General features: G+C 48.1%; 12 protein-coding genes across 12 annotated transcripts; 6 read left to right on the top strand and 6 right to left on the bottom strand.

The window, feature by feature from the left end:
- Positions 1-1,204: 1,204 nt before the first annotated feature.
- LOC147413539 (feather keratin 3-like) lies at positions 1,205-1,570 on the bottom strand. Its single transcript, XM_086478415.1, has one exon. The coding sequence runs from the start codon at positions 1,568-1,570 to the stop codon at positions 1,205-1,207; it is 366 nt and encodes a 121-aa protein (XP_086334541.1).
- Positions 1,571-3,419: 1,849 nt separating this feature from the next.
- Positions 3,420-3,785, top strand: LOC147413538 (feather keratin 3-like). Its single transcript, XM_086478474.1, has one exon. The coding sequence runs from the start codon at positions 3,420-3,422 to the stop codon at positions 3,783-3,785; it is 366 nt and encodes a 121-aa protein (XP_086334600.1).
- A 2,373-nt stretch (positions 3,786-6,158) lies between these two features.
- Positions 6,159-6,524, bottom strand: LOC147413537 (feather keratin 3-like). The gene has a single exon (XM_086478476.1). The coding sequence runs from the start codon at positions 6,522-6,524 to the stop codon at positions 6,159-6,161; it is 366 nt and encodes a 121-aa protein (XP_086334602.1).
- A 1,849-nt stretch (positions 6,525-8,373) lies between these two features.
- On the top strand, positions 8,374-8,739 carry LOC147413536 (feather keratin 3-like). Its single transcript, XM_086478475.1, has one exon. The coding sequence runs from the start codon at positions 8,374-8,376 to the stop codon at positions 8,737-8,739; it is 366 nt and encodes a 121-aa protein (XP_086334601.1).
- A 2,373-nt stretch (positions 8,740-11,112) lies between these two features.
- Positions 11,113-11,478, bottom strand: LOC147413535 (feather keratin 3-like). The gene has a single exon (XM_086478472.1). It carries the CDS (start codon positions 11,476-11,478, stop codon positions 11,113-11,115), a length of 366 nt encoding a protein of 121 aa, XP_086334598.1.
- Positions 11,479-13,327: 1,849 nt separating this feature from the next.
- Positions 13,328-22,906, top strand: LOC104348303 (scale keratin). The gene is made up of 2 exons (XM_086478471.1): positions 13,328-13,607; positions 22,599-22,906. Exons 1-2 carry the CDS (start codon positions 13,328-13,330, stop codon positions 22,904-22,906), a joined length of 588 nt encoding a protein of 195 aa, XP_086334597.1.
- Positions 17,373-17,858, bottom strand: LOC104348304 (scale keratin-like). Its single transcript, XM_009953562.2, has one exon. It carries the CDS (start codon positions 17,856-17,858, stop codon positions 17,373-17,375), a length of 486 nt encoding a protein of 161 aa, XP_009951864.2.
- A 2,089-nt stretch (positions 22,907-24,995) lies between the features above and the next one.
- On the bottom strand, positions 24,996-25,394 carry LOC147413534 (scale keratin-like). Its single transcript, XM_086478222.1, has one exon. It carries the CDS (start codon positions 25,392-25,394, stop codon positions 24,996-24,998), a length of 399 nt encoding a protein of 132 aa, XP_086334348.1.
- A 5,147-nt stretch (positions 25,395-30,541) lies between these two features.
- Positions 30,542-30,964, top strand: LOC147413533 (scale keratin-like). The gene has a single exon (XM_086478221.1). The coding sequence runs from the start codon at positions 30,542-30,544 to the stop codon at positions 30,962-30,964; it is 423 nt and encodes a 140-aa protein (XP_086334347.1).
- A 6,234-nt stretch (positions 30,965-37,198) lies between these two features.
- Positions 37,199-37,594, top strand: LOC104348302 (scale keratin). The gene has a single exon (XM_009953560.1). It carries the CDS (start codon positions 37,199-37,201, stop codon positions 37,592-37,594), a length of 396 nt encoding a protein of 131 aa, XP_009951862.1.
- A 5,053-nt stretch (positions 37,595-42,647) lies between these two features.
- KRTAP13-1 (keratin associated protein 13-1) lies at positions 42,648-42,986 on the bottom strand. The gene has a single exon (XM_009953558.1). It carries the CDS (start codon positions 42,984-42,986, stop codon positions 42,648-42,650), a length of 339 nt encoding a protein of 112 aa, XP_009951860.1.
- Positions 42,987-51,426: 8,440 nt separating this feature from the next.
- Positions 51,427-62,012, top strand: LOC104348306 (feather keratin B-4). The gene is made up of 2 exons (XM_009953564.2): positions 51,427-51,436; positions 61,639-62,012. Exons 1-2 carry the CDS (start codon positions 51,427-51,429, stop codon positions 62,010-62,012), a joined length of 384 nt encoding a protein of 127 aa, XP_009951866.2.
- Positions 62,013-67,850: the final 5,838 nt, after the last annotated feature.

The following is a 67,850-nucleotide window of genomic DNA, read 5'->3' as shown; positions in this document are numbered from 1 at the left end:
TCCCTCCAGGCCTGTGGGCATGTTCAGGAGACTCCCTGAGGCTCCTTGGTGTCAGGAGGAACAGTCGCACCTCTCTCAGCCTCTCCCCAGAGGAGAGACGCTCCCTTGTCTCGCCGTCATCTGCGTGGCCGTTGCTGGGGCCTTTGCTCTCCGGGAGCCCCCCAGCTCTCCTCTGCTGGGGAGCCCAGGAGCAGCACCGCAGGGCTGGCCTCAGCGGTGCTGCGTGGAGGGCAAAGATCCCCTGCCTCCACCTGACGGCCACACTCCTCCGCACGCGGCCCAGGACATTGCTCACCGGCCCTGCCCAAGGCACGTTGCTGCCTCACGCTCCCCTTGGTGCCTCCCAGCATCCTCAGCGCCTTCCCTGACAAGCTGCTCGCCGACAGGCAACGCCATTTCCCAGGCGCAAGCTGTAACGCTGTCTCTCGTCCAGCCTGCGCTCTGCGGATGCCCAGAGATGCTGCCGTGCTTCTGCGGAGCAGCGGGACGTGGTGGAGCTGGAGTTGCTGCCAGGCAAAGGAGCACTGCCAGCACCTGTCCTGCTCTCTGCCTTCTGCCCGTCCCCGGCTCCTGCAAGCCCCACCAAAAGGCTCTGTCTCGCCTGCCTGCCGCCTGCACCCTCCCTCTCCAAACAGCACCCCCCTCACCTCGCCTGGGCCCCTCAGCACCAGCATTTGCCCTCCCACGGCTGCCGGGCGCCCAGCCTGGGGATCTTCCCAACTGGCCAGAAGGAGGGAGGGAGGCACGACTTGCATGCAGGAAAGCTTTATTGTGCCCAGAGGGGCAGGAGAGACTGTCAGCGAGACGGTGGGCAAGAGCCAGAGAGGCCGGTTGCCCCGTGCTGGGGGAGCCAGAGGGATCTTCTCCAGAGCATGGCTTCTTGCTCCGCCTGCCCCCTTGGTGCGTCATTGCAGACGCCGAGGACTGGGCCCATCAGCCCCGCAGGGCCTTTCGGGTCCATCTCCTGCCCCGTGCGACAGCTGGGAAGAGAGAGGAGAGCGGAGGGGAGGGCAGGAGAGGGCAGGAGAAGAGGGCAGGGAAGGGCCAAGGGTGCGCGGCACGGCCAGCTGCCCAGGCGTTGTGTGGGGCTGGGGCTGCTGAGCACTCCTGAGTGCCCCGTGCCCGCCAACTCAGCCCTGCCTGGGCGGTGGTAGCGTTGTCGGGGGCGTCTGGGCTGGGGGCAGCGCGTGGGGCTGGGCTGGGTCTAGCAGGGCCCACAGGTGTCCCACAGCTTCTTGCTGTAGCGGGGCAAGGCGCAAGGGCTGCAGGCGGGAGAAGCGTAGGGTCTGCCAAAGGTGCAGAGGCCCCCCGAGCCCAGCGTGGCCCCGGCGCCGTAGAGGCCCCCCAGCCCCAGGGAGCCCCCAAAGGCGGGGGCTCCGGAGGAGCCCACCACGGCTTGCTGGGGGAAGGAGCTGAGGATGGGTCCGGGGAAGGTGACGACGACGGGGGGCGGCTGGATGAAGGCCGTCGAGTCGGGGCACTGGCGGGCGCACAGCTCGTTGCAGCTCTCCGCGATGGGCTGGGGGACGGCCACGCCGGTTTTGGGTGGGCACAGGTCGTAGCAGGACATCTTGGCGAGGGATCGGACGGTGCTCTGCAGGAGGACAGAGATAGCAAGAGAGCAGCAGAGGGGAGTGCGTGAGGCAGAGGGGCTGGAGCAGGGGGCCAGGAGGAGAAGCGCTCGCGGACTTACCCTGTTCCCCGAGGAGAAGGTGGCCAGCAGAGCTGTGGGGAGAGCCTGGCAGAGGCAGGGCTTTTATAGCGGCCCCGCCATTGCTCAGCACCACCTGGGCCAATCTGCAGAGGCGGCGCTCCCTCCTGCCAGTGACGAGAGGGCTGTCCGGCCCCTGCCCCGCCCTGAGTCAGCAGCCCCTCGCCAGACCAGCACATGCCGCTCGCTCCTGAGCCTTTCCTCCCCTCTCTGCTTCCTGGGCTAAATGACAGCGGGCATCTCCCTGCTGGGGGCTGCGCAGGGCAGGCGAGGGCCGTGCTTCTGCAGCTCCTCGCCGCCTGCCTTCTGCTCGGCCCTCTGAAGACATGCCTGGCCCGTGCTGGCAGCCAGGCTCTGCTGGGAGGAGAGACGGCGCCAAGCACCAGCAGGGCCAGCCCACTGGGGAGCTGGGGGCTGCCGCGGCTCTGCATTCAGACGGGGCTCCCCGCTCCCCAGCACCCCGAGGGGATGCAGCCCCTGCCCAGCACCTTCCCCCAGCCATGGGGCTCGCAGGAAACTTGCGTTGGGCCGGCGGCCCTGGGGCAGTGCCGCGCGGGCCCGGGGGGGTCTGTGCTCCTTGCACCGTGCACCTCAGGGAAGAGCTCGAGGGGCCTTTCTTCCTCCAGGTTTACAGAGGTCGATGGGCAATGGCTGCCTGCCGACGGAGGCCGGCTCCGTTGGGCTGGCGAGTGATGCATCGTGCTGAGCAGGCAGTGCCCGAGAGGAGTGCCTTGGATTGCTCCTGTCGTAACCTCGCGCCTCTGTAGATAATAGCCGCACGGCGTACGTCATGCGGGCGCTGGCGCGCCGGAGCCCTTTGCAAGGCCGCCTTCCTTCCCAGCGATGGGACGCTGGTCTTCCCCGTGACCTTGCAAAAAGGCGCGAGGCTGCCCCGGGAGCAAGCCCTGGGGGAGGAGCTATGGCCCGCAGGGCGCTTGCCGTCAGCCTTTGTCACGCTGCTGCGTGCCCTCTTACACACCGAGATAATGAAAAGACGGCGGGGCTCATTTGGCCCATTAGGTGGCAGCTGGCAAGTGTCCGAGCGGGGTAATTGCAGGGGCTGATAGAGCGGGTTGGGGCTGCTGAGGAAACGGCATCAGCAAAACAGCCCCGTGCCGCGCAGGCAGGAGGCAGGGGCTCGGCCGCCACGAGCCACGTGTCCCCAGCGCGGCCAGCTCCTCCCCGCTCTCGCCGGCCCGGCATAAAAGCGCTGCCCTCGGCGAGAGCTGCCATCCGCCTCTCCTGCCTCGCTCTGCTCAGGAAAAGGGTAGGTGGGTGCCTGCGGGTCTGTGCCTGCTGTGGCAGGGGCCGGCGTGGGGCCTCCCTGGCCAGGAGAGCTCTGAGAGCAGCGGGAGGGCTGGCAGCAGGCTTGGAGGGCCAGGGCGGGCTGAGCCGTGGCGGGAGGAGGAAGGAGCCCGGTGGCCGGCACACGCGAAGCTGGGCCCTTCGCAGGCTCTCCCCGAGGGCTTGCGTGGCCTCAGAGTGCGGAGGGAGGGCAAGGCGAGGGCTGGGGCAGAGCAGGGCACTCAGCGGGGCTGGCTGGGCAAAGGGCAAGCGGCAGGCAGTGCGGGCAAGGCGGTGGCTCTGGCCTCTCCAGCTCCAGGGCTGCCCTGGGAGCAGGGCACTGCTCGGCCGTGGAGTGTCCTCCTCGCTCCTGACGCCTTCTCCTCGGGGCCCTGTGTTTCAGGCTCAGCTCTCTCTCGCCAAGATGTCCTGCTACGACCTGTGCCCACCCAAAACCGGCGTGGCCGTCCCCCAGCCCATCGCGGAGAGCTGCAACGAGCTGTGCGCCCGCCAGTGCCCCGACTCGACGGCCTTCATCCAGCCGCCCCCCGTCGTCGTCACCTTCCCCGGACCCATCCTCAGCTCCTTCCCCCAGCAAGCCGTGGTGGGCTCCTCCGGAGCCCCCGCCTTTGGGGGCTCCCTGGGGCTGGGGGGCCTCTACGGCGCCGGGGCCACGCTGGGCTCGGGGGGCCTCTGCACCTTTGGCAGACCCTACGCTTCTCCCGCCTGCAGCCCTTGCGCCTTGCCCCGCTACAGCAAGAAGCTGTGGGACACCTGTGGGCCCTGCTAGACTCAGCCCCGGGGCCCCCTGAGTCCCTGGGCCACCTCAGCCTCACGCCTCCTCTCCTTCCCTTCTCTCCATGACGCCCCTCCTCCTTGCTCCTGCCCATGCCCGCATGCACGGCTCCCCCATCGTCCCGCCGGGCACTGCTTGGCTCCACAACCGCCACTGCCTGCCAGAAGCCTGAAGGAACACCTCTCTCGAGGCCCGCAGGGACAGCCTGCCTGCCTCGGCCTTCGGGGTCTTTCTCCACTGGCCGCTTCCCTGCCCTTGCAATAAAACAAGCCTGCATCCAACACCTGCCTCTCCGTTTTTCCTTTCAAGGCCCAGCCTGGGCTGCAGGGCTCCCTGGCCCTGCGCGTGGCCCCTGCCAGCCGCACCAGGGCAGGCTCTCAGCCCCAGCAGAGCCAAGCTGAGCTGCCTTTGGGGAGGCCCTACAGCCCTGCCCGCTCTGGCCACACGCACTCCTACAGCTGAGCTCCAAGGGCCCTGCCAGAACGCAGGCTGCTCCCCTGCCTGCAGGACACGCGGCATGGGGGTGTTTGCTGACCTCCAGCCTCCTTGCACGTGAGTCTGGCTGCCCCAGGGCCTTGGAGCCAGCCAGGGCCAAAGGCTGCCACGGCTCCTGGCCCCTTTCTGCCTCCACGGCTCTGCTAAAGGCCCTGGGAGAGAAAGCAAAGCAGAGACATGCCCTTCCTCTTCCCTACACCTTTTCCCTTTCCTCTTCTTCTCCTCCGACCCTCCCTCACCTTCTCCTTTCCTTCCTTCCCCTTCCCCTTCCCCATTTTCTTCCCCTTCCCCATTTTCTTCTCCCCTCCAGCACAGACCAACACACCGGCTGCACCTCGCTTCTCTGACAGAAGCACAAAGTCGCAGGAAGCACAGCCCGGTTCTTTTCGAGGAGCCTTTGCAGGGCATCCTGCCGTGCCGCTGCCTCAGGCAAGGTCACCCAGAGACGCCTGCCCAGCACCACATCCAGACGGCTTTGGCGTGTCTCCAAGGACGGAGACTCCACAACCTCCCGAGGTAACTTGGGCCAGTGCTCGGGCACCCTCACAGTGACAAAAGCATTTGGGGATGTTGAGGTGGAGCCTCTGCTCTTTTGGCTGGTGCCCGTGACCTCTTGTGCTGGCACTGGACACCTCTGACAAGAGCCCGCCTCCATCTTCTGGATGCCTTCCCTCCAGGCCTGTGGGCATGTTCAGGAGACTCCCTGAGGCTCCTTGGTGTCAGGAGGAACAGTCGCACCTCTCTCAGCCTCTCCCCAGAGGAGAGACGCTCCCTTGTCTCGCCGTCATCTGCGTGGCCGTTGCTGGGGCCTTTGCTCTCCGGGAGCCCCCCAGCTCTCCTCTGCTGGGGAGCCCAGGAGCAGCACCGCAGGGCTGGCCTCAGCGGTGCTGCGTGGAGGGCAAAGATCCCCTGCCTCCACCTGACGGCCACACTCCTCCGCACGCGGCCCAGGACATTGCTCACCGGCCCTGCCCAAGGCACGTTGCTGCCTCACGCTCCCCTTGGTGCCTCCCAGCATCCTCAGCGCCTTCCCTGACAAGCTGCTCGCCGACAGGCAACGCCATTTCCCAGGCGCAAGCTGTAACGCTGTCTCTCGTCCAGCCTGCGCTCTGCGGATGCCCAGAGATGCTGCCGTGCTTCTGCGGAGCAGCGGGACGTGGTGGAGCTGGAGTTGCTGCCAGGCAAAGGAGCACTGCCAGCACCTGTCCTGCTCTCTGCCTTCTGCCCGTCCCCGGCTCCTGCAAGCCCCACCAAAAGGCTCTGTCTCGCCTGCCTGCCGCCTGCACCCTCCCTCTCCAAACAGCACCCCCCTCACCTCGCCTGGGCCCCTCAGCACCAGCATTTGCCCTCCCACGGCTGCCGGGCGCCCAGCCTGGGGATCTTCCCAACTGGCCAGAAGGAGGGAGGGAGGCACGACTTGCATGCAGGAAAGCTTTATTGTGCCCAGAGGGGCAGGAGAGACTGTCAGCGAGACGGTGGGCAAGAGCCAGAGAGGCCGGTTGCCCCGTGCTGGGGGAGCCAGAGGGATCTTCTCCAGAGCATGGCTTCTTGCTCCGCCTGCCCCCTTGGTGCGTCATTGCAGACGCCGAGGACTGGGCCCATCAGCCCCGCAGGGCCTTTCGGGTCCATCTCCTGCCCCGTGCGACAGCTGGGAAGAGAGAGGAGAGCGGAGGGGAGGGCAGGAGAGGGCAGGAGAAGAGGGCAGGGAAGGGCCAAGGGTGCGCGGCACGGCCAGCTGCCCAGGCGTTGTGTGGGGCTGGGGCTGCTGAGCACTCCTGAGTGCCCCGTGCCCGCCAACTCAGCCCTGCCTGGGCGGTGGTAGCGTTGTCGGGGGCGTCTGGGCTGGGGGCAGCGCGTGGGGCTGGGCTGGGTCTAGCAGGGCCCACAGGTGTCCCACAGCTTCTTGCTGTAGCGGGGCAAGGCGCAAGGGCTGCAGGCGGGAGAAGCGTAGGGTCTGCCAAAGGTGCAGAGGCCCCCCGAGCCCAGCGTGGCCCCGGCGCCGTAGAGGCCCCCCAGCCCCAGGGAGCCCCCAAAGGCGGGGGCTCCGGAGGAGCCCACCACGGCTTGCTGGGGGAAGGAGCTGAGGATGGGTCCGGGGAAGGTGACGACGACGGGGGGCGGCTGGATGAAGGCCGTCGAGTCGGGGCACTGGCGGGCGCACAGCTCGTTGCAGCTCTCCGCGATGGGCTGGGGGACGGCCACGCCGGTTTTGGGTGGGCACAGGTCGTAGCAGGACATCTTGGCGAGGGATCGGACGGTGCTCTGCAGGAGGACAGAGATAGCAAGAGAGCAGCAGAGGGGAGTGCGTGAGGCAGAGGGGCTGGAGCAGGGGGCCAGGAGGAGAAGCGCTCGCGGACTTACCCTGTTCCCCGAGGAGAAGGTGGCCAGCAGAGCTGTGGGGAGAGCCTGGCAGAGGCAGGGCTTTTATAGCGGCCCCGCCATTGCTCAGCACCACCTGGGCCAATCTGCAGAGGCGGCGCTCCCTCCTGCCAGTGACGAGAGGGCTGTCCGGCCCCTGCCCCGCCCTGAGTCAGCAGCCCCTCGCCAGACCAGCACATGCCGCTCGCTCCTGAGCCTTTCCTCCCCTCTCTGCTTCCTGGGCTAAATGACAGCGGGCATCTCCCTGCTGGGGGCTGCGCAGGGCAGGCGAGGGCCGTGCTTCTGCAGCTCCTCGCCGCCTGCCTTCTGCTCGGCCCTCTGAAGACATGCCTGGCCCGTGCTGGCAGCCAGGCTCTGCTGGGAGGAGAGACGGCGCCAAGCACCAGCAGGGCCAGCCCACTGGGGAGCTGGGGGCTGCCGCGGCTCTGCATTCAGACGGGGCTCCCCGCTCCCCAGCACCCCGAGGGGATGCAGCCCCTGCCCAGCACCTTCCCCCAGCCATGGGGCTCGCAGGAAACTTGCGTTGGGCCGGCGGCCCTGGGGCAGTGCCGCGCGGGCCCGGGGGGGTCTGTGCTCCTTGCACCGTGCACCTCAGGGAAGAGCTCGAGGGGCCTTTCTTCCTCCAGGTTTACAGAGGTCGATGGGCAATGGCTGCCTGCCGACGGAGGCCGGCTCCGTTGGGCTGGCGAGTGATGCATCGTGCTGAGCAGGCAGTGCCCGAGAGGAGTGCCTTGGATTGCTCCTGTCGTAACCTCGCGCCTCTGTAGATAATAGCCGCACGGCGTACGTCATGCGGGCGCTGGCGCGCCGGAGCCCTTTGCAAGGCCGCCTTCCTTCCCAGCGATGGGACGCTGGTCTTCCCCGTGACCTTGCAAAAAGGCGCGAGGCTGCCCCGGGAGCAAGCCCTGGGGGAGGAGCTATGGCCCGCAGGGCGCTTGCCGTCAGCCTTTGTCACGCTGCTGCGTGCCCTCTTACACACCGAGATAATGAAAAGACGGCGGGGCTCATTTGGCCCATTAGGTGGCAGCTGGCAAGTGTCCGAGCGGGGTAATTGCAGGGGCTGATAGAGCGGGTTGGGGCTGCTGAGGAAACGGCATCAGCAAAACAGCCCCGTGCCGCGCAGGCAGGAGGCAGGGGCTCGGCCGCCACGAGCCACGTGTCCCCAGCGCGGCCAGCTCCTCCCCGCTCTCGCCGGCCCGGCATAAAAGCGCTGCCCTCGGCGAGAGCTGCCATCCGCCTCTCCTGCCTCGCTCTGCTCAGGAAAAGGGTAGGTGGGTGCCTGCGGGTCTGTGCCTGCTGTGGCAGGGGCCGGCGTGGGGCCTCCCTGGCCAGGAGAGCTCTGAGAGCAGCGGGAGGGCTGGCAGCAGGCTTGGAGGGCCAGGGCGGGCTGAGCCGTGGCGGGAGGAGGAAGGAGCCCGGTGGCCGGCACACGCGAAGCTGGGCCCTTCGCAGGCTCTCCCCGAGGGCTTGCGTGGCCTCAGAGTGCGGAGGGAGGGCAAGGCGAGGGCTGGGGCAGAGCAGGGCACTCAGCGGGGCTGGCTGGGCAAAGGGCAAGCGGCAGGCAGTGCGGGCAAGGCGGTGGCTCTGGCCTCTCCAGCTCCAGGGCTGCCCTGGGAGCAGGGCACTGCTCGGCCGTGGAGTGTCCTCCTCGCTCCTGACGCCTTCTCCTCGGGGCCCTGTGTTTCAGGCTCAGCTCTCTCTCGCCAAGATGTCCTGCTACGACCTGTGCCCACCCAAAACCGGCGTGGCCGTCCCCCAGCCCATCGCGGAGAGCTGCAACGAGCTGTGCGCCCGCCAGTGCCCCGACTCGACGGCCTTCATCCAGCCGCCCCCCGTCGTCGTCACCTTCCCCGGACCCATCCTCAGCTCCTTCCCCCAGCAAGCCGTGGTGGGCTCCTCCGGAGCCCCCGCCTTTGGGGGCTCCCTGGGGCTGGGGGGCCTCTACGGCGCCGGGGCCACGCTGGGCTCGGGGGGCCTCTGCACCTTTGGCAGACCCTACGCTTCTCCCGCCTGCAGCCCTTGCGCCTTGCCCCGCTACAGCAAGAAGCTGTGGGACACCTGTGGGCCCTGCTAGACTCAGCCCCGGGGCCCCCTGAGTCCCTGGGCCACCTCAGCCTCACGCCTCCTCTCCTTCCCTTCTCTCCATGACGCCCCTCCTCCTTGCTCCTGCCCATGCCCGCATGCACGGCTCCCCCATCGTCCCGCCGGGCACTGCTTGGCTCCACAACCGCCACTGCCTGCCAGAAGCCTGAAGGAACACCTCTCTCGAGGCCCGCAGGGACAGCCTGCCTGCCTCGGCCTTCGGGGTCTTTCTCCACTGGCCGCTTCCCTGCCCTTGCAATAAAACAAGCCTGCATCCAACACCTGCCTCTCCGTTTTTCCTTTCAAGGCCCAGCCTGGGCTGCAGGGCTCCCTGGCCCTGCGCGTGGCCCCTGCCAGCCGCACCAGGGCAGGCTCTCAGCCCCAGCAGAGCCAAGCTGAGCTGCCTTTGGGGAGGCCCTACAGCCCTGCCCGCTCTGGCCACACGCACTCCTACAGCTGAGCTCCAAGGGCCCTGCCAGAACGCAGGCTGCTCCCCTGCCTGCAGGACACGCGGCATGGGGGTGTTTGCTGACCTCCAGCCTCCTTGCACGTGAGTCTGGCTGCCCCAGGGCCTTGGAGCCAGCCAGGGCCAAAGGCTGCCACGGCTCCTGGCCCCTTTCTGCCTCCACGGCTCTGCTAAAGGCCCTGGGAGAGAAAGCAAAGCAGAGACATGCCCTTCCTGTTCCCTACACCTTTTCCCTTTCCTCTTCTTCTCCTCCGACCCTCCCTCACCTTCTCCTTTCCTTCCTTCCCCTTCCCCTTCCCCATTTTCTTCCCCTTCCCCATTTTCTTCTCCCCTCCAGCACAGACCAACACACCGGCTGCACCTCGCTTCTCTGACAGAAGCACAAAGTCGCAGGAAGCACAGCCCGATTCTTTTCGAGGAGCCTTTGCAGGGCATCCTGCCGTGCCGCTGCCTCAGGCAAGGTCACCCAGAGACGCCTGCCCAGCACCACATCCAGACGGCTTTGGCGTGTCTCCAAGGACGGAGACTCCACAACCTCCCGAGGTAACTTGGGCCAGTGCTCGGGCACCCTCACAGTGACAAAAGCATTTGGGGATGTTGAGGTGGAGCCTCTGCTCTTTTGGCTGGTGCCCGTGACCTCTTGTGCTGGCACTGGACACCTCTGACAAGAGCCCGCCTCCATCTTCTGGATGCCTTCCCTCCAGGCCTGTGGGCATGTTCAGGAGACTCCCTGAGGCTCCTTGGTGTCAGGAGGAACAGTCGCACCTCTCTCAGCCTCTCCCCAGAGGAGAGACGCTCCCTTGTCTCGCCGTCATCTGCGTGGCCGTTGCTGGGGCCTTTGCTCTCCGGGAGCCCCCCAGCTCTCCTCTGCTGGGGAGCCCAGGAGCAGCACCGCAGGGCTGGCCTCAGCGGTGCTGCGTGGAGGGCAAAGATCCCCTGCCTCCACCTGACGGCCACACTCCTCCGCACGCGGCCCAGGACATTGCTCACCGGCCCTGCCCAAGGCACGTTGCTGCCTCACGCTCCCCTTGGTGCCTCCCAGCATCCTCAGCGCCTTCCCTGACAAGCTGCTCGCCGACAGGCAACGCCATTTCCCAGGCGCAAGCTGTAACGCTGTCTCTCGTCCAGCCTGCGCTCTGCGGATGCCCAGAGATGCTGCCGTGCTTCTGCGGAGCAGCGGGACGTGGTGGAGCTGGAGTTGCTGCCAGGCAAAGGAGCACTGCCAGCACCTGTCCTGCTCTCTGCCTTCTGCCCGTCCCCGGCTCCTGCAAGCCCCACCAAAAGGCTCTGTCTCGCCTGCCTGCCGCCTGCACCCTCCCTCTCCAAACAGCACCCCCCTCACCTCGCCTGGGCCCCTCAGCACCAGCATTTGCCCTCCCACGGCTGCCGGGCGCCCAGCCTGGGGATCTTCCCAACTGGCCAGAAGGAGGGAGGGAGGCACGACTTGCATGCAGGAAAGCTTTATTGTGCCCAGAGGGGCAGGAGAGACTGTCAGCGAGACGGTGGGCAAGAGCCAGAGAGGCCGGTTGCCCCGTGCTGGGGGAGCCAGAGGGATCTTCTCCAGAGCATGGCTTCTTGCTCCGCCTGCCCCCTTGGTGCGTCATTGCAGACGCCGAGGACTGGGCCCATCAGCCCCGCAGGGCCTTTCGGGTCCATCTCCTGCCCCGTGCGACAGCTGGGAAGAGAGAGGAGAGCGGAGGGGAGGGCAGGAGAGGGCAGGAGAAGAGGGCAGGGAAGGGCCAAGGGTGCGCGGCACGGCCAGCTGCCCAGGCGTTGTGTGGGGCTGGGGCTGCTGAGCACTCCTGAGTGCCCCGTGCCCGCCAACTCAGCCCTGCCTGGGCGGTGGTAGCGTTGTCGGGGGCGTCTGGGCTGGGGGCAGCGCGTGGGGCTGGGCTGGGTCTAGCAGGGCCCACAGGTGTCCCACAGCTTCTTGCTGTAGCGGGGCAAGGCGCAAGGGCTGCAGGCGGGAGAAGCGTAGGGTCTGCCAAAGGTGCAGAGGCCCCCCGAGCCCAGCGTGGCCCCGGCGCCGTAGAGGCCCCCCAGCCCCAGGGAGCCCCCAAAGGCGGGGGCTCCGGAGGAGCCCACCACGGCTTGCTGGGGGAAGGAGCTGAGGATGGGTCCGGGGAAGGTGACGACGACGGGGGGCGGCTGGATGAAGGCCGTCGAGTCGGGGCACTGGCGGGCGCACAGCTCGTTGCAGCTCTCCGCGATGGGCTGGGGGACGGCCACGCCGGTTTTGGGTGGGCACAGGTCGTAGCAGGACATCTTGGCGAGGGATCGGACGGTGCTCTGCAGGAGGACAGAGATAGCAAGAGAGCAGCAGAGGGGAGTGCGTGAGGCAGAGGGGCTGGAGCAGGGGGCCAGGAGGAGAAGCGCTCGCGGACTTACCCTGTTCCCCGAGGAGAAGGTGGCCAGCAGAGCTGTGGGGAGAGCCTGGCAGAGGCAGGGCTTTTATAGCGGCCCCGCCATTGCTCAGCACCACCTGGGCCAATCTGCAGAGGCGGCGCTCCCTCCTGCCAGTGACGAGAGGGCTGTCCGGCCCCTGCCCCGCCCTGAGTCAGCAGCCCCTCGCCAGACCAGCACATGCCGCTCGCTCCTGAGCCTTTCCTCCCCTCTCTGCTTCCTGGGCTAAATGACAGCGGGCATCTCCCTGCTGGGGGCTGCGCAGGGCAGGCGAGGGCCGTGCTTCTGCAGCTCCTCGCCGCCTGCCTTCTGCTCGGCCCTCTGAAGACATGCCTGGCCCGTGCTGGCAGCCAGGCTCTGCTGGGAGGAGAGACGGCGCCAAGCACCAGCAGGGCCAGCCCACTGGGGAGCTGGGGGCTGCCGCGGCTCTGCATTCAGACGGGGCTCCCCGCTCCCCAGCACCCCGAGGGGATGCAGCCCCTGCCCAGCACCTTCCCCCAGCCATGGGGCTCGCAGGAAACTTGCGTTGGGCCGGCGGCCCTGGGGCAGTGCCGCGCGGGCCCGGGGGGGTCTGTGCTCCTTGCACCGTGCACCTCAGGGAAGAGCTCGAGGGGCCTTTCTTCCTCCAGGTTTACAGAGGTCGATGGGCAATGGCTGCCTGCCGACGGAGGCCGGCTCCGTTGGGCTGGCGAGTGATGCATCGTGCTGAGCAGGCAGTGCCCGAGAGGAGTGCCTTGGATTGCTCCTGTCGTAACCTCGCGCCTCTGTAGATAATAGCCGCACGGCGTACGTCATGCGGGCGCTGGCGCGCCGGAGCCCTTTGCAAGGCCGCCTTCCTTCCCAGCGATGGGACGCTGGTCTTCCCCGTGACCTTGCAAAAAGGCGCGAGGCTGCCCCGGGAGCAAGCCCTGGGGGAGGAGCTATGGCCCGCAGGGCGCTTGCCGTCAGCCTTTGTCACGCTGCTGCGTGCCCTCTTACACACCGAGATAATGAAAAGACGGCGGGGCTCATTTGGCCCATTAGGTGGCAGCTGGCAAGTGTCCGAGCGGGGTAATTGCAGGGGCTGATAGAGCGGGTTGGGGCTGCTGAGGAAACGGCATCAGCAAAACAGCCCCGTGCCGCGCAGGCAGGATGCAGGGGCTCGGCCGCCACGAGCCACGTGTCCCCAGCGCGGCCAGCTCCTCCCCGCTCTCGCCGGCCCGGCATAAAAGCGCTGCCCTCGGCGAGAGCTGCCATCCGCCTCTCCTGCCTCGCTCTGCTCAGGAAAAGGGTAGGTGGGTGCCTGCGGGTCTGTGCCTGCTGTGGCAGGGGCCGGCGTGGGGCCTCCCTGGCCAGGAGAGCTCTGAGAGCAGCGGGAGGGCTGGCAGCAGGCTTGGAGGGCCAGGGCGGGCTGAGCCGTGGCGGGAGGAGGAAGGAGCCCGGTGGCCGGCACACGCGAAGCTGGGCCCTTCGCAGGCTCTCCCCGAGGGCTTGCGTGGCCTCAGAGTGCGGAGGGAGGGCAAGGCGAGGGCTGGGGCAGAGCAGGGCACTCAGCGGGGCTGGCTGGGCAAAGGGCAAGCGGCAGGCAGTGCGGGCAAGGCGGTGGCTCTGGCCTCTCCAGCTCCAGGGCTGCCCTGGGAGCAGGGCACTGCTCGGCCGTGGAGTGTCCTCCTCGCTCCTGACGCCTTCTCCTCGGGGCCCTGTGTTTCAGGCTCAGCTCTCTCTCGCCAAGATGTCCTGCTACGACCTGTGCCCACCCAAAACCGGCGTGGCCGTCCCCCAGCCCATCGCGGAGAGCTGCAACGAGCTGTGCGCCCGCCAGTGCCCCGACTCGACGGCCTTCATCCAGCCGCCCCCCGTCGTCGTCACCTTCCCCGGACCCATCCTCAGCTCCTTCCCCCAGCAAGCCGTGGTGGGCTCCTCCGGAGCCCCCGCCTTTGGGGGCTCCCTGGGGCTGGGGGGCCTCTACGGCGCCGGGGCCACGCTGGGCTCGGGGGGCCTCTGCACCTTTGGCAGACCCTACGCTTCTCCCGCCTGCAGCCCTTGCGCCTTGCCCCGCTACAGCAAGAAGCTGTGGGACACCTGTGGGCCCTGCTAGACCCAGCCCAGCCCCACGCGCTGCCCCCAGCCCAGACGCCCCCGACAACGCTACCACCGCCCAGGCAGGGCTGAGTTGGCGGGCACGGGGCACTCAGGAGTGCTCAGCAGCCCCAGCCCCACACAACGCCTGGGCAGCTGGCCGTGCCGCACACCCTTGGCCCTTCCCTGCCCTCTTCTCCTGCCCTCTCCTGCCCTCCCCTCCGCTCTCCTCTCTCTTCCCAGCTGTCGCACGGGGCAGGAGATGGACCCGAAAGGCCCTGCGGGGCTGATGGGCCCAGTCCTCGGCGTCTGCAATGACGCACCAAGGGGGCAGGCGGAGCAAGAAGCCATGCTCTGGAGAAGATCCCTCTGGCTCCCCCAGCACGGGGTAACCGGCCTCTCTGGCTCTTGCCCACCGTCTCGCTGACAGTCTCTCCTGCCCCTCTGGACACAATAAAGATTTTCTGCATGCAAGTTGATTTTCTCCTCTCTTTTTGTCTTAAATACTGTTCCCAGCAGCCGTTGGAGATTTTATGCTGGTTTCTCCATCTTTCCCCAATTTATATCATGCGTATTGCCATACTTAGGAATGAAGATGTCGTTCCTGGCTTCTCCTTCTTCATCTCTTCACAAGTGGTGCTCATCCTACAGAAAATCTACTTTTCCCTAATTAGACAGAGGTATGATTCAATTACAGCAGTGTAGCAAATAATTGGGAGCAGGTGGTTATATTAAAGATGGCTCTTCAAGATATATATGCATACTTACATGTAAATATTTGTACCGATACATATTTGGGTCATAATATTAATATATTAGAGGGTAGTTCCTTACCTGCAATTCATTGTCTTCCAGAAGAAGGCGTGATGCTGTCTTTTCACTGTCCAAAACTTTGTACTTCTACAAAACAGCTACTGTATGACAGTCAGGGTGTTTTTAACTGCCTTGGGGTCAAAAGCAAAGACAGATCATCTTTTTCTTACTTTTGCTCAAGGTGACCCATCCCACAACATTATTTTCCCCACTTACTATGTTACGTGTGAGATTAATGAATTTAAGATTAGTGGCATTGAGATTTCTTTGGTTCAGCCTGTGTTTTGGAGCAGCAGCGACATGCCCACAGTAAAAGGGAAATTTGCTGTGCCATTTCCCATGTTTTTACAGGTTCTGCTTACATTATCACTGCTGTCTGATATTCTGTATTTACAATGGATTCACTTAAGAGCATGTAACATCCCTATGTTTTACCATCACCTATTTGGGGCTACCTAGAGCATTTTTCCTCTTCTGTCACTTCTTTCTGATTGTAGCCTGTGTAACGCTAGATCTTTTCTCCCTGGTCAGCAGGTGCATAGCTTTGCACTGTGTTACTGAAGATCACACCGTTACTGTTGCTCCCATCAGTTAAGCCATCTCGTTTTTCCGGTTTTAAAGTCTGATTCCCTCCTGTTTAATGCCACTCAACTTTACCTTATCAGCACATAAACCAGAGTGCTCCCAAATTATGTGCTAATGCCATTAATGCAAACAAATAATTAGAGGTTTTCTGAGACTGATCCTTGACTAACCGGTGTAGTAAACTCCTTCCATTCCTGTAACTCCCGTATAACATTAGACACTGATGGAAAGGTATCTCTGTGTACTATTCTGCAATCAGACATGAGCTCACCCTGAACAGGCATCCAGCCCAAATAGAAGCTACGTAATCATGTTAGCTGCATGCTAATACCTCTCACTAATCTTGTTATCTTGGGCTAGGCACTTGCTGTCTGACACAATACACATCTAATTGGGTGCTGGCTGGCACCTGCCTAAGAGAATCAGTGGAAAAGTTGGCAGTCAGAGCTTAAGGGTTCAGCTGTGATCATGTATGGTTTACACTGAAGTACCTCTTAGAGGCTGTGGGTGAGTGCAAGGATCCTGGTGTTGAGCAGAAGAGAAATAGAGCAGAAACCAGGCATCTGCGTTTTGTAAAGTTGTCCTGGGCTGAACTAGCTGGGAGGAGTGAGGGCTTTGCTCAGCCCAAGAGAGGTACCTGAGCCAAGGAGATGCAGGGCTGGTGCAGAACAAGCCAGGAGGCTGGTTGCTGAGCTCTTGGGAATTCATGGCAACAGTATTCTTGTCTCAAACCGTGTGAGGGTGAAGAGCAGCAGCAGGGACAGAGAGCCATTTCCTTATGCCCAAAAGTCAGGAGCCTTTCTTCTCCACCTCAGCAGCCTGGGCTTTTCACACACCCCAGGCACTCACGGAGGGGGGCAGAAACTGGGCTCTCAGCTGGGCCCTGCAAGTTCCAGTCCCTTCCCAGACCTTTCCCCAAAATCCCAGGACCATGAGGGAAGGCAGGGTTGGGACAGGGATGAAGCATGCAGAGAAAGAAGCTTTCAGTTAAGGGCTTTTCTTTGGTCAAAATGTTCTCAATAAGTATTTGTTAATCAGTAAAAATAAAATACTATTTTCTTAAAAGCGAGACTCGTGAGTACCATAGACTAATTTTCATTTCAACTTGTTACTACTTATAGCACACAGCTATCTGACCTAGCCAGTTACATTTGGGGAGGGGGAGTGAAGGGAGACAATGACAACATTGAAATTACCTGTTAAAATCAGATTTCCTGTAGGCTGTGACACTGACAGAGGGTTGAGATCAAGAAAATGTACCTTTATGCATGGAGTTTTTCTTTGAAAAAGTCTTGGTGAAGTAATAGGTAAATCCTCTCTAATACATTCATTCATGTTCTTTTTACTTCACTCAGCTGACTTATAGACTCAGCCAAAACTTCCCCGAGGCAACTGTTATCACAGCAGTGATTAAGAAAAAAGAAGAGGTAGTCCTTGATCTTTGCTCATCAGATACCTATCTTAAAAATTGTTTCCCATTGTTTACCTTCCTCCTATTGTTCATTTTCAGAATACGCTTTGATAGAACTTCGGGCCACGGTTTTTTGCTTTGTCTTTGAACACAGCTTGATGATTTCTGGTATATCATCTGGGAAGACGTAAAATTAAAAGTAATTCTATCACTAAATTAACTAGTGAAAATAAATTGGATTAACCTCTGGAATTCTGATAACTAGAATAATCAGTGTAGGGGAGATGATAATTTCAGCTCAGAAAGACTGGACAGATAGGTTTCTGAGCAACAGGACCATGTGCGGCCAGAGCTGGCAGGGCTGTAGGGCCTCCCCAAAGGCAGCTCAGCTTGGCTCTGCTGGGGCTGAGAGCCTGCCCTGGTGCGGCTGGCAGGGGCCACGCGCAGGGCCAGGGAGCCCTGCAGCCCAGGCTGGGCCTTGAAAGGAAAAGCGGAGAGGCAGGTGTTGGATGCAGGCTTGTTTTATTGCAAGGGCAGGGAAGCGGCCAGTGGAGAAAGACCCCGAAGGCCGAGGCAGGCAGGCTGTCCCTGCGGGCCTCGAGAGAGGTGTTCCTTCAGGCTTCTGGCAGGCAGTGGCGGTTGTGGAGCCAAGCAGTGCCCGGCGGGACGATGGGGGAGCCGTGCATGCGGGCACGGGCAGGAGCAAGGAAGAGGAGATGAAACAAATGAAGAAGGAAATCAGAAGTGTAAATTATGGAGCTATTCTGACTCCACGGTCTTAAGTGGAAATCTTTGATGCTCTGCCCCTTACTCAGAAGCTCTTTTGAGGATGAAGATTGTATCGTGCATTTTCTAATCATTCTTTAGCCAAGGGATATTTCTGTAGGATTTAGCAGGGTCCACAGATGCCACGGCTGTACCTGTTGTACCGATACGAGTAAGGGCTGCAAGAGCCAGAACCATAGGATCTACCATAGCCATATAGGCCCCTGTAACCCAGGGAGCTCCCGTAGCCGTACAGACCCCCACAACCCAGGGAGGAACCCCCATAGCCGTACAGACCCCCATAGCCCAGGGAGCCATAGCCATACAGACCCCCGTAGCCCAGGGAGGAGCCCCCGTAGCCATACAGACCCCCATAGCCAAGGGAGCCCCCATAGCCCCCAAGGACAGGTGCTCCAGAGGATCCCACAACTGAATCCTGGGGGAAGGAGCTGAGGATGGGGCCAGGGAAGGTGACGATGACCGGGGGCGGCTGGATCACAGCTGTGGAGTCAGGGCACTGACGGACACACGGTTCATTCCCACTGTCAGCAAGGGGCTGAGGGCGGTTGATGCCACCAAGAGCAGAGGAGCACAGGTCATAGTAAGACATCTCGCAGGGATGGAGGTCAACCTACAAAAGTTGAATTTACCAAGTACAGAATATGATTTACATACGTAAAAGTGCTATAGAGTTTGCTGCCTTTCCTCAGAGTGTTTTGTACTTTGAAGTATATCAGTTTACCCATGTCTATTGGAAATTAGAATTGAAGCAGAACAGCAAAATTATTTGCTCAGATGTTTTGGTGAGTCAGTGAATCAGGAAGGGACTGGGACTCCAAGAATGGAGTGTGTTGTTATGCATGATTTTATGACTCTAGCTCTTCATTCTCACTGATCTCCTTTGTGCTGAGCCTTGTGAGAACAGGGATTATAAGCCATTGTCTATTCAGATTCGCTCAGTAACTTGTTTGAGGAGACCAGTACAAGGGAATTGCTTGTCCCCAATTTTCAAACATTAAATCAAGACACTGAAATATTTACAACTAGCTTAACAGTGTTTTGATTCTAGGCTCCAAACTCTTGGAAAAAAATCTCACCTCAAGCAACTCATCCCCACTAACGTGAAAAATCCAGCACTTCACCTGTCAGCTCCTTAAATTCCCTCCATCGCCCCTCTTCCTCTTAATTAAATAATTTTCTTATAGAGCATTTTCAACAGCTCTCAGTTCCTCTCTGTGTCCTACTCTATCTAAGCCAGTGCCTGATCTCTAGTAGTATTCATGCCCATTTATCTTGAATTAATATAAAACCACTTTGAGTGATCTGTAATAGAATAAACTGCAGATAATGGAATGTCTGCTTCTAAGCTCAGCAGTTCCCTGTGAACCAGGAATATTTAAAATTTTTCAAACAATTTCCAGTTACCCGTATAAATTGAACTAGTCACATCTTCAGCTTTTGCAGGTGACCTAATAACAAACTTAATTTTATGCCATATCAAGAAACTTTCAGTTTGCTTTGAAATTAAATGCCAAACCTGAATGCAGAGAACAGCTGCCCATAACACTTTTAATCAATTTTGTAAGCTTTATCTTTTCACCTAAATTTTTACCCGCTAGTTCTTAATGGAAGACACCATCCTAGATTAAACTGTATAGCAAAGAGCTATTCCAATAGTTGTAAGAGCAGATGCAGACTTACCCAGTTCGCTGAGAAGAACAAGTGAAGAGAAGAGGTTGGAAGAACCCTGAGTGGAGAGAGCTTTTATACAGTTCAGACTGCCTGAGGGATGAGAGGCTGGTTTCACGAAAGTGGATTTAATTAGTTGACACGGCACATTTTTTCTTGTATTGATAGCTCTGCAAAGTGATGAAATTGTTTCGCTTTCTGTTTTTGTTTATTACTTGATTTCAATTATCATGTAACATAACACATGCATTACATCACACAAGGTTCTTTCATCTAAAAGAATGATGGGTGAAATTAATGCATCTTTCATCCTAAAACATGATTCATGAAATTAATATCAGTTTTCTATTCTCTTTGGAGTTGCACCATGTAGTAAGCTACTTATACACAAATATTCTTCTTTTGCTGTCTTATATGACAATGATGCTCAGACGTTTATCAGAAATGACCTGCTGTGAGGTGTTTCTTTTAAAGTCCCTTAAGTAAGTTTTCTCTCTTCTTGAAGGTAAAATACAGTCTATCCTTAAATCCTCAGGAAGGTAGGCAGTATCTTTTGTGTGCTTAGGTTTATTTCTGAGATGTGATATAATCCATATTGGAACCTATAGAGGGTTCTCAATACTCTCTGAATGAAATTATGTTGTGAGCATTCCCAAACACACTGTGGCAGAAGGCAAAAACACCCTTACGTTTCATCTGACCCTCAAACTACAGCTTAAAGTTGAATTTAGTTCTGAAAGGAGAGATATTTATATTTTTAATGCCTAGGACGAAAAGCTCAAAATAAAGTGTAGATTAAATTAATATCTACATTTGTGATTTACTGAGATAGCTGTGTGTTTTTGTAGAAGGTATATAGAAGAACCCCCAAATTTAACTGTATTAGAAAAAAAGCCTTCCTTTTTTGAAAGGAAGAAGAGAGCTGTGAAGTGAGATTTCAGAGTAATAGACTAAGCCACAGTCTAATAGGATTATCAACTCAGTGGATTCATCCCAGAACATGTGATTCTTACTGGTGTCTCATTTGCTCATCTATTTTTTATCTCTGCCCTTCTTCTGGCATGCCTGCAGGTACATTGAACAGGCTCCTTTTGGCTGTTCGAAAGCGCCGAGACCTCCTGCTTAAATCAAAGACCCTTCACAACTGTTAAAGGATTTCTGCAGCTCTAATTTCACTTGCATACCCAATAGATAATAGCAACCATTTAGGCATCAAAGTGTCTAAAGTGTCACCGAAGTGACATCAAAAAGTGGACAGATTCCCAGTGAATATCTGAAATCGCAGGCAGTCAGGGATACTCAAAACTTTCAGTTCAGTTTGATCCACAAGTTTGAGAGGGTACATGCTCCTGAAGTTTCCTTTAATTTCTAGCTTGCTCTTCAGGAGTCCTTGACCTTGGTCTACAGCTGATCTTGCAGCTAACCCCATCATTGATGACATCTTTCAGTTGAGAGCAATTATGAAGTGGGAATCCACTGGGAAAGGCAATTGCTGGCTTTTGCTGACGTTTCTTTCTTTGTTTATGCCATTATTGTAATACTATATCATTATCATGGTTATCATAATCATCAACATGATTATCTTCAGACAATGTATTGTTTCTAAGTTATGAGCTTTTCCAAATCTGGATATACACATGGAGATTTCCTGAGCTGTAATACTGGAAAAAAAGCATCTCAAAGTTTTACAAGAACATTCCAAGGGATTTTCAAATATTTCATGAACACCCACTACTAGCTTATACATAGTGTGTCATAATTGTATAAAAAGTATACCTGGATGCATACACCCCTCTATTATGAGAGATTATCATATTAAAAAGTCACTTAGTTCTTTCCCATAACCAGTTCATGGTTTGTAACACTTTTCGGACGTTCCTTTCTTTGACTTGAAAAATAGAAACTACCTTCTTTTTTATTGAAGTACACATTGGTCCAGAAGCAGAAATTTGCTTGTTAACTGAACTATCAGCCAAAAAAACCCCGAAACCAACCAAACCAGAAAAAAACCCAAACCCAGGGGACAATGGATGGGGTCTGTATTCATTGTGTCAAGGCTAGAATCCCTTTCAGAAGTCATGTCTTACAGCCCGATTTACCTACTTTCCTTAGCCCTGTGTTCCTAGGTGCATCTCTCTAAGGCATGATAATAAGAGGAAAAAGCATGATAAAATGTAAAGGAAAGAAAAACCCAATGAAGCAACTCAGAATAATCCATTTCAATAGACTTGTGACTACCAGCTGAAATATTTCTCTGATCCCAGGACTGAAAACAACTAGTAGAGAACTGTCCAAAAGCCATTAAAAGATGTTCCTGATTTTTGTCTTTGCCTTGTGTTGAGTAGCTGGAGATAGAAGAGCTAAGCCTGCAGAAATAATGTTTTTACCCTTGTTATGTGTCTCCAGCTTTCATTTGATATCCTAAAAGAGATTTCATTTTGTCTTCAGGTATACTGTTGGCTACACTAGAAAACCTGTAGCTAGACAAAAAAATTTCTGTCCTCCTGCCATCCTAATTATGCAGGACTCAAATAAATCAAGCCAGCTTACTTCCTAATACTAAAGAAAACAAAAAATGATTCCACACATAAAGCCTGGAGATAATGGAGAGGGCTGTGGTGGAGCATGCATGTCATGCTGTGTGGGGGTTTGAAGCGCCTGCAACGCATAAGCCACGAGCAAAAACACTTTCAGCACTTTGAGGAACAACGTGTCCTACAATTTGGGGTTGGTGCCTAATTATGAACTCACACGTAGGATGCCTAATGTCCTCCAGGCAATTGATGGAACTATATAAAAGCTCCCTGCATTAAGTCTTTCTATCCACTTCTCTCACCCACTTGCCTTTGTGAACCAGGTAAGTCAGATTTCTTTCAAACTTCACTAAACTTTCTGTCAAGAATTCCTCATATTTTAAGTTAGGACCAAGTCCTCTTCAGTTACTGCTAGGCTGCCAGTGATCTGTGGATTATTTGCTGCTGGAAAAAACGTTTAGTTTCTCATTCCTTACCAGGCCCTGTAAAGACAGGCTCCAGAAGAGGAGTATATCAAGCAGTTCTGAGTCCCAAACTTGTACTATTTTAGCGCTTCAAATAATTCCTTTACTGTTTTAGGAGATAAAGAATAGTTGATATACATGGCTGTATATGGCTGCATTTAATAGAGTTCTGCTGAGTTTATAACAAGAAAGATCAAACTTATTAAGTAGAAACCATCAACTGATAGTAATTTAATACTATCAAAATTAGTTCATCTGGAAATACCAAAGATACAATTGAAAAGTACATTACTTTGTCATATTAAAGGCAAAACGAGCCTCCAGTTTACAGTGCTAGGAAGAATAGTAATAGAAAATATGTTTACTTCCCTAATTTATTACTGATACCTTGTTGGACTGCTTCATCATAACCTAATGTTTGATATTTCTTTAATGTTAACATAAATGACCATGTTTTACAGACTGACTTCCATCCCTGCGAGATGTCTTGCTACGACCTGTGCTCCACTGCTCTTGGTGGCATCAACCGCCCTCAGCCCCTTGCTGACAGTGGGAATGAACCGTGTGTCCGTCAGTGCCCTGACTCCACAGCTGTGATCCAGCCGCCCCCGGTCATCGTCACCTTCCCTGGCCCCATCCTCAGCTCCTTCCCCCAGGATTCAGTTGTGGGATCCTCTGGAGCACCTGTCCTTGGGGGCTATGGGGGCTCCCTTGGCTATGGGGGTCTGTATGGCTATGGGGGCTCCTCCCTGGGCTACGGGGGTCTGTATGGCTATGGCTCCCTGGGCTATGGGGGTCTGTACGGCTATGGGGGTTCCTCCCTGGGCTATGGGGGTCTGTATGGCCATGGGGGTTCCTCCCTGGGCTACGGGGGTCTGTATGGCTATGGTAGATCTTACGGTTCTGGCTCTTGCAGCCCTTACTCGTACCGGTACAACAGGTACAGCCGTGGCAGCTGTGGGCCCTGCTAAATGCTACAGAAATATCCCAAGTGAGGTATAACCAACAAATGAGATGCAATGGTTTCACAGCTGAAGACCTCTGAACCTCCACTGCTCTGTTCCAAGACTACAGAGCTGTACCCCTTCAGGCCTTCTTGGATTTGTCCTCTTAACTGCAGCTTCCAGTTTCTATCTTGATGCTTCTTCCATCACATTTCTATTTTGCCTGGGGTAAACATGTAAAAAAGTTGCTCAAAATGGTTCCTCTCTGTTCAAATCAGCAGCTAAGACTCATGAAGAAAAAAAAAAGAAAAATCGTATCTGAATGTATCTCTGACTGGAGAATAGTTTGGCACTTCTTTGAGACTGAAGATGTATTCCTTTTCTTGCTCTCATTAAAAGCTTATTGCATCAAAGTTGTCATGTTCTGGTGGTTTTTTCTCATGTTTTTACCCTTGTTATTTCTCTTAGGAGAAGTCTAACTTGTGCAGCTGTCAGTAACAGTCTAAACTATGTAGATGCCTCCCAAAACCCCCAGGGATTTCAAATGTACAAAAGTGTAGAAGACCTCAGCACAGAAGGAACTACTATCCTGCCCTCCCCATTTTTCAGATAATGATTCTTGACATTTTTTAAGAATTTGGCTTCTTAGTTGTACATCCACTGGTTACAGATTAGTAGTGGCAGAGAAATGAAGCAGTAGACTATGAATTTTAAGCTCTTTATTAAAAACATTAGACTTCAGTAAGATTTTCTTCCAGGTAGGTCTCTGATTCATCTATTTGAACTTCAGGTTTTCATGTAAATACTTAAACTCTGTTCTTAGTCTCTACAGAAAATTGAATTAAATTTTCTGTCAAATCCTTAAATAAAGTTTTCTGGGTCATATAACGGAACTTTTAAATCTGAAGTGTGGGTGATGATCTTTCTGTATAATCATGAAACCTAAGGTGTTGGGTATTTTTTTAGCAGAAAAAGAGCTACTCCATACAAATACCCCAAGGGGTAATTCATCCACACCAGCAAGAACAGCTGAAACAGAACCAAGTTATTGCACCTGGAAAGCTTAAAAGGTTGAAAAAGTCATAACCTTGTATACATATCCTCAAAACTGCTGTTGCACTTCCCAGTTCCTCCTACATGGGAAGTCTTCACAATGGAAACCCCCATTTTCAGCAGTTCTAACTTTCAGCCTCTCCTGTGATATTCCTCATCTACAAGGTCCACTAGATAGTCTACCCACCTCTGAAGAGCTCTTTTCCTTGTTGCAGCTCCTTCAATCCTTTCCCTCTCAGCAGCTCTGTGCTAATATCCTTCACCACTCTCTCCATCTCCCTAAATCCTTTCTGGACTCAGGAGCATCCCTCCCACCTGAGGGCCTCATCTGCCACCCTTTTCCTCATAATCTGCTTTGAATCCAGCCTCAGCTGAGCTGCCAGCTCTGCTCCTGCTACGATCAGCGAAGACATTAAAGTGGCTCATTATGGAATGGAGGTTTAGTGTCTTTCTTTCTAAACATGGTGTTGTTATTGTAACCCAGGCCAGCTGGTGAGGGAGGATTTCTGCTCCCAAACGTGTGCACTGAGGGCAATGAAGTGTGACTGCCTTCATTGATACCTGGGCCATTTCAGCTGCGTTTTTGAGGTCTGAGCCTCATCCTGTGTAAGGATGTGTTTTCCCCATTTACAGAGAGGAGAGTTGTACATCCATAGCAGAAGAAACTACAACTAAAAGTTGATTTGTTTGATGCAGTGTAGAATCACTTTAATGAGAAAAATCCTTCACAGAAAAGCAGTGTAGAATATCAAGAATATGCATCAGAGTACAGGCAATTCCTTCCACAATTGTTCTTCTTTCGTTGGACCGTGAAGTGCCATTTTATAAGAATATAAATTACTTGTTTTATCCCTCCCATTATACACATAGATGGAAAAAAAGCTCAAAAGATAATGAGTAGACAGTGAAGAAATTAAGGACGTGCTGTGTGCTCCCAGCTCCACTGCAGTGGGGTGGCAGTGACCAGGACTTCACAACATCTCCTTTGGGATCGCTGCTGTGGATCAAGATTGTATCTCTCAGTTGCCGGTTATTCCTTACTCAGGGGAAATTTCTATAGGATTTACCAGGGCCCGCAGCTGCCACGGCTGTACCTGTTGTACCAGTAGGAGTAAGGGCTGCAATAACCAAACCCATAAGGTCTACCATAGCCATACAGGCCCCTGTAACCCAGGGAGCCCCCATAGCCATACAGACCCCCATAGCCATACAGACCCCCATAGCCCAGGGAGCCGTAGCCCCCATAGCCCCCAAGGACGGGGGCTCCAGAGGATCCCACCACCGAATCCTGGGGGAAGGAGCTGAGGATGGGGCCAGGGAAGGTGACGACAACGGGGGGTGGCTGGATCACAGTCGTGGAGTCAGGGCACTGCCGGACGCACGGCTCGTTGCAGCTGTCAGCGAGGGGCTGGGGGCGGTAGACGCCGCAGGCAGAGGTGGAGCACAGGTCGTAGCAAGACATCTCACAAGGATGGAGGTAAGCTGCAACACACAGACTAAGTAGAAGGTAAAGACTTCAAAATTCAACAGTTTACGTTAAGATATGAGTCATGTACAGGATTTTGAGTAAATAAAGTTATTTCCTGCTTTACAATCATAATCCTCCCTTTTCAAAAAGTAGATTTTTGAAAATTCCCTAGAAATGACTACATGTACAAAAGCATATAGGAAATGTTATGCCTAGCTCTGAAAGTCACTCACAAATATCCTGTAAAGAACTTTAGATGTATTTCTACACATTAAACTGAAAACTGAGAAGCAAAGGCACGGACAGAGAAGTGACTTTGTCCAAGGTCATTTGATGAGTCAGTAGGAAAACTTGGATTTGGGTTCAGCAGGTTTACATGAGATGTAGTTTATATATAACTTAATTACAGTAGCTTCTTCTTCCCACTCATTCCAATTTTGCTGAGAGTTGTAGGAACAACAGATTATAGGATTGTGACTGCCCAGATTGCTCAGAAAGCCATTTGACAAGACAATAAAAGGACAGATGGCAGATTTATTACCCCAGTTCCCACCTATGCAGCCACTGTATGGATACAGACTGGACAATTTCAATATAAATAGTGGTTTAATCCCTAATGTCTTTCAAAAAACTTATTTCAAATTCTTATTCCCAGGAAAAACCATGAACCTTTGGTAAACTCAAGCATTCAGCCTATATTGTCCCCTCTAAACTTAGTTATTTTCTCCAAGAGTGAGTTTACTCTTCTCCATTCACCAAGTCCTGCAAGTCCTTAGCAGGGTTCTGAGAAAGAATATGAAAGCAAGGAAGTAAAGGACAGCCAGAAGATTTGCTGTAGCAGGACAACACACACAACTTTCTCATATGCATCACTCATTCATCTCAGGTTGCATGAATGGCTGCAGTGATGACGCCCTTGTTAAACATTGAAACTCATATGCAAACTTTAAATTGAAGTAAGAATCAGAATCATAGAATATCTCAACTTGGAAAGGACCCATAAGGATCATTGAGTCCAACTCCCTGCTCCTTGTGGGACTACCTAAGATTAAACCAGATGACTAAGAGCATCATCCAGTCACTCCAGGGTCCAGTGTTTCTGACACTGAGAACTCCACAGGGCCCCAAACACCAAATAGGTGTATCCGCCACCCCAGAGCCAGCGTTAGAGTCTCTGTCCCAAAACAATGCAGGTTCGCTCAACAGTATGGATGGTGGACATCAACAGAAGTCAAAACCAGCAATAGACAGATACATTGACAACAATAGAGAAGACTCAGACTTACCCAAGTCACCAAGAAGTCAAGGGAAGTGTTTGGAAGAGCTGTGAGAGAGAAGAGCTTTTATATCAGAGCAGCTGGACGTACAAGACCGACATTGGTTGCCCGCCCCAATTCCAAACACATGTAACCCGTTGAGATGATGAAATCGCTGTGTCTGTTATTGGAGTTTACGAGTCCTCTCAAATTTGTTTGTAGTAAGCACCTAAACATTACTTTAGATTATAAGAGAATTCTTTCATCTTGTGACGACTTGGGGAAAATTAATACCTGGCATTATTCCAGTCACTTCCTTGAAATGACAACAAAATTATTAAGCCAGCTCCTCTTGTATTCATTTAACACCTGGAGAGTGTCTCATGGGTTTATCAGAATTACAAACTTCTGTCAGAACAGGATTTCTGATTAAGTACATGCAATTCACATTACAGCCTGGCAGGACAGAAGTTAAAGACTGTTGATGTGACATGCAGGAAGGGTGGGGGCAGTTTCTGTATGTTTAGCTTCCCCACCTGTATTTGGGGGACACAGCACCCTTGGGAGTCAATGAGGTTTTCCAGTTGTATTAATGGGGACAATTAATCTCAGAAGACCAGCAGCAAATCCAGGGACCTGTGCTTCTGTCTCTAAATAGGGCTTATGTGGAAATTGAAACCTAACCTTGAGTAGAAAAAATTGTGGAATGCTTCGTTTTGGAGTGCTGGGAACACTTTTTGTGCAGATATGAGCCGAATCAGTTTCTCCATCCATCAGTCACTCAAAGAGCTGTATTCTCTTAAAAAAAAATATGTAAGGCTAAGTCTCCAGAATTTCACATAGGAGATGGAGAGGAAGCCTTTATCTTCCTGAGGCTTGCTGTTGTGTTTTAAGAGATAAACAAGGAATGAGTTTCTGAAGGTAACTAAAGCTACAAAGGACTGGAGATCCCAAAGAGACTTTTTCCAGATATTGTTGGTTCTATGTCAGTACAAAGATGGTACTTGAGAATATTTAATAAGCCTAAGGAAACCTAAGCTTTTTCAGTACAAATGGATCCTCTGGTGCAAAAATTGAAATGTGACAGAAATGCTTTGAATTATTGACCTTGACTGTCAGGAATTCATGACCTCCTGTAATACACTACTGTTGCTGCAAGCCATAAGTCCAGAACAGGGCTGAGCTGGCAGTTTCTGGAATGCATCACGCAAAACAAAGGCTGGTTCTTCCCTTGTTTACAGATGTGTTATTTTAATACTGCATAATCTATTCCATAGATTATTTCTAAATTATGAGGTGGGTTTCTCATCCTTTGAGGTGGTTAGAAGTTTTTTTGGACAGTAACATTTTCAAGCTTCCAGGGAGCAAGTCTTTTCAAATACCACAAACTATCCACTAATGTTTTGAGAATGCATTTTTCAGTTAGATTAAAGGCATGTACCTGGATTTTGACGCCTAGCAATTATTGAATGACATCACATTAAAATACAGAAGTCAAGGTATTCATGTCCTTGGTATAATCAGTTCATGCCTAAATACTGAGGATTTGTGCTTCTTCAGGTTTTTTTCAATGCAGAAATAAAGAAATACAAACTTTTAGATAAATACAGCATTTCATAAGCTGTATAATCAGTGTATCTTTATCATTTTCAGTTGCCTGCCAGCCTACAGAAACAGAGGATTTAACTGTTTTCTTGAGATGTTACAATTCTGTCAACGGTCACCCTTTATCCCTGTAAATTATTTCTCTGTCTCTATCGTGGCCTATCTCCAGATGGATTTAGCAAGTTGCCACTGGTCATGTTTCATTTAATTTCGATTCTCAGTAGTCTTAAGTATTGCCTGATCTGAAGATGCACCTAAAAACGGATCCCTGAAGGCTTTGTGTCAGACGACCAAAAACTGGAAAATGTGTGTGATGAATGCTTCACAAAGAAAGTGCCTTGCAATCTTGAGAACAGAAAGGTAAGTATTAGTTTGCCTCTAGACTTCAACCTGGGTTGAAATACAGCGAGAGAGACCTGTTGGAAAAATCTGAGTAGTTTAAAAGGATGTTCTATCTCTGCCTTCTGCTCAAACTGGTCTGGAGGACTTGCCAGTGTTTGAGAGAAGGACAGAGAGAGTAATCCACGACTGAAAACACGACAAAGAAAGCAAGAGATCTTTCCCCAAGTCCCTCGCTTGTTAGATGAGGCAAGCATTGTGTTCGGGAGCAAAGACAAACAATAGAAAAGCATTTAAGGACGGCAGGATGTTTGCTTCCTTTGGGTGCAGTATTGGTCTCACGTTAAGCAGCTGAGAGATAAAGATAAAAATGAGGACCCCAAAATTGCCCTAATGGAACTCCATTTTATCTCCAGCTATCTTACAACCTGGATTTAATGGAAAAATCTGTGCGCGTCAGGTGACCACAGCCGTGCAGTGAGCAACCGGATTTTGCTGTTAATAATGGAGAAGCTAAGGAAGAGCGTTAGTATAATTCTTGTTGTAACGCTGAGGATGCGAATGGAACGATAACAGGAATGAATATGACTTGTAACCATTTCAGATGAAAGAGGCTTCTGTGATGAAATGCACCTATCATATTTCACGAGACTTTGAATCAACAAATAGTCAGCAAAACTTTGAGGACCTGCGTGTCATATTAGTTTGGGGTTTGCCCCAATTATGCACATGCACAAATTGCACCTTAGGTGATCCCCATGATCCAAGGAACTGTATAAAAGCTCTCACAACTCAGGGCTCTTCATTCCACCTTACTTGCTTTATTCACCTCTGTGAAAAGGGTAAGTATTGTTCTATGTGATCTCTTTCCTAAAATTCAAGTATCTGTTTTCTGCCAGTTTAATTAAGCTCAGAATCAGCCATAAGTACTCTAAGGTTCCTAATAATATTGGATTATTTTGCCATGAATTTATTTTTCTTATTTGGTGTTGGACATCCATGTATTTGGGTTTAAAATGGTAAAACTAGGTTTTGCAAAAATTGGTACCTGTTAATACAAACTTAAGCCGTCAAAGCAGCTTCCAAAACACAAGCAGAAGGCTTGTTCGATCACTAGGAATTTTTTAAGGATTTTGCATGTAATTTTTTGGCATGTATCTTTGTATATGTATGCATTTGTTGAGGGGGCAAGCTTAACCAGAAAGAATATAGAAGTATTTTCTAAAGAATTATTGGAAAACAGAGATGAAATTAGGAAATCCTAACCTATCCTTTACATTGTCCTTGCTTTGAGCGGGGAGCTGGACTAGATGACCTCCAGAAGTAATCTTTCCACCCACCCTGTGACTCTCAAGCTACTTTGCAAGCGCTTCAGGGCAGGGAATGCCTTATTTAATCCACGTTTATAGCAGGTTCAGTTTACCGGCGGCTAGAAGCATGTTACGAGTCAATATGCCAGAGTTGTTCTTCCAGCTACCCATTAATTTACCACATAAGTTTTGCTGGTTGTCAGGTTACACTGCTTTGTTTTTGCTAGTGTAAAACAAACATGAAATGAACTTTCAGACACAGACATTGTAAGAGTGGCTGCAAAGTATAGTCGAAGTAATTTGCAAAATGAAGTGCTGGATAATATTTTTGCCGTGTTTGGCAGTGTGATAGAACAAAGAACTACATTTTAGAGGGAACCAAGTATAAGAAATTAGGAGCGAGACCATGGAAGAGATAACTCATTAGTGTGCAATCTGAGCAATGCTCATTTACAAGAAGGAGAAATGTCTCATGAAAAATACTGAAGAGAAGGAAGGACAACCAAGACCTGAAATGTAAAGCCATTGTTCAAATCGATATGTCCAACTTTCAAAGTCTTTTTCCCATTGAATTTGTGTCTTTCATTTCCTCATCTATGTGTGTGTTGCAGCTTACCTCCATCCTTGTGAGATGTCTTGCTACGACCTGTGCTCCACCTCTGCCTGCGGCGTCTACCGCCCCCAGCCCCTCGCTGACAGCTGCAACGAGCCGTGCGTCCGGCAGTGCCCTGACTCCACGACTGTGATCCAGCCACCCCCTGTTGTCGTCACCTTCCCTGGCCCCATCCTCAGCTCCTTCCCCCAGGATTCGGTGGTGGGATCCTCTGGAGCCCCCGTCCTTGGGGGCTATGGGGGCTACGGCTCCCTGGGCTATGGGGGTCTGTATGGCTATGGGGGCTACGGCTCCCTGGGCTATGGGGGTCTGTATGGCTATGGGGGCTCCCTGGGTTACAGGGGCCTGTATGGCTATGGTAGACCTTATGGGTTTGGTTATTGCAGCCCTTACTCCTACTGGTACAACAGGTACAGCCGTGGCAGCTGCGGGCCCTGGTAAACACAACAGGAAAATCCACTGAATAATGTACAAGTGAAAAACAAAATGAGGATTCATGAGTGAGCAGATGAGTGACAGCTTTGTGAAAGCACTCACAAATCCTGTTCAGTGCAGTGCCTTCTGCATGCTCTGCACCTCTCCTTTTTTCCTTTGAATTCTTTCCTGACGTCTTCATGAGTTCAATTCCTTGTTATCTTCTACTTTATCATACTTGTGATGGAATACAGTGGGACATTTATCAGCGACTTTCAAAATGCATTTGACTGACATCTTGGATATACATTCTTGACAGCGCAATGTATTTTTGTTCTTTTCATTCTCATTAAAAATCTGTTGCATCGCTTAAAGTAAGCGTGTTTTGGTTCTGTGTTCTCATCCATTTTGAATTTGCCAGCTTTTCTGGATAAAGCTGCCTGTTGCACATATGGCTGCAATAATATTGTGCAAACCCTGCCCACATAGTCAAAGTCTCCACAAGGAGCCTTCGCTAGGCCTGTTTCACCACTGAATTGCAACAACATGGTCACAACATGCTGGCCATAGATGAACAGCAGCCTCCTCCACACGTTACTTTATTAGACTTCCCACTCATGAGCTTGTGAGGTAAGTATTTGAACTACAAGTGACTGCTCACACTCTTTAAGTTAAGTTCTTGCTTGTTCCACTGCAGACTTCTAATCCAATGTTGTACAAGTAATTACATCTCCACAGCATTTAATGGAAAATTGGTGACTGATATCAAATGAATTTCAGAATCTGTGTTTCCCTAGCACAGGCCAACCTAGATCCATGCTACTAAATTGTCTCACTCTCCAAAATTCTGGCTGTGTGCAGATGACACTTCTTCAAAACCACAATAAGGACCATGTGCATCATTTCACAGCATATCTGACTGAGTTCCCAGGTTTGGGACTTCTTTGTTTCTGTCTAAGCTAGGTATATATTAATATAATAGAATTTGTGTAAATATTATATAGGTAGCCTAAAAGTGAACAAAAATACTGCACCGTACATGGCATATCTTTCTAGGTTATCAGTAAAGCATGTAACCATTTCCTGGTTCAAGCAGATGCTTATCTGATAGCATAAAAGATAGTTTATGTTCAGCTGCCAAAAGATCTTAGGCTACATATTTTACTACAGTAAGAAGTATGGCTAAGAATAATGTAACAGTGTTCAGCCAACATCTGACCAGAAACTGGAGGCAGGATACGAAGAAAGAAAGGCAAGATCTGCTGCGCATGCCCAGCTCCACTCTGTAACTGGACAGTGCCTACAGCACACTTCTCAGCACTCATTACCTAAAAAGTCGGCTATAAATCTGCCTTTTATTTAATTGTCTCTGGTAAATTGCTCTTCCAGCAAGACCCACAGCTTCCACAGTGGTATCCTGTATCAAAACAACAGCCAGAAGGAATGTTCTACTTGCTTGCAGGACCTGAAAATCTGTATGAAAATCTGCTGTGGTAAAGACTACCATACCAAAAGCTCCCTAACAAAAGGAGCCCTTAAGTATGGGAGCGAACAGAGATCCCGCTATACTGTCCTGAAGGAAGGAATTAAGCGTCTAGGCTGGCAAGGTGATGAGAATGGATGGCGGCTGAGCCACTGCCCTCAGGTCAGGGCAGTCAGCTGCTTGCAGCTATTGGCGCTGGTGCTGGACATGAATTGGCCACCTGGAAACATGACTAGGTGTAAGGGTAACACAGCTCAAATTCTCCTGGAACAGGAAGAAAAGCTTAAACCACATGGAAATGGGAAAGGCATGGCAGTCTGGATCCTCTGCAACACTAATTTAGTTCCAGATCCGTCCTGCCTAATTGTAGCTACCCCACCAAGATCTACTTGCTGCTGTGAATGTAATTCCTCAAATTTGTATAAGCTCTGTAAGAAAAATTATTTTTAGGTGATGGTTAATCATTGCTTAGTGGAAACACAGGAATATAGGAGGTCACATACTTCCGCAGACAAATGGTTGCTCTTGTGTTATACCTTGTCTCTGATAAAAGTCAGTTCCACGTGGTCTGAAGTTTAGTGTCAAAATCCTGATGCAACGCATTATTGAATGAACTGTCCAAAGGCTCACCTGATTCCTAACACCCTGGAGGCCCTTCTTGCCGTGAGTAAGGAAGCTTTGCTTACATCCTTTTCCAGCATTGGCTTTTCTCCATACAAACTAATTTGAAACAGCAGCTGGAAGACCAGGTAATTAACTATCCAGAGGACACATCCTCTGTTAAACATGGCTGCGACTGAGGCCTTTGTGGTGCAGGAGTACAGAGCAGTTTGTAGGCCTACAGTCTGGGGGTTTGGTGTCTGTTTAGCAGATTATAACTGAGATTCAAGCTAGTGGAGAGCTGACAGCTCCTATAAAATACATTGTGGAAAATACCAGCTTAGCCCTTAAAATCTGCATATAGCATTGCCTTCTCATAAATGGCAAAAGAGGACTAATTAAAATTTACAGAAAACCAAGTCTGGTATCTAGAAAATAGCTGCCTCTGGGAAGAAGAAGACGGGAGAAGTAAAGGCAAGGCAGTTTTGAGGAGGGATTTATACATTTCCTCAAATTGCCTGAAGAACCTGAGACTCCGATTAACACCAACCCACATTTATCACACATGTTTCACCTCAAAATGATGAAACAGTTTTGCTCAATATTTATGTTTATTAGTTGATTCAAATTCTCACACTGCATGAAATGTAAATTACAAAACAAATATTTCTTTCATCTTAGTGCTTAATTGGCAAGTTTCATTCCTGGTAATGTTCCATTAAATACATTAGAATGACAGGAGGAATTATGCTGGCTTCATTTACTTACCTCTTTTATTGGTAGACATAATGACAGTGGCTCAAATGTTAATCATAATTGCCATCTGCTTTAATACGCAGGTTTTTCCCCCTTCTTCCTTACCCAAGCTAGATCAAGTGTATTTGATGCCAAACATGGTGTCTTTCTTGTGAAATCAGAAACTCCTATATGAAGTTGGAATTCAGATTTGGACCGGATCATCCCGCACTTTTCAGAGGAAAAATCAAAAGATACTTTGCAAAGTACTTTTTTAAATCATCCAGATCCATGCCTTGTCTCCCAGACCACTCAGTTGTTTGATTTCTTCAAATTTTAGAGGTAAATTCACTGGTCACAACAAAGGTAAACAGTTTCTTAGCCAGATTACAGGCAATTTGTTAAATATATTTTTTTAGGAAAATGAGCATGTGTTTAAAACACAGAAGAAGGTAGATCACCTGCAGTTAGACTAGGACAGTCCTAGGAAAAGCTTTCAAAACAGGGGAACAGAGGCCAATGTTGCAGATCTTTGTGCTACAAACAGGGAAGGGAATGTGAATTAATACAATATCAGCACTGAAGGAGCTTATACACAAACTGAAAAAAATAAATGAAAACCTAAAATACTAAAAAAAAAAAAAAAAAAATCAGCTGAAATCCTAAGGTTAGAAATCGTGAGCTGGTAAAGGGAACAGGAAGAATGTGCTTGACCAGTACAATTTAATAAATATATTTCAAAATGCTGAACTGTTCTAATCCAGCCGCATACTTGTATTACAATAATGATGCACCACTTCATGTGTGGACTGCTAAGGAGGGTTTGGGAAGCGCTTAAAATGACACACAAAAAGTATTTGAACACCCTTTGTGAGTATTATTGCTCTTGTAATCCCCTAGGGCCATCTCAAAGTCTGGAAAAAAGAACCTCATCATTTAAGTTGCAGTGATTATTTAACAAACAACCAATCCATACGCAAACGAGGACACCTGAGGCTGGATCAGGCACTGTTTATTACACAGAATTTCAGGATATGGGAATATGGGTGGTACACATCTCATCAAACCTTCCCTGTTTAAAAGCTGGGTGTTTCAGTTGAGCTTGTTGCATGTCTCCATAGTCAATGAAAACAAAATTGTTATGTTTTGAGGGTGATACCAATTCCGGTAAGGTAAGCACCTGAGAACGGATGAATTGTCTTGCAGAAATTCTTGTCCCTCCCCACTAAGCACTGGGGAAGGCTGAGTAATTTCAAGTGACAAGTCACTTGAAATCTTGGCAGTCAAAATTGCACTCTGCAACAATATGCAGTCTGTGGGTGATGTCCTGCTAGTCAGGAAAGAAAAAAGAGAAAGAAATAAATGCACTGTTGAAATAACTATTCCTTGGGTAATTCCATTGCTTTTCCTGCTACTTATCCAGTACGTCTGGGAAGGAAGCACTCAAAAATTATTTCTGTGACATCCTCCGATGAAACTTTGGTTCAATTCCTTTGTAAGGTGAAGGAGTAGATCTAAGGGCAAACTATGCTCTGTCATATGAATATAAAGAAAGAGAAGACACAGACTAAATGAAGCCAGTGGCGGACAGAAACATAGAATTTCACAAAGAAACAGAAATTTGCACCTACTTCACCACTGTCTTGTGCTGTGTCCTCCTTCAGAGCTGTGCAACGTCAATACAGGTAGCTAGTAATTATTAATCTGTTTGCATGTGCAGCCATTCTGCATTGCTGAACCTACGAGATAATCTCTGTGTGCCTTTGTAGGTCACAGGTGAAAAATAAGGAAAAAAACCACCGATATCCCTTCAGAGAAAACTTTAGCCTTTGGTTTAAACACTCCTTCAGGTACTAAAATACTATGTTTTCTGCTGATCTTACCGAGCACCAGGGAAAATTCAGAATTTCAAAATCAAAGGCCATTAGACAATGTCCATGATTATCATAGGTATAGGACCTTTCTTGTGTTTTGTGGCTGTGGGTGGGAAAAGGATCAGAAGGTGTCTTCCACCTCACTGAATATTTCATTGCAAAATGTGTGAGTAGATTAGATTACAGCCTAGATCTGAAACACTTAAATACAAACATGTATATGACAGCGGGTTATAGCTCTGATTAAAATCATTACGGGTAGTTAATGAAGGAAGTGCTAAATAAATAGAACCAGTTTAATTCCTCCTGCAATGCCAGTGAGCAGGGTGGAATGATACCAGCAATGAAGCTGGTCAATTAGGCTTCAAGATGAAAGAGAACTGGGAGCTGGAATGTGCATATCATGCTATTCAGAGATTTAGGGTGATTTTGCAAACGGCAAGCGAAAACAGTTTCATCACTTTGGCAAGTTATACGTGCTTCAAATTTGGGCTGGTTGGTGATCATGATTTCATGCGTACAGTGTGCCTCAGACCCCCCAGGCAATCTGAAGCACTGTATAAAAGGAACAGGTACACAGTCCTATTCCATCTCCCTCTCCTGTGTACTCTCCTCTACATCAGGTACGTCTCATGACATTTCATTTCTTTCTAAATGCCAGAATGCCTTTGCACTGGAGCTTAGAATACTGGTCACTACTATTATATTAGAGGTTTCAGGACTATTTTTTAATTCTCTTTCTTTGTCTCTCCTTTTTTTTTTTTTTTTTAGTATGTTGGCAAGTTGTTTTACCAGTAGGCTTTAGGAGTTAAGACTGGTGTTTGAGGCATTTGTTTAACTGTAATTAATATTTGGGCATTATTGTAGTGTTAGCAGATGGAAAATGTAGGCTGGCATAAGCTTTAAAATGCAGAATTCTCCTGTATCATTTCAGTTAACAACTGAATCAGAGAGGCATGGCCATATCCTAAGCTGTTTAATGGCCCAGCTGAAGAAAGAGCATTATCTATATGGGAATTTTATTGCAAAATAATCCTAGATTGTATTTAGTCTTTATGGATAGGTAAAATCTAAATCCTGCTTTTTTTAAACCCTAGTTATTTTCACCGGAGACAATAAGGGAAGTAAACCAGTGGTCTGATCCAATGTGTTTGTCATATGTCCGTTTGTAAATCCAGATCCAGATTAGCTGTTCAGATACACTGAGTTCAACAATTTGATTCTCTGCATTGCAGGGCTACTTTATGAATAAAATAATAGTTCCTCTTTTTTACTGGAAAAAAGTGCTACTTTTTTTTAAATCAAAAAAACCCAAACAGTACTTTCAGAAGGCTTGGCAGATGTGATAAGTGCAAGGGATTACTTGATGGGGAAGATCAGAGCAATGCTGATTGACAGGAAATTTTGTGAACAGCATCATCACTTTTGCTTATGCATCTGGTGATCATTTTGCCTGTTCCCCCACAGCCCAGCACCAAACCTTGACCTGTTTTTCCAGTAGATCTCGTGCTTTGTTTTCACACAGCTCTCTGCTCTGTGTTTCAGGATCACCTTCATCCCTGCAAAGAAATGTCTTGCTACGACCTGTGCCCCACCACCAGCAGCATCGCCTGCCCCCAGCCCATCGCCAACAGCTGCAATGAGCCCTGTGTCCGCCAGTGCCCTGACTCAACGGCCCTGATCCAGCCGCCCCCCGTCGTCGTCACCTTCCCCGGACCCATCCTCAGCTCCTTCCCCCAGCAAGCCGTGGTGGGCTCCTCCGGAGCCCCCGCCTTTGGGGGCTCCCTGGGGCTGGGGGGCCTCTATGGCTCTGGGAGCCTCAATGGTTATGGGGGCTCTCTGGGATACGGGTCCCAGTATGGATATGGGAGTTCAGCCCTCTCCACACTCGGCAGCGGGTACTGCAGCCCGTACTCCTCCCGCCGGTACAGCCGGTTCCTCCGCAGCACCTGTGGGCCCTGCTAAAGGCAGCAGAGAGGTCTCAGAAGAGCCACATATGAAGGCCCAGATGCAGAGCAATGAGGATGGGGGTTCAGCGTTCCTACAGCCCTGCAATGGAGCTACTGCCACTTAGCATTTCTGATCTTTCTTCTGCTTTTTGTTTACACTTCGGTTTCTAGTTTGTTGTTTGCTGTTGTTGCCTGTTCCAGCCTTCCCATTTTTTTCACCATCATGGGGCAGTGTATTCCATATGGACATCACTCATAATGACAAGTATCTTCATCAGTAGTTGCACAACAGACAGAAGAAAGCCAGCTGAAGACAGCAATATCTCTGAGCAGAACATTCGTTGAACATTCTTTGAAATTGTCTGGAAAGAGATTTTTCATGTTCTGTGATATCCTGCTTTGCCAACATAGGTATTTCTTGCTCATTAAAATTTTGTTGCATCACACAGCAGCCTTCTGGTTTCCCTTCCTCCCTTCATCCACAGCCTGTCCTGGGTGATATCTTCCCATGGGCAGAACCAAACTGCAAACTGAGCGGCAATACTGCAGAACATTTAAGCACAGACTGAATTTACATGGCGTCACAAATGTTTCTGTAATGAATGTCCTGAGTAGCAGCTTTTCATCCTTTGAAGATATGAAAAGTTTAAAATAACACAGCGTCTTAACTCCTGTTACTTAAACACGATTTCAGTGGGGCCTTTCCATGAGCATCCAAACAGAACTGTGGGTTTCCATGTTGAGCTCAGCATGACCACAAATGCCACCAAGGTGGTGCCCAGCAGAGTACTTTCCAAATGTATGTTTGCACCTATAAATTCAAAGATACAGTGCTCATTCTACACTATTGACATTGCTCAGTGGTACTTAAATTCCAGACATCCCAAACAGCTAACACTTATTCCTCCCTGCAGTCATCAGCCTTTCCAGCACAGTAAGAAAGGATTAATTCTTGTTCCCTCTAAGAATTAACTGTAGTCCAGTGAGTAGCAGGAGCGGTGGTGACTCCTTGATTCTAAGCTTCTGGTAACACAGCCAATTCAAACTGTAATGAAGCTGCAAATGAGGCAGGTTCAGTACTGTGCAAACAAAGAATAAAGCCAATCCCTGCCCTCAAGTGCTTTCAGAGAAAATAGACAAGACAAGCAAAGCATGAGCACCTTTGCTCTTTTCCCTTTTTTGCAGATAGGCATCTTTTATGCAGGGGTTGAAGGCCATGTTTTCCATACTGATAAAAACATTAGTAAATATTTTCCCTGGATGACAAGGGAAGCACTTGGCAAAGCCCAGAACTGAACTCCTCTCTCCGATATCCCCATCTAACAACTGATATACAGTCTCTGTTTACAGTTTTCTACTCGACTGATTAACTTCAGGTTTTCTTTTTCATTGTACAAAAAGAGGAAAAAACCAGGAGGCAAAGAGCACACCGTGGAATATTCCTGTCTGTCTCTGTGCTCTCGTGTCAGGAACACTGGCATGTATTGGGAGAGGGAGAATGTCAGTAATGCTGATTTCCACAGTGATATTTAAATTTGACTGTAATCTAGGTCAGTACTCTGACTACTATGTGTGAGTCAGTAGTGCTGGTGTTTAGAATTGAAAATATCCTGATTACTTTTGTTTTAAGACAGAACTCTGAAAATGAGATGATCAATCAAAAACTGACATGTTTTCTTAGAGTTCTTCTTCTTTCAGCTGAAAGACAGTATATGGCATGGCCAGTAGGACATAGAAGATTTAACAGATCATAGAATCAGGGAATCCAGGAATGGTTTGGGTTGGAAAGGACCTTTGAAGATGGTATCTAGTCCAATCCCTCTGCCATGGGCAGGGATGTCCTTCACTAGATCAAGTTGTCCAAAGCCCCATACAACCTGACCTAGAACACTTCCAAAAAACAGTGACCTAAGGATCCAAGATGTGGCTTATTTTATAATCTGTTTTCTAAGCAAAAGGGGAGAACGAGCTAAAAAAAAAAAAAAAATCCTTTCTTCAGGTTTCTCTGAGAAAGCATTTTATTTAAAACATCTGAAACATGTCAAGTTCAGATCCTCCAGTTGCAAAACTGATAAAAGGTAGACTGCAAGCAGCCACTTTGCTAATTCCTCCAGAATCAAACCCTGGAAGGAAGCTGGCATTCAGCAGAGCATACTTCTGGTACTGTTATGTTAAGCCATTGTACCTGCAGGCTATTTACCAGTGGTGTGAGTCTGAACCACATAAAAAACCATTAAGCTCTAGTAGTGACTAAATATTTAGTGAATCCACCTATTTAAATCAAACATGAAAGACTTAACTCCCACAGATATCTGTCTTGAACTGTAATTTAGTGTGTGGGGAGGACATATAGTTCAGGCTGTGTTTACAACATCTTTATGAATCGACTTCTGATTGCCAACACTGTTACCTTGTACTAGGGTACAAACACATGCTCAGAGCACGTTGAGACAGAGAGGAGAGTATAGTGACCTCTATAGTTCAAGATGAGACATTGTGATCTCATTTATTGTTGCTTCCTATTCTTGGTAATTACTTGTTTCACTGAGAGGAGGAACCGGACTCTGAGATGCTGGTGTTAACTGTCAACAGCCTGGACTTCCCATGGCTGACCAAGAACTGCAGGAGACCTTGCAGTTAGATGTGGTCCCCAGGTTGCAGTGGCCAGCAAACTGCCCAGATCTCAGCACTGCTTCCTGATTTCCATGATAAACAGCAGCTGGCGTTCCTCCCACCTCCTCCTCGTATCTGCATGTGACGTGACCTGAGATGCGTTGGGTCTGCCAGTGAAATTAGGTCTCTTATCTTCTACTGCGTTCATCTGTGATTACACTTACATGAAACTGTAATCCAAGTTCAGCCTGCTGTGCATTTGGGAAGATTGTTGATGGTTAGGAGCGGTGCAGAACAATGGAAGGCAGTTAAGAACTGTCCTTTGGTGCTTGCTCTGGTCTATGGTCATAACATGCAAATTCAGGCCAGCAGATGAAAATCAACCATGCAATTTTTGCAGTTCCCGCTCTCCAAGGGACAGTGCCTGCAGGTCACTTTACCGAACAATGGTGTTGTGGAGTGCTATGTCTTCAAGAACCATTCAAAGCCAGTAGAGTCCATCAACAAATTGCAGCGATCTATTTATAGTCCAGGCCTTAACTTCTGGCTCCTACGTGTGCCTTTTCTGTAGTATAACAAGCATGTAGGCAGAGAAGCTTCATCCAGCTATGCTGACAACATCCACACTGAAGGATGTCGGACTGCAGCATGAGAAACTGGCTGCTATTGTAAGTCCAGCGCAGAGGTGCAGCAAGATGGGCTGAGAAGAGGATCGATGTAATTCTACTGTCCTCTGTGGCATGAAAACAGTAATCTTGAAAAGAGGACTTCTGTAGTGATCAACACCATAGTGATTTGTCTTGAAAATAACGTGATCTGGTTGGTTTAGTGCTCTGCATATATGCACAAACAAGTATTGGTTTTTTGACAACATCCTAGTGACTCCAAGAATAACCATGCAGTGCAGAGGAAGCACGAAAACAAGACAAAGCCTTCAGACACATCCTAACAAGAAAGAGGTGTTGCCTGGCTACCTCACTGTAGCCTCATCTCATTTCAGCTAGTTTTACAAGTGAAGTCACACCTCCAAACCCTTTGAAGTTATTACCACATACTTGATCTTGTCCAAACAAATTTCTGAGACTGGGGTTTGCCTGGAATGAGCCTGCTGAAGTACTGTGAAGCCTGCCAGCGCGTTGCTGGTATCCCTAGGAACAGCAACTTCACACAGGGAAGAGCAGAAGTGCTGAGCAGTGTCTGGTCCATCAGAGTCCTTGTTGGCATTGCAAGCACAGGACAGGGTGAATGCCTCTTAATAGCTGTACTAGTTGTATGCAGATTTTATCACTAGAAAAACAGCTCTACAGGACATACTGAGCAGCCTGGAACCGTGTTGCTGTTGAACAAAGAGAAGTGCTGAACATGTCCAGTATCCAGAGTCATCTGTGAGTAGCCTGAAATTTAAGTTTGAAGTTCCTGAGAGGGAAAATATTCTTTGGCCTGAATGATAGGTGCTGCTCTGCAGGGAAGATTTAAGAATTATTCTTTTATTTATTTCAACATTCGCCAAGAATTTAGAGGTATTAATGGGGAAACTTCAAAGAACTGAGAATTTCAGCAAGGATTTGCCATTCAGTTAAAAATTCCCGTTGGCTATCCAAAGGAAGGTTCTATCCACAGATCGTTACATGCTGTTTTTAAACAATGAAAAATATCATAAAACCAATGTACGGGGATATAATTAAATTGGAGCCGCAGGCAAATAGCGAGACTCAGGGAAGATCTTCAAAGTTATTTGTGTGTTTAACTTTCTGTGCTAGCATGTAACAAAACATGCTGTAACCACACCTGTCCTGGAGGAAATTTCAAACTTAGTTGTAAGGGTTACAAAACATGTTTATCCAGCATGAAATTACTTTTGTGCAGAAGACAGTCATTACACTCCCTCCTGCTTAAAGGGCCTGGTCACCTTCCAACTTCAGTTGTTGAAAGAACACAAACACCATCATGTTTCACTGGAGATTGACGCTTTCCCCAAATGGTATATTAGTAAAAAATGGTGCACAAAAAAAAAAAAAAAAGACAGGAAAGCTCAGAATTTTGGTGCACAATAATTTAATGAGAAAGTAAGGAGAGATCTTATTGAATGAAAAATACAATGAAAATATTGTCAGGGTCTCATTAAAGGCTGCAAGCAAAGAATTGCTCCAGGGCTATGCATTCCGCACATGTTACTCTTTCTTTTTCATGGCATGGGAAGACTTACACAATCTCATCCCACTTTCAACCAGCCAGAGATCGTTGATAGAATTAATTTAAGGCTGTTATTATCAGGAGCCACTGGAAAGAACAGTCAGAAAACTAATTTAAATCGTTAGCTTAAGAATTACATGTAAGTGTGATTTTCAGAGATGCACAGTTCACACTCCAGGAAAGCAATACCAGTAACAGGGTTTGTGGAGGCACATCTTCCTCCATGTTGGGCGATTGCTCATTGCTTCTTATTCATTGCACATTTAACACGGTCTGCAGCTCCCAAAACCATAACCACTGGATCCATAGGAAGAGTAAGACCTCCCATAATTGTATAAGCTCCTAGAGCCATAGGAGCCACTGGATCCAAACAAGCTCCCAGTGCTGGATGGTGCTGAGCTGCCCACTATGCTCTCCTGAGGGCAGGAGCTGAGAATGGGTCCTGGGAAGGTCATGACCACGGGTGGTGGGTAGATCACAGCTCTTGAATCACCACAGGACGTAACACAGGGCTGGCTCCAGGCATTCGCAATTGGCTGCGGGCAGGTCACTTCGCAGGGTGCAAGGCAGCGGGAGCTGATCATGTGTCTGTAGGAAGACATCTTCTGGGAATGGAGATAAATCTGAAACACACAACACCGAGGCAACACAGCGCTGAGAGCTCAGATACCAATTTAATGGAGATTGTGCTTGGAAGAGAAAGTATAAAAAAATAACAAGACCAGAAGGAGGATGAAGATTTCAGTTTTATCAGCAACCATGTCCCTTTTCTCATCTTCTCGTGTCCTCCTCCTCTCCCTTGGAACAGTCTCCTTTTCTTTTGACTCTTAATTATGGAGCAAATTTGATACACAAAAACATCATTAACAACAAAAGAAACTGTCTGTTTGAACTTGACTTACCCCCACCATCCTTTACCGTTTCTCCTTTCCAGCATTCCCTTTTCAATCTGACTTACTGTGACACCTGACCATTTCTTTTGTAAATAACTGCCGAAAAGAACATAAACACGGGCTAACACTTACATAGTAACATCCTGTGCTGGTCTGCATCACCTGTAATTATTACAACTGTATGAGGCAAGTCATTGTTATTCCAGCTTTAAGGAAGAGGTAACTGAGGCCAAGAAGTGAATGCATTGCCCAGAGCCATTTGGCGAGGTAACAGGAGAGACGAGTCAAAATTCAGGCAAGCCTGGTTGTTAATGCCAATGTTATTCCCCAGTCTTTCAGATGCTACAGCTGGCACCAGGGCCCCCCTGCATGTTCTTTACACAGATGAGATGAGTAGCAGCCACATCCCTGAAGAGCCCATAGAGTTTTCTTGGCAGAATATACCACATTTGGGTGGGAATGCAGTATCAGTGAGGTTCCCAGTATAACTAGGACTCCTGTGAATGTGGTCCCAGCTGTCCTGCTAAAGATGACTGAGGTGAGAAATGACTGCGGCAGAACTAGGAGCTGTGCATAATTTTGTGGAGTCATTTTCTTTAATTATAAGATCCCTTGATCACTCATAAAACTGATTTGCAGCTTGTCTTGATCTCTGTCCTGCCTTTCTAAAACCCATAAAATGAAAGGCTAGGAATAAAGAAAAGCAATAAAGTCTTGTCCATAACAAGTACATAATGTAATGCATGACAGGCTTCAAATTAATTCAGAAATAATTGCAAAGAATATTATTGCTAATGGTGGCTTCCTAGTTCATTTTGAGATGCAGAGTTAACTTTTCTTGGTAGTCATCATTACAAGTCAAGGCAAACAAAGGCAAAATCATAGAGGCAGAACAGTCAGGCTGGAGGAAACAGGAATTCACTAAACCTCACTATAAAACCTCACTGTAGAGTTCACATATCCCAAACTTTCAACTGCTCTGAAAACTCCTGCCCTTTTATAGCCTGCCACTGAATAAGTAGGAAGCAGCTCTTTCTGAAAGAAAACTTCAACCTTTCACACATTTCTAAGAATCAGTCTTGCTTCAGTTCAAATCCTGCGTTGTTACCACCACATTGTAATAGCAATAGTGTCAGGCTCAGACTTACCCCTTCACAGCTAAGAGCAAGTCAGGAGAAATGGTTAGAGCAGCCGGGAACTGTGAGCGCTTTTATACCTTTTCTTAGGCAATCAGGAGGATATGAAACATTCTTTGTGTATGATGTCCTAATGCATTATCAAACAAAAATTCACTCCACCTGTAACAGCCCCAGATAATGCAATTATTTTGCTCAGCAATGGCGATTACTGTTGCGTTCTTGTCATTAGTCCGGCAGAGTAATTTTTTTTTTTTATTACTGCTTTTTCCTATTTCTCTGATTGCCTCATGGAGCAAAGATTGCTCAGAAGTTTATCAATAAACACAATATGCTGACATGCCTGAGATACTACCCCACTTTTCCAAGTCATGCTCCAGTAAGGGGGCATTGTGCAATTTATCCCATCATACCCACACACATTAATTCCTGTGACTCTGGTATGAGGCATATTAGACTCCACAGACACCTTCCTACTGAGTTATAGGTTTGGAAATGGGAAGCGTTCATTAGTTCCTATCCTCCTGGCTAAGAAACAAATGCAAAGCACGTGTCCCACTTCAAGCTTTAGAAGTACAGGTGGAGTAACCTATAAGCAGGGAGCTGCTGTTATCCAGCCCTGGCATGGGGGACAGGAGCTTCAGACAATGAGAAATTCATGTGCAGCTTTAATTGTCAGGGACTCCGTGGGTTCACTGCTGAAGACCTCGGGGCTCCTGAGTGATGAACGATTCATGGTTTGGGAAGAAACAGGTCAGGGAATGAAGCCATGCATCACCGTAGGAAAACTTTGGGCTGGAATCTTAAAGTGCAGTTTCAGCTGATGCGGAAGATTGGCTGCTTACTTCAACAGATTTCTTCCTCAGATTCAATACCCTTTCTTCAGTTCTTCAGTTATTTACTGACAAAATTATTTTCAATAGTTTATCCATTTTGTGCATCCAAGTTGATATAATTTATGAATGCTTTTTCAGTCTCAAGATGATGAATTCTTCCCCTCTAAAATCCATCCCCTTCAAGGGAATTTAAGGTTGAATGCCAGGTTTTGAGTAACCTTGGGAATTCTGTTCTAAAATGTTCATTTTGTTCCAGTTTGTCCATCAGAATTTGGTAACTGTCACCAATACTGCAGTGGAATGCTGTGTAGGTGACGCATGCAAGAACGCTGAGGAAGCTGCTTTTCCAGGGCTGCCTTGGGATTTCCCTCAGTGTTTCCTAGCAATGCCTGCAGAGACACCCTTTAAAGCTACTGATAATTTATGGTAGAGGATTCATATAAAAAAGAAACAGGAATAGAAGCAAAGGGAAGGAGATGTTGCAGGGAAACAACCCACATATAGTCTGCTCCTCCTGCCCGAACCACACCTGGTTTCACTTTGTCTGGAAGCAGGCGATGACGTATACCTACAGATACCTACAGATGAATCACATAATTCTTGGAGATGCATCCCTCTTCTAACCATCCTGCCCTTCTGAAAGGGCAAAGAGAGCTACATACTGGTGTCAATACTGCTGACACTCCAAACTGCTGCTTCTGTCTCACGATGTTCAGGGTTACAGCCACGTGCTTTGCTTTTGCAGTTTTACAGACCCACAAAGTGGCATCCAGCTGCCATATTAATGTCTTTTCCGACTTAAACCATTCACAGTCATTTTTGCCAGCAAAATCGTGGTATAGTAAAATACTCGGGGACAAATGGCTCTATGAAAAGCAAAGTTAGCATGACATATGGACTACCATTGCACAGATTCCTTATATGACAAATCACAATACTGCTGCCGCATACATTGATCCGCTGCATGCGAACAATCATCAAACCCATTTACTAAAATAGCATAAAACATTTTTATTTATCAAGCACATCATTTTATTGTAACACCATAAAAAAAGACATTCAAATGTATCTGCAGAAACTTCCATGAATTGATTTTGGATCATTTCTTTACAAACATGACTAGAAACTCTTCCTGGCTAGCTTGGATGAACACCACAATCAAGAGTACCAAAGGGACACCCTTTGTTTCAGTTTGTAATCGAAACACAGACTCTGCTCAGGATATCCAGGTCTTTCTGTGTAATTCTTCCAAGCCCATGGCAGACAGCTTTGGAGTCATCCATCCAAGAGTCCATCTCATAGTGTGGGTGGAATTTGTCTCGTCTGGTAACACAGCACACCCAGGTTGTACTGGCATGTCTACTACACCCTAGGAGGAGACAAATAACAGCACAGGAGAGGATGAGCCATCTGAGAGAAGGAGAATGCAATGAAAAAGGAGTAACTCAACAAGGAGGAGTTGAGTAACACTATCTGTTTGAGGAACAGTATTTCTAGGTTCTTAGAAAATAATATTTATGCCTTTCTGTGACTATACTTCAAGCCAGAAAGAATGACTGCTGTTGATGTGGACCCACTAAAACCTCTTGCTGGAACAGCCACAAAACCTAGCTGAGACCATAAAATACATATTCACAGGGATCACGCAAGACTCAGCACTGCGCTCTTGTGGCTTAGCTGAGAGCGTGACTTAAGCTGAGTAAATCAGAGTTATCTCAGACACCTCTAGACAAGGTGAATTCCTACCTCTGAGCTGAAGTTTTGGCATACCGTCAACTTGTCTTGAAAACTGTGGTGCCATTTCCAGATCAGAATTACTGATGCGTATCTGGCACCTCCTGAGATAGCATTGCTGTCAAGGCAAAAGTGTCTTTTTTTGGGAGGGTGGTTGGTGTTTTCTCACACCAAACTGTCCCCAGCTTCCTTGGGAGCAAAATGGTTCTCCAGTTTCCAGCAGTTCCTTTCTTGGAGGCTTTGATCTTTTAAAAATCTTCTTTAAATACCAGAGCTGCTTCTATAATTTTGATGATATAACTGCTCTTTTGTCTGATATGAGTAGAATACAATCCTATCAGCCTAATGAGGCACAGGATGCCATCTTAATGCAGTCCGCTATTAAAGTACTTCTAGGCTGCATTCCCATGTGTCCCAAAGGCAAGATTTTGGCATTTTCCTCAAAACACATTGTGCAAAGTTCAGCCAGCTCCTTGTGTACAGTGTGGATATAAAGTAAGGAAAAAAATAAAGTGGATATATTTATTTGAATACAAAAATATGCTAACTAGTGGTATATTCTAACCCTAGTAACAACACTCTGCATATGTATTCTGTGACTGAGTCCTGAAGCACACACACTTCCCAGTGCAAAGGCATTTTTATGCTGACATTAACCATGTAAGATGCTAATTCTGGTTCCAGCAGCTAGGAAGGAGGAATTGTGCATTGCCAGGACCTATCCCGGCCACATGTATGTAGGTGCATTTATAATCATCAGCTAATAAGGGGATGTAAGGGAGACAAGTGTGGAGAAATAAAACAAAAAGAGAATGCTAGTATTAGGATGCAGTGTGATTTTTATTAGGAACAAGAAACGGCATTTACTCTAATAACAAACCAAAACAAATTGAAGGAATATTTCCAGTTTCTCAGACCTGATTACAAGCAATTAGTCAACAAGGAATGAATGTTTCACAAGAAGTGCTCTTTCTTCCCTACAGCAAATGTAACTTTGCCAACCATTTCTGATCAGCAGCATGCCAGAAGGCTTTGTTGAGCAGAAAAGCCTAACACATGGGAGAGCAAAGCAACATCCCAGATATAAAATTTGTTACATCTTCCAGGTTGAATATAAAGACAGAAACCCAGTACCTGTATTCACAGAGAGGCTAAAGCACAAATGGACCCAATTTCTCACCCATACTTTCAGAATGGAAAACACACGTTTTGAGAAACCATTGCAAATTTACAGTGACAACATCAGAAGCAAAAAGAGCATAAGAAGGACAAGGAGAAAAGCGGTTCCCATGGGTGCCGATCAGCACCCGTAGGTCCCAATGAATTAGCTGGCAGTCATGGATACTCAAGGCTTTGGAGATCTCCACAGTTCAGATGCACATCCAGGTCTTGCCGTCAGTTCCCGTGCTGTTTCTCCTGCCACCCACACCTTCTGCCATGCTTAGCACGGCCCACAGCCCCCGTAGCGCTGGCTCCAGAGCTGGCTGGAGGAAGAGGAGGAGGACAAGAAGCCCCCGTAGACAAGGGAGCCCTGCAGGCCCTTGGGGCGGCCCAGCCCCAGTGGGGATGAGCTGCCCACAAAGCTCTCCTGAGGGCAGGAGCTGAGGATGGGGCCCGGGAAGGTGATGACCACAGGCGGTGGGTAGACCACGGCGCGGGAGTCCCCGCAGGAGGTGACGCAGGGCTGGTTCCAGGCGTTGGCGAGGGGCTGCGGGCAGACGATGTCACAGGGTGGGGAGCAGCGGGAGCTGAGCTGCTGGCTGGAGAAGGACATCCTTCGGGCAGGGAGGTGAACCTGCAACATGCCGGGGAGCCTGAGTCAACCTACTGCTGATGAGCCACCGCGCAGACCACCCTGCTCTGCCTCGCCAGGCTGGCCACCCCCAAAATGACCTGTGGCAAAGAAGCTGGAGATCACCCTTCACCAGGTTTTGCAGAGAAACCCACTACATCTACCGAAGCCTGTGAAAGGAGTCCATTCTCAAGGAAAAGGAGGCATAAGCAAGACAAGAAGAGTATTTCTGAAAGATTCAGCTGAAAATACTCAAGCACGATGCTTTAAGTCAGAAAGATTAAGTGGGATCAGACTTACTCAAGACACCGAAGAGGAGAAGTAAAGATCAGCCGTCTGAGGCTGTATGTGCTGCGAGCCCTTTTTATACCATTTCTTGGGCTGCCCGCTTGTCTATGACACCTTGTGAACAAGATCTTAATTAGCTCCCAAACACACAGATTACACGTCATTCCTCAACTCCTCATTCATGCAAATGGTTTCCTCACTGTTAGCAAGTATTACTCAGCCCAGATTTTCCTCAGGTTCTTCCTTCTTAGAAATCATTCCGATGACTTCCCCAGGTTTGCAGTATGTCTATTTATTATTTTTTTTGTTACAGATACTGAAGCTTCTGTTTCCAAAGTTTTCATACTCTATGTTCATTACAATGTTTTAACTCAAGATCCATTATTACCTTCTTGAGGACCATTATTAATTTTCTTTGGGAATATGCAAGACTTTAATCCCTGTCCTGTCTTGGTGCGGGTCAGTGTTGAGACACTGAATCACTGAGGACACTGCAAACACCCAAGCGAGGTGCAGCATTGCAACCATCTCCCATAGGAGTTACGATTTTCACATTCAGTTCCCTCTGCTTTCAGCCACAGCCCCTGGGGTCTGCTCTTGCAGCAAAGGGAAGCACATGGGGATAGACTCCAACCTCAGGTGTCCTGTAACACAGGATAAAGCATCCCACTCCCCTGTGTGGCTTTAAAGGATTGTGTTGCTCTATTCTATGTACATCCAAGTTAAAAAAAAAGAAAAACAACACAACTCACTATTTTAATAGTTACTGAAGGATTTTCCTCACGTCAGACACAGGGTCATAATATTGCCACAGCCAGAAGGACATACTGCATAAATTGAGGCTTCAGAGGGACATGGGAGGGAATGTGTAGTTGTGGTCTTCTGTTCAGAGGCAGAAGAAAATACAGAAGATCTGCTAGAGTTCACAAAACAGATCACCTCTGTGCTTTGGTGTGCTGCATCGCACCTCCAGTGAGTAGCTGGGACTAGGAACAAGGCAGATGGAGTAAATCTCCCATCTTTATTCTAAGGATAAGCCCCACAGTGCTTCAGCTCGGTATCAGCAGTGGTTTAGAGAAGAAAATCAGCCCACAGTGCATTGCACCGCTTGTGATGCTGAGGAGTGCTTGAAGAATACTGGCTATGTGGAGCAATTGCGTAAATAAGGTAGCTTTCCAACGCTTTTGTCACATTGTTAAAATCAGCAAAATGCTGCAGGAAGTGAAACTGCATCAAAAAGTTTAAGGAAGAAACAGGAGGGTGTTGGAAGAAACTGATAATTGCCCAAAGATTAATAGAACAATCATAGAAGCCTGGGGAGTGATGTGCATTGCTGTGTTTTGTAACAAAATAAACCTGAAACACAAAGGGTGTCTCAACCCCCCCAGGCAATCCAGGAGATGGTATATAAGGGCTTCTGGCTCAGAATTCCTCAGATCATAGGTCCTCGCTTCTCCTCTTCGTTGATACGAGTAAGTCTGATCCCTTTGTTATCTCTTTTATCTTCAGGTACAGTGAGTTTGTGTTATTTTTAACCAACTGCTGCACATGCAGTGTGAACCACAACGGTGTCGCTTCCTAGATTTGCATGACGACCTTTTTCATGGACATTTTCACACGCAAACAGTGAGGCTGCAGATCTGTTCGAGCTGCACTGCAGCTGCTACAACAGGTCCGAGGGGTTCAGCCAAGATGGGGCTCAATCCAGGTGCTTTTACTCTTGAGCTCAGGGTGAACCGACTGGTGCGCCTGGGCCCAGCTTTCCAGCTGGCTTGGGCAGCGCTCAGCGTGCAGAGAGCCTGGGAGAGAGCAGGAGGAGCTGCCTGGGAGGGAGGAAGGAGGGCAGGGGAGGGGGAAGAGAAAAAGAGACAAAAGCACCTGAGCCTTAGCAGATCAACAACACAGGGCACGTCCTGAGCCCTCCCTGCTGCTGGCGAGGCAGAGCAGGGTGGTCTGCGTGGTGGCTCATCAGCAGTAGGTTGACTCAGGCTCCCCGGCATGTTGCAGGTTCACCTCCCTGCCCGAAGGATGTCCTTCTCCAGCCAGCAGCTCAGCTCCCGCTGCTCCCCACCCTGTGACATCGTCTGCCCGCAGCCCCTCGCCAACGCCTGGAACCAGCCCTGCGTCACCTCCTGCGGGGACTCCCGTGCCGTGGTCTACCCACCGCCTGTGGTCATCACCTTCCCGGGCCCCATCCTCAGCTCCTGCCCTCAGGAGAGCTTTGTGGGCAGCTCATCCCCACTGGGGCTGGGCCGCCCCAAGGGCCTGCAGGGCTCCCTTGTCTACGGGGGCTTCTTGTCCTCCTCCTCTTCCTCCAGCCAGCTCTGGAGCCAGCGCTACGGGGGCTGTGGGCCATGCTAAGCATGGCAGAAGGTGTGGGTGGCAGGAGAAACAGCGGGCGAACTGACGGCAAGACCTGGATGTGCAGCTGAGCTGAAGAGCATGGCTCTCCAAAGCAGTGGGGACCTATGGGTGCTTCCTGGCACCCACGGGAACAGCTCTTCTGCTTGCCCTTCTCATGCTCTATTTGCTTTTAATGTCAGTTTTCTCAAAATGTCTCTTTTCCATTCTTAGAAACCAGATTACTAATTGTGTAAAATCTGTTTCTCACTGTTAGAGCACAGTAGCACTAGTATCACTGGAAACTAGCCCATGCATGTTTTTAGTTTTTGGGACCATACTTTTTTTCCTTTGGTAGTTTTTACTTTGATACCAATATGTCTAATAGGAAAGATCCATGGATGTCACCTCACACTTCGATTTGTCTGGTCCATTTGAAACTTGAACCAAGACGGAAGCATAACGTGCTGGAAATAAATCAGTTTGATGCAGATTGCTAAGCTGGCCCTTTTTTGAAACACTGAAGTGCATCTTGTACTCTTCCTTTACTTTGCTTAAAATGTACACTTTTTCATCCCAATAAACACTTATGATTGCATCCAAATAACATTCATCTGTTTGCATTCTTCTCTGTTTGGGGTAATACAGCCTCTGCAAGCCAACTGAACCAAACCATCCCCTTATCTTCGAGATCTGTAGATGAGTGTTATGCTCTTACAGACAGTGTTTATATAATGCCTATGGATTCATTCATCAGGGACCTCTGCTTACAACACGCAGAGCTTGCTTGTATGCCTGATTTAATCTTAGAAGGAACCATGTGTAAGAGAACTGCCCAACCCTTAGATAAAATTTTCAAGACCAGTGTGAAGTATTAAATTAATAGCTGCTCCGAAAGTATTTTGATAACTCAATCCCTACTTACCCTACCTTTCTGAGTGGTTTTTTTTACCAGAATTATTGTAATTCCACACACCATAAAAAAATTAAAAGGGGATATTAGATTATGCTATAATTCTATATAACATAGAGAAGTAAAGAGAGAATATTAGAAAGTGCACAGCAGCAGAAGGATCTTCACAGAGACATTCAGAGACAGAAAATCAGCTAGTGATGAAACTCCAGTCTGAGATATAGGAAGCTTGAATCCACTTCCCTACTCTGTACCTTCATATCTAGCTTTCTGAGATCATAAAACTGCCTCAGCTGGGATCATAAATGCCCAAGAGCAGGTATCTTTTGCTACCTTAACTTCTTACTACTGTGAAAAGTAAAGGAGCCTCCTAGCAGAATCCTAAGAAAAAGGGAAGCAGAAACTGGAGCCTAAAGAAGTCAGCACAGTCACATTTCAAAGAACAACTTAGATAACCAGAGGATCACTGCAATAAAGGAAAGTAGATATAGCGAGAGTTCTTGATAAATAAGGAGCAGGGGAAGCAGGGGACCAGCTGGAAGCAATAAAAGACTTCTTTAAGGTAATTAGAGCAATCAGCCAAGCAGACCCTCAGCTGTTGCTCACAGTCACGTTAACCCTATTTAGCAGAGTACTGCAGGGCCTTGAGCCTTTCTTCTCAGCACCTCACTGGAATTCTGGATCTGGAGTGCAGAGGGGTGTTTTAGAGTAAGGAAAGGGGGAAGATTGAACGTGCAGCGAAGATACAGCCAACTATGTCTTTCTACGGACAGCTGGATGTTACCTGCGCTGTATGCTGCGGCAGGCATGCTCGGCTAGCTGTGGCTTTCCAGTAAGTGCCCTGTGCTTTCTTGCTATAGCTCCGGCAGGTGTGTGTCTGGGTGTGAAAATCATGGTAAGCCTCCTGTCCATTCCCTGTATTGTTTTCTGTCTCCAGTAATTTTCTAGTGGCACAAATTGGTGAGGTATAAGGTCTAAACCAGGTACAACATAAGAAAAGTCATTGTTAAGCAGAGGACTACTGGGGTCGTTTTGATCAGTTGAGGTCTTTGCTCCCCTCTCACTGTAGGGCTTAACTATGATTGAAGCACCAATGCTCTGCACAGGAGAATCTTTCACTTGTTTTACTTCATTAAAACAGACAGAAAGCAAAACCAGAATGCTAAGATAATGATGCAGCGTCATTTTTTTAATAGATGATAGAGGAGGAAATTTACAAAAGCAAGACGTGATCATACAGGAAATTAAGAGTTTGAGGCTTTTACAGATGAGGCTTCTTGTTTCAGGAAGCTTCTTTTCAAGCACAGTGTTCTCTTCTTCTTTCATAGCTGTAAGCTTGACGATGCAGTCCAGTTTTCACCCGTTAATGTGACTCTTGATTGACATCAGGCAGTGTCAAATGGGAGAAATTGCACTATACAAATTTTTACGTTATGCTTCTTGTATAATATTATCAGGTTGAATGTAGAAGGAGTATTAACACACTTGAAAGTTTGGACCAGAATAGAAGAACACATTTCTAGCTAAGAAAGGAGAAGTACCTAAGCAGGTACAAGCAAAAATACAATGTAAGGGGTTAACAAGAATCAGCCTTTTTTTGTCAGCATCTTAAAAACCCATCTTACTCCTGACATTGGATCTCACATTCAGTATTCTGACTGCCCTTGGTGCAAGTATATTCCTGCTGGGTTTGGCAGGGCTCACACCTTGTAGAGCGATAACCACTGAACCTCTGAGAACAATAAGGGTATGAGAACCGGCTTTCTTGTAATCCCCCATAAAGAAAAGAGCCTCTGTAGCCATAAGATCCCCCATAACCAAGTGAGGTTCCAATGGCAGCTGGTGCTGAGGATCCCACTATGCTTTCCTGAGGGCAGGAGCTGAGAATTGGCCCAGGAAAAGTGACGACCACAGGCGGTGGGTAGACCACTGCCCTGGAGTCACCACATGATGTGACACAGGGCTCGTTCCAGGTGTTGGCGATGGGCTGTGGGCAGGTCACTTCACACGGTGTGGAGCACTGGTAGCTGCACAGCTGTTTGTAGGACATTGTTCTGTAGTAGAAGTGGATCTGAAACACAGAAAGACAGGAGACTGTGTAAAGCCATTCAATGGTAGGCCAGAGACTAATGGCCATCTCACCCAGCCTCCTTTCCTCAGTAGTTAACCTGTAGGACACATTTTATGGGCACATCAGAAGTGTTTGTTCCCCTGGTTATACCTACTCAATTCCAGCAGTCAGTATTTTAGGATTACCGACTTATAAAGCTTTGAAATTTTTGGTTGTACGGCAAGGGAAGTAGATGTTCATCTAAGAGTTCAACGCAGGAATGCTCAAAGGCACTACCTAGGCTTCGTCAGAATTGGATCCATTTATCAAGCTAGTGAGGTGATGAGGTAATTCCAAATTAAAAATAATGTAATGCTTTTACATTACAAACAGTAAAAATTTAGGACCACCTGTTACACAGAGCTTCAAAACTGAGCTTCGCCTTCTACTAAAGCCAAGACAAGGCTGCAGCTCATTTCTAGGCTAGCTTTAGGAACTAAAGTCACGAATCCTTGAAGCACTTGGCAAGAGCTACAATAGTCCCTCAAGAAGCTGGATAATGCCAGCTCCAAGCTATCCGTAGGATCAGTGAGTTTCTTTTGTAGAGAGATTGTCCCTGTTAGCACCACGGCAGACATTTACGTAGGATTCAGTTACAATTATCACTAAAATGCTGTATTAAAAAGGCACAAAGAATTAAGAACTTACTTAAGTCCCAGAGGAGAAGTCAGGAGAAGCTGTTGAGAGAGATGTGAGCAGCACGTGCTTTTATACTGCTGCTTGGATAGCCTGAAGGGTCTGAGACACCCTTTGCACATGATGTTTGATTAGATTCAAACCAGAAGCCATTACACGTAATGCCTCACAGCATATAATCATTTTGCTCACTGTTTGCAATTATTAGGCAATTACCAGTTTTTCTTTACACCTTACTATGTCATCTCTCTCTAAACTTTTTGATAATGTTCAGATTCATCAGGTTTCAGCCTCTCTGAAACAATCCTCAGGCTTTATGCTTCTGCAGTAATGAGAGGTAGTTCAGTTAAGTTAAAACCATGTGGTTGACAACTGCATTATATTTTATATGTTTTACATTTTAACACCCACTCAGAGATGGGGGACAGACCGTGAGTATTAACCTTGAAGCTCCAGGGTGCAGGTCTACTTAGTTTTGCCTGCTTCACCTCCCCACTTCACCTGCTCAGTCAGTGTCTGATGTGCTGGCACCAACAAGCCAGCAAATCTGTGCTGATGGAAGGCAGAAAATGAGCACTTAGTTAACACACAGTAGAAATGCTGCTGACTCTAAACCGCACTTCAGACTTGTGTGCACTTCTTGTACGGATCTTGTCACCCCAACAGCCAAAGCAAAGGGAAATTTATGGTCTGAAGAGAGGCTTCACTCAGACTCTAAGAGCTGATATTTATTCCCATCCTTAGCTTTTTTTCCCCCCTCATCATCTCTTTACAGTTAGTTCTGTGTGTACTCTGGGACAAATGTCTTTCCAAACTTAGCTGCCAGACCCTCATCTGTTCCAATTGAATGTGACCCCACCAAATCTAGCTGGTCTCAGTCTATATTATGCTCCATGTAATGATTTCAGCAATGTTTTCCTTAAACACTCCAAATGGGTAACTTTGCATCTAGCTGTCTCTCCAGTGTGTGTCTTCACTCCAAGACTCGGTATTTTCAGAACTGGGCAATATCTGTGTCCTTGGCCACAGGCAGCCTTGTGTTCAGAAGCCAGTGGTGCAGAATGCTTTTCAGGAGGGAATCAGAATTTGTTCAACATGTCGTAAATTGAATGAGAAAAATCAATGATCATTCTCGAAGATGTCTCTAAGGAGGATCTCAGTGGTCCTGAGAAACCAATAAATGCTTTAGCCCTCAACTTTCCCTGTAACCTGTACAGTATGGGAGACACAGACCTATGGCGAGGGGAAACTCCATCTTTTTTTATTATCCCTGCCCTCCATCAGGATTCTCCAGGGCAAGACCTTAAGCAGCAGCGACCTGGTGGCCATCAGGGCTTGACTCCCTGATCAACACAGCAATCAGTCAGATTGGCAGTGGTCAGCTATCTGGGGAAGAGGCAAAGGATTCAGCTCACAGACCTTCAGCAAGTGGCGAATTGCAGCAATAAACTCTGCTGGACCTTATTGTGGTGTCATGGACCGTGAAGCCTGGTGCCTAATTTTACTTAAGATGGAGAAGGATGTAGAAGTCAAACAATCACAAAAAAGGAGCTTGATTCATTCCCACCCAAAACCAACAAAGGGAGTGGATTGATACCAGGAAGGACCTGGTCATTGAAGTTTTGAAAGGAAGCGGACTGTGAGATGCAGTGTTGTGTAACAATGTGATGAAGCAGGGAACACCACAGTAATTATGGTAAGTCAGAAAATGTTTTACAACATCAAGATGAGCTGAATATGCAATATATTGATATCAAAATATTGGTTGGTAAAGCAGCAAGCCCTCATGAGCAAGGTTGTTTCATACACACAAGGAGTTTAAGAAAGTGGAAAATAGTGCTCAGTGGTCAAATCTTTTTTCGGATGCTCCTCTTGTTATATGATCCCTGTTAACTTGGCTAATATTACGTTTATTTAATAGTTTCCAAAGTATTGAAATGCAGCTAGAAGATCAGCTTTAATTGTTAACAGTATATTCTGCTAAAACCATAATTCTTGTAAGAGCTTGACACAAGTCCATCTCCAGGGAAGCCTTTTCGACTTGAAACAGTCTGTGAAAATACATTTCACAGAGACTTCTATGACAGCAGAAGGTTGCTTAGGGTACCCTGTTGCACTTATTTTCACATGGGTTAATCTTTGTGCATGATCTTAAAATAGTTTCATAATTCCTAAATCTGAACACATTTTGCTGTAGGCGACCTTAGTTTCGTTTGTTCAGCTTTGGTATAAGGTTGTGAGTATCCTGAGCAGACTTCACCAATTGACTAGCAACTCACGCTGCCCCTGAATTTTCTACATGTGTAGAGAAGGAAGGATTTATCTGGCCATTTTGAAGCGTAATATAACCAGAATTTGTTTAATGTTTTCCTTGAAATCCATACTCTGGTCAGAAGAATCAGAGCCAATTCAGGGGTGCTAGGTGGGCATAGGCAGTTTGTAACCATTTTTGGTCTGTCTGGGGAAAAAAGAAAATGTCAGAGACATCAGAGATGAGATTTTTGACCCATGACGTAGACCTGTAACAGCTCCACCAGCAGATCTTTAGCTGATGCTGAAATATGAAGATGGAAAACTGCATCAAAATGTGTGTCTAATCACTGTTTCTCCACAGGTTTCATGGAAAGATGGCTAAGGATTACACAGCAGGAAATATTATTTACATCTTCAAAGTGCCAGCATGGTTCAGCTGCACTGAGTAAATCTAAGCTGGGAGCCAGTGGCCACAGTCCTGCCCCTGCCCTCTGCTGAGCTGTGTTTTTGTGGACTGGCAGGAGAAAAACCAGCTATCCCTGCACAGATGTCCTATATTCTCTGGTTATTTTTCTTCATTCCAGTGTGTATCTCTTTCACTGATTTAATCAAAATATTTGAAGGAAATGCAGGGTAGAAAAATGAACAGAATAACAGCAAAAATACAATTAGCACAAGGAAGGAAGGTGATGGAGGTGTAGACTGCTGGGATTTTGGATGGTCTGCTTTGCTCTTTTCTTACTTAGGGCTTCATCCTGAAAGAATTTCTTGCTTTAAGTGATCCTTGTGGACTTAATGGTGACAGATCCTCTCCCATAAGTGAGGCCTGGTGCATGCAATGCTTGGCTGCATCAGTAGCTTCTCTTTGCCCTTTGTGACCCTTCTGTAAAATTGGATGACCTACTGGTTTTCCTTCCACGTCTATCTTATTTCTTCTGGATGGAGACATCCTGCCTCTCCTCCAGCCTGAGAGGGCAGGACCTGCTGCTGAAAGTAAAACCCACTCACATTCTAACTGTAACAAAGCAGGAATAAGGACGCCTGTATTTTCCTTCCCAGCTCTTCCTCTGAATCAGAAACTGATGCGAAGACAAACACTTTGCCCTGATGTCTCAATTGCCTTTCCTGTAACAACCACCTAGACTACAGGGGTGTTGTGAAAATGCTGTCTTTTAAAGCAAGAGCTGCATTCCTAACCATGTAGTCTCCAGCCGGGGATAGCCACACCTGCACCCGCCCTGCGGCTGGCTTTGTGTAGGGTGAGGTCCTAGCAAGACTGTGCTCAGAACACTTCCCAGTGGGATTTGCTCCGTGGCTGGTGTCCAAAAGCCTGACAGACATGCTTCCCATTTGCTTATGTTTCTCTACCCATCACAATGGCACGTATGCCCCAGGATAGCACCCTGGCTGTGCTTGGACCCGTATACTCCAGGACTTACAGGAGGTGGACAAACATCACCCACAGGTTAGGATGTAAAGGGAAAAATAGGTCTGACAAACCTATGCTTGAGAGGTTTGAGAAGATGCTGGAATTCTTCCACTGTATCCATGATCTGTGCAATGCACTGCATTTGGCACTGCTGCCTTGGGTCTTCTCTTGGAGCTCGACAATCTCCGATTTTGTTTCTTATAGTTGTCCAAAAAATGGTCCTTGACTTGGTGTCGAAGTGCAGGAGATAAAAAAAAATGAGGACCTGGGGTTCTAAGCGCTCCTCCCAGCTCTCCCACTGAATCTTACAGACATCCTTCGCCATCTGTTGTTCTTCCACCATCCCTTTGAGAATACGTCCTAACTCAGATGAGTGTTGCATTAGTGTTGCAACAGCAACCTTGACTATCATCTATCTGGCTTTTTAAGGATATAATTCCAGAGGTATTTCACAGGACAAAGAAGAATATGTTGCAAGACTGAGAGTCCAGTGTTAAGGACTCTGTTGCCGCTTTCCAGGTCTGACAGATCCTGGGGGTTTGGGGTTTTGCCCATGAAACTCATTTCATTTAAACTCATCTCATGGATCACTGCATCCTTTGAGTGCACACCACAGCCAAGTTTTCGTCTGATTTCTTCTGTCTCCAAGTTAACCTTTCTCTTTTGCAGTTTTGTGCTATATTAAGCATTTTTCTCAGCAGGTAAAATACTGCTCTGTGCAAGCCTGTGTTAACACCCACACGAAATGGGAAATCACTACTGATGATTTCTAGAAGAGATGATTAAGACAGAGGCCAAATAATTTACCAAACATCTCTTGGCAATTAAGTGAGCCTCTGGGAGGAGATCTCGGGCATGTCTTGTACTTGTTAGTGTTATTATTTATAATTATAATTCTATTATCTCTTAGCTTATGTAAGCGAGGTTGGTGCCCAGATACCATGAAAATAGAGAGCTCAGCCAGTCACTGCTGTCAGGAACCAATAAATGAAACTCACAGGTTTTAGGTATGGTGAAAGAAGGATTACCATCCCTACCAGAGAGAGCCTCCTGCAGTGAGGGCAGAGGGCTGGTTGTCCTTGCCCCAGCATGTGCAACACAACAAGGGCATCTGAAAACCCCTCCCCAAATTCCTGGCGAAGGTTACACTGGAAATCTGCTCCAGACCACTGTGCCTTAACCAGGACATCTTTACCTTGCCCTTGGTCTAGACTCCATGTTATTTTCTGTTTTCCACGATGTAATTTCCCTAGTAGGTTCAGGAGCAAGACCAGGCTAATGCCTTGGTTTAAAATAAATAGCACAGAAAACAGAGCATTTCTATCCTGCCCATAAATCTACAGGAGTGCAGATTACAGCTCACAGTAGGGCAGGGACGTGGTTCCATAAATGAGTTCTGCTGTCAAGAAGGAATCACCATGTGTAATCTAACTCGGGTCTCCAATTGCTAAATGCCATAATTAATATTCTTTACTTGTGAATCCTTTAGGATCATCAAATTTATATGTAGGTGCAGGATGATCCCAGTGTTTACCCACTTGCTTTCTTCTGTGGCCTGTTACATCCAATGAGGAGCTGGATACAGTTTTCCAGTTGTAAATTCATTGCAAACTCCTGTACACAGCTAGACAAGGACCCACTGAAAGGGTCTGATGTGAAGTTGAAAGGAGTTGTTAAGTGATGCCTTTTGGAGTAACTTGTGCACGAGGCTGATTCCTTCCTAGCGTTTCTAAGCAAGGGTTTCCTTGCCCTTTTTCGTATTGTTTTTAACTAGGGCAATATATAATAATCCTGTGAACAGGATGATCACCATAACTTAAGCACCCGAGGGCTGTGGTCTGCAGATTATTTCCCCTACATACTATTTCCTGCCTATCTTGCCAAGGCGCTATAGAGGTCTTTAAGTTTCACCTCCCTTTGCAACTAAAAGGTTTGAAAACCTTTACACCAAGCACGACAAACTCAATACATTACTTTAAAAAAAAAATCTTTTTTGTCAAATCAGCAATCCTACTGATCTGAATTATGTGCTTTGAAGCTTATACAAGTGGAAAAAGGAAGTTAATTTCTGCAATGAGTAGAAAGAAACTAAGGGTGAATACTGTCCCTATTTTGAGATGAAAGATTTCTGTAGGCTGCAAAATGGATGTGATACCATTCCACTAATAATTGCTTAACAGCAAACAATATGCAAAGATTCCTCCACCCGTTGACGTGACAAATGCAGGAAAGTTTGTTTTGTAACTAGGAAGGACTGCATGCCCAAAGTGTGGCTCAGACCCTGGAACTGCTCTGAGGAACAGTATAAAAGTGCTTGGAGCTCGGAACTCTTCAAACCACTCTTCTTGGCTTCTCCTTGGTGGTGAACTGAGTAAGTCTGACTTCAGATAAATCTGTTTTATGGATTTAAAAGCCACTTTAGTAGGAGTTTGAATGTACTTATGTCTGAGCACTAAATATGTCTTTGCTTATTATTGGAAGAATGCTATTTTCATTTTAAAAATTCTGTAACTTATTTCAGCTTGGCAGGCTTTGGAGGGTATGGGATTTATACAGAGAGCATGGAGCTTTAGGAGATGCTTGTGTGTTTCAGAAAAAGAACACTTAATCTTTTTATTTGTGCCTGGGAATGCTTTGCAAATGAAGGCAATAGTTTTAAGAATTTAAATATTGCTAGGTTACTGCTCATCTGTCCTTAGTGAGGCTTTACTAACTTCTAACAGGTTGTCTAATCTTCATTATTTCTGCATATGGATTGCAATCACACTTTGCACTTAGCTATAGAAGAGTAACTTTCTGGATATTGTATGGTTTGAATAAATGAGGGCTCCCCTTTGCAAACGCACCTGCACTGTTGCCCCTGACTCATACTCTCCCTACCCTGTGTGTTTTAGGCTTGATTCCAGACAGAAAGATGTCTTCCTACAGACAGGCCTGCAGCTACTCACCCTGCGACGTGAGCTGCCCAGCGCCGTACGCAAATGCCTGGAACCAGCCCTGCGTCACCTCCTGTGGGGACTCCCGCGCCGTGGTCTACCCACCGCCTGTGGTCGTCACCTTCCCGGGCCCCATCCTCAGCTCCTGCCCTCAGGAGAGCTTCGTGGGCACCTCAGCCCCACTGGAGATAGGCAGCTCCTTTGGCTACAGGACCTCCCTGGATTCCCAGAGCTCCTTCGGGTCTGGTGCTTACCTGGGAGGCAGGTACTCCTACCCCTGCTATTCCCGTAGGTACACGACTTACCGTCATGGGAGCTGCGGGCCCTGCTAAGCCCTGCAGGGATTCCCTGGGGAGCTGGACCCAGCAGGGACCAGAGCAGAGTCCCAGTCCATGAGTGAGCAGAGGGTTATGGCTTTCAGAGGGGCAGCGTACCGGGCTGCAGTGGGGGTGCTCAAGAGCTGGGGACTCAACCACCCTGAGAAATAAGCCCAGACACTGTATTTCCCTTCCTGTTGGGTTAGTTTTCTGCTAACAAGATCCCAACTCTGTGTTTGAGGGGCTGTTTACTTGAGAACTATAGAAAAGGCCTTAGTCTAAATTAGAGCGGTTTAGAGAAGACTAAATATCAATGCAAAATAGATCCTGTATGTTCTGGCCTCGTATGTGGACTGATGCTTCATGGCTTTTCAGACACAGTGCAAAAAGTTCTTAAAGCTCCAGTCTGATTCAGGGAGCTACCTTGTTTCATGTAGTCTGGGGACTTAAACCAACCAACAGAAACAAAAAATCCCAATGAAGAATCAGCTGAAAACCAAACTTGACTCTCAAATGCTGCAAATGCACAGAAGACAGAAAGAAGATCATCTAACAAACTGCAGCCCCCAAAGAAGACAACCACATCCATCCCCGGCAAACCTTGCAAATGTATTCTGTACTCTCTGGACTGTTATGTTCTGCTCCTATGAAGTCCTTGTCCTGTTTCAATTAAAGTTTATATCGCATCACAACATTTGCCTTCCAGTTTCCTTCTCTCCTCAGCTTAGACCTATTGGACAATGATGCTAAAATGATGCATCCTTTGAGACCCAGGCCCCTCTGGGTGTTAATCAACAAGCAAGGGACAAGGTGTCCTGGTTGTTGTTTGTATTGCCCACTTATCCACAAGATGTGGACATCCCTAAAAATCTTTTGTAAGGATTTGTGGTGAAAGGGATGGGTTTAAACAGTCGTGCTAGACTGTTGGATCAGAGGTTATCTTCAGCCTCCCCCTAGCTTACAAAGAGAAAGGAGTTGCCATCAGTATCTTCATTGCATTTTAAAAGTATATTTGCTGCTTAAAGTCTTCTGCTAGTTGCAGATGCCAGTACTAGGAATAGATTTCCATTTCTAGCCTGGGAAAGATCTGGCTTCAGCTTCTGCATGGAGCTGGACCAACCAGGGCAGAAGCAGTGGGGTGCAGTGTGCTGTAGGTATGTGTGTACCATGACTTTCTCTGGCTATTAAGAGCATTCTCTTTTTGCTAAAACTGAAGGGCCAAAACTCTTATTCCCAAGGTAACTCAATGCTTGCGAGCGGAAGGAAACTGCCTTTGGGTGACACTGAAAACTTACTGTCCCATCTGGAAGAGAAATAAAGGAGCTCTGAAGGGAGACGAGACTCTTCATTGGGATGGAGGTAAGTGGAAAACAGACAGCAGGAACACCAGGTCAGTGCTATGCAATACGGCTTTTAATAGGCACAATAAGCAGAGCTAACAGTTGCAATAACACAGAGAATAAGGACAGACATTTCAGGACCCTTTATGTCACAAAGTTTGTGATACAAAGTCATGCATTTGGTAGAAAAATTTCTGATTTCCTTATTACAGCTGCATAATTTGAGTTATAAGTCCTACTTTTACCCCTTTACATTATATTCATTTTAAAGCAGACATAGTAAGGCAAATGAGGTTTCCATTACTCTTGTAGTGTAGTGCTGTGGAAGGCCACAAAATGATGTACAGATTCCTACCACACAATAAACTGTTTAACCTCGAGGGTATTGAGGACACCTCAATAATTGCAGCGCACAGATCTGTTTTTGTTAGCCAAACGTCCATCCTATTCGTAAGAACAGCGCAATCAATACATAGGCAGGAAAGTATAAACAGAAGATGCCAAAAGCCTAAAGCGCAATATGGAAAACATGCTTATAGGTTGAGCTGGTTATATTTTTCTAACATATAGCAAATTTTCTCCAAGATGGAGCTTTAGGGCAATGAAAACTTTCAGTTAAAGTAATCTAAGTGGGGAGAAAATAAGAGTTTTGAAAGAGAAAAGTACTTAAAAACATTATGAACTCCTTGACATCTCTCTAGGAAAAATCACTACTTTAAAATCTAAAGTTTGAGGTTTTAAAAGGAATTGTTTTCCAGGTGGATATTTCTTCTTCCTTGAAAAATTTTTTCTTTGCTGAACCCCAACTAAATCTTTTTTGTTTGTGTGTGTAATTACAGTTTGCCCAGCTCTACCTATATGCCTGTCTTCCTGGGCACTGCTGAGGGCTCACAGCTCCTCCTGGTTTCAGTCAGAGCAGTGAGCTCTCAGCTTTGCTCAGGCTCAGTTTCCCATCCGTGATTTTCCATCATGTTTTCCATATCCTGGTGCAGTGAAGTCCTGTGACATATTTAGCATGGCCCACAGCTTCCTCAGCTGTAGGTTCTCTACCGGCGGTAAGAGGATGTGTTACCATTTCCATTTCCCCTTACCACTGGGGGATTGCAAGGCCTGTTGTTATTGCATGCACCCCCATTTGAGCCTGCAAGAAGAATGGAGCCCCTCAAGCCAGAAGCATTTCCAGAGCTCCTGCATCCATTGGTCTCAAGACCACATGGGTTTGGAACACTAACTGGTGCGCAGCTGCCTACGACGCTTTCCTGAGGGCAAGAGGCGAGAATCGGTCCCGGGAAAGTCAGGACAACAGGTGGTGGATAGATGACAGCTTTGGAGTCCTCGCAGGATGTCACACACAGCTCGTTGCAGGTGTTCGCCCAGGGCGGAGGGCAGGTCAGCTCACATGGGGGGGTGCATGGCACGCACAGGTCTCTGCAGTAAGACATGGCTCTGGAGAGCAGGTAAGTCTGGAACACAGGGAGGAGGAGATCAGAATAACACCTGGTCCCTTACAATTGGTGCACAGCTCCTTGCAGTGAAGTTTGTCACCCACCAATCCCTTCCTGCGCCTGGGATGAACATACAACAGGAGTGACAGAGAAGCTTGGAGGGCAGCTGGGTGCTCTGCTAATGCTTATGGATAGATTGCTTTCTACAAATAGCCAGCCTAAAAAAAAAACAAACCCAAGTTTCATCCTAATTCCAAGCTAGACCTGATTCTTTCTGTTTCAAAATGTTGTTAGAAATTCTGGCTGCTTCAGAGCTCGGCAGAAGCGCTAGCTAAGCACAACCCTGTGACATTTCTGTGATCACGCCTGGAGCCAGTGCAGAAGCAGGAGCCTGCCCTCAGGAGCTCTCCGACTGGATGTCCTGTATTAGGTGAGTTCCTGAGTCCCTCAGGGCACTGACAGCAGTACATCCTCTTGCCTCAAGGTGTAGATTAAATACAGAATAAGACTCCCTTTTCACAGAAATATATGCTGTCAAAGAGCCCACTATAAGCAAATATTAGCACGAATACAGTGGTAAATTGCATCAGACAGGGTCTGGACCTAAAAAGGCTTGTTCTACAAAGAAGGGGAGAACTGCTACCTGAGATTAGACTTGGGCATAGCCTAGCCTGCTGCTTTCTCACAGGTATCCTAGTTTCTTCTAATTTTCTGTAAAAAAAATATTCACTGCTGGTGCACTCAATTATGGAGCTATTTATCTAGCACAAAATTGCACCCTATCCTGAAAACTGGGTCTTTCTATGTATTTCCACCTGCCCAGACCTCAAACACACACAGGAGACATGAATTTGTGTACGCATGAAAAGAGAAAAAGGGTTAAAATTTTAAACTTTCATAGCTGTACATGAAAGAATGAACATTTGATTAGGTGAGAATCTGGCTAAATAACAGTCTTAAAAAATAATCTCCAGTATCAAAGTATTTCTATAGCGAGACTGTACAAAGCAGAGGAGAGAATTTAGACCCTCGTGTGCTCAATGGGAAAAATCCAGCGTCCCACATTAGCTCCCCAAATCTGCATCTGTCAAAGTTCACAACAGACTGCATGCAGTAGACACTTGTTTAGAGCAGACAGCTATAGCAATTCTGAGAGTAACAAAGCTTTACGCTAAAACTGAAAATGTAACAGTCAAAAGAATAAGCGCTTACCCGATCCTCTGAAGAGGGAAAGCTAGGAGAAGCAGGTAAAGAGCCTTGAGCTGCGAGAGCTTTTATACAATTCTTCCAACTGCCTGAGGCTAGAAGACCTATTTGTTGGTGATTATCTCATTTACTTGCAAATCGGATGTTGTTACTTGGATAGCTCCTTCAATTGCTGTAATTATCTTTTTTGGGGTTAGGGGCTATGAGCCCAATGCGGTGTGATATGCATCTGACACCTGACTTAGGCTTCTTCATGATCACGAGCCGTAGCTGACCACACAGAGAAACGTCTCTTTTCAAAGAAAGTGTGCAAAATTCTTCATTAGATTTTGGAAACTTAGCTTGAATTCCTTGGTCAATGTGTTGAAGAAATTCAAATTCTCCAGCTGGAAGCAGGAGAATACATAAATCTGTGGATTCTCCATTTCTATGGAGAATTACAACTTCTTTATACAATGAAATAACAAGCAAATTTATCACTGGAGAAGGAGGGTTTATAGCATCTGTACTACATAGGTTTGCTCAGGAGACCTTAATTTAGCACACTACAAGGCTGGTTTTCAAATTTTTTTAAACAATATAAGATCAGATTTTATGTAGGGTAATCCTCTTTAGGTATATCGTCAATTGATAGAGCACATTTACACCATGTAAAGACCAGAAGGTTCATAAATTTAAGACTCTGATCTTAGTATAGCAGAGGAAAAAAATTGCCTTTTATGGCAAAGAAAATAACCTTGACCTGCAGAGCTATGAAGGGTCTGCTTAGGACGATGATAAGATCATGTTCTAAAGTGAAACTATGACTCATTATCAAGACCTAAAACTGCAGCAACATGTCATTAATTCCATTATGGTAGAACTCTGTATCTACAACATGTTAATCATGCTTTGAAGTCCTTTATTCTGTGGAAAAAATTAGAACAACCCAGATAAGTGTTGCCTAGAGCTTCCTCATAACCATAATTTAAGCAAAATCTATGCCATAAAGGACAGGACTTAAATTGTTAAGTGTGTAAACAAGCACGAGAGGGATGAGTTGCAGCAAGGCATGTTTCTGCTGCCCAGCCTACACATGAGGCACTGTTCCACCCTGCCAAACCAAATGGTAAAATGCCAACTTGGAAAGCTGTATTGTTCTACCCATCAGGGTCAGCAGAGCAGTTTGCAACCACCATGGCAATGGACCTTATTCAAGGTTGGCAGAAAAAGACAGGAAACTGCGAAGACCTTCATAACTATGGTTATCGCAATCAAAGCCTCTGTGAGCGTCTGTCATTTTTGGAAATCAAGACAACTGTGGGTTTGTTATCAATTTTGATCCTTATCTCATGGGGATGTGGTCTTCAGCCAGCCCCAAAGTGGATGAGGATGGTAAGGTACCATGTGCCTGCCAGAAGTGCGTTAACATCACCAATTACAAGCACCTAAGTTGACCAGCTACTGCCCTGGTCTCATTCCTAGGGTGATCACCTGAGAAATTAAAAGAGAAATAATCAAATCATTCACCGCAGCAGGCAGAGATCTTTGCAAGGCCAGAAGCTTTGAGAGACTTCTGACGCATTGACCTAAAGCCTGCCAAGCTGGTTAAACCCTGGCCATTGTAGCAGTGGAGAGAATGGGACATTCCTCCAAAAATGCAGAAGAGCAGCCAGAGATTGGCGGTCCAAAACCTCCTTTGCTGTGGACTATCAAGGGAGTCTAGCTGGCTGGCTCAGCCCTAAGTCAGGTGCCTAAATCAAATCCCTCCTACATTTGTTCAGCCTTGAGAAAAGAAGGCTTAGGGGAGACCTTGTCACTGTGTTCAGTATTGAAAGGGTGGCTACAAAGAAGATGGAGACTCCCTTTTTACAAGGAGTCAC

Source organism: Leptosomus discolor, chromosome 26 (assembly GCF_034619465.1).
Source record: "Leptosomus discolor isolate bLepDis1 chromosome 26, bLepDis1.hap2, whole genome shotgun sequence".
Taxonomy (NCBI): domain Eukaryota; kingdom Metazoa; phylum Chordata; class Aves; order Leptosomiformes; family Leptosomidae; genus Leptosomus; species Leptosomus discolor.
This window is presented reverse-complemented; position numbering and strand designations above follow the sequence as displayed.

What these genes read in the sequence shown, in the direction of transcription:
- LOC147413539 (XM_086478415.1), bottom strand. Translation starts at nt 1,570, where the DNA reads ATGTCCTGCTACGACCTGTGCCCACCCAAAACCGGCGTGGCCGTCCCC.
- LOC147413538 (XM_086478474.1), top strand. Translation starts at nt 3,420, where the DNA reads ATGTCCTGCTACGACCTGTGCCCACCCAAAACCGGCGTGGCCGTCCCC.
- LOC147413537 (XM_086478476.1), bottom strand. Translation starts at nt 6,524, where the DNA reads ATGTCCTGCTACGACCTGTGCCCACCCAAAACCGGCGTGGCCGTCCCC.
- LOC147413536 (XM_086478475.1), top strand. Translation starts at nt 8,374, where the DNA reads ATGTCCTGCTACGACCTGTGCCCACCCAAAACCGGCGTGGCCGTCCCC.
- LOC147413535 (XM_086478472.1), bottom strand. Translation starts at nt 11,478, where the DNA reads ATGTCCTGCTACGACCTGTGCCCACCCAAAACCGGCGTGGCCGTCCCC.
- LOC104348303 (XM_086478471.1), top strand. Translation starts at nt 13,328, where the DNA reads ATGTCCTGCTACGACCTGTGCCCACCCAAAACCGGCGTGGCCGTCCCC. An exon ending in GGGGGGCCTCTGCACCTTTG is followed by an intron (nt 13,608 to 22,598) that starts GCAGACCCTACG and finishes CCCAGGATTCAG; the next exon opens with TTGTGGGATCCTCTGGAGCA.
- LOC104348304 (XM_009953562.2), bottom strand. Translation starts at nt 17,858, where the DNA reads ATGTCTTACTATGACCTGTGCTCCTCTGCTCTTGGTGGCATCAACCGC.
- LOC147413534 (XM_086478222.1), bottom strand. Translation starts at nt 25,394, where the DNA reads ATGTCTTGCTACGACCTGTGCTCCACCTCTGCCTGCGGCGTCTACCGC.
- LOC147413533 (XM_086478221.1), top strand. Translation starts at nt 30,542, where the DNA reads ATGTCTTGCTACGACCTGTGCTCCACCTCTGCCTGCGGCGTCTACCGC.
- LOC104348302 (XM_009953560.1), top strand. Translation starts at nt 37,199, where the DNA reads ATGTCTTGCTACGACCTGTGCCCCACCACCAGCAGCATCGCCTGCCCC.
- KRTAP13-1 (XM_009953558.1), bottom strand. Translation starts at nt 42,986, where the DNA reads ATGTCTTCCTACAGACACATGATCAGCTCCCGCTGCCTTGCACCCTGC.